Source organism: Neltuma alba, unplaced genomic scaffold (assembly GCF_004799145.2).
Source record: "Neltuma alba isolate B1F8T4 unplaced genomic scaffold, ASM479914v2 tig00011585_pilon, whole genome shotgun sequence".
Taxonomy (NCBI): domain Eukaryota; kingdom Viridiplantae; phylum Streptophyta; class Magnoliopsida; order Fabales; family Fabaceae; genus Neltuma; species Neltuma alba.
In genome coordinates this window covers 557,282-629,370 of record NW_021636238.1, presented here as the reverse complement: position 1 = coordinate 629,370, position 72,089 = coordinate 557,282, and the positions used below count along the sequence as shown (strand labels likewise).

Below are 72,089 nucleotides of genomic sequence, written 5' to 3'. Positions count from 1 at the left end.
TTCAAAATATTATATTTATTAATAAATAGCAAAATTTGGGAGAGTTAATATGTTTATGTATTTTTGGTTTAGAGGGTAGTCTTAGAATTTTAGAGTAGTTTTGGATTAGTTTTGTTTTATATTAATAAATATTTATGTGCAATTTTGTAGACCCTTGAGAATTTTGGAGTAAACTTTGTGTGAATATTTGTAAGCTAAAGAGTACTAGGTAACTCTGAAAATTCTTTCTTGTACATGTGAATTGTGTATGATTATATTGTGGATTTACTAATTTTTATATCATACTGAAAAGTAGTATTATGATTTCAAATAAATGTTTTGATATGTTATTTGATTTTGTTAAGATTTATTGCTATTAATTATGATCAATGTTTAAATATATTGATGGCTAAGGAATTGTCATGAGTTGCTATTAAATGGTATATAAATTTTATTGCTATCTTATCTTTAAAATATTTGAGGACGTATTTATGATGTAATATTATTGGCATCTGACATGCATTGTTGGGCTAAGGATAGAAAGAGATTACATGGATATAAAATTTCCACGTGGTATGCCATCACTCGGTACACAGTGGATGGCACTTGTCAGGGCTCATTCTTCCATGTTTTCCTTTGGCCGGGAATTCATTGGAGCTGTGGGACATGTGACACCTCCCTATTCACAAAAGAGGGGAGCCATAGTCCGAGCTTGAGCTCTATATCTTTGGCTGGATATATCTCTTGTATCGGTGATCTTGGAATAATTTAGTAAAATGGATTAGTTCCTATCTGACTATGTGTTAGCCTATGGCTCCAGTCAGCGGTATAAGGGTGGACGGTGATATAAGGGAGGCAGCATATTGCATTATTTTTGGATATATTGAAAAATAAATGAAATTGAATTGAGTGTATCAAATCTGTGATTTTTTAAAATATACATATATAAAGACCTATAAATAGATTTTTGGTTTATCATATATGGTTTGCTTGTATAGGTTAGAATTTCAGTAGTTACTGAGACGTTTGATCTCATCCCCTATCTTAACAATTTTCAGGCGAAGGGTCTAGTAGGAATCAAGGGAAGGCACCAATGGAGCGAGCCGTGAAGGCTTTTGTACTCCTCAACACATACTATGTTATATTTTTATTTGCCATGACTATAAGACTTTAATAGTTTATTTTGTTGTTATATTAGAAATATTTTGAAATTATGAGTTGTTTGAAGTATTAGAAATATGTATGGACTTTTAAACTAAATATTTTGTTGCGTATATTGATAAAATTATGTGAGGTGTTACATAAAACCTAATTAAAAATTTTGTTTTGGTATCAAAGATTGTGCTTCAACATTTTCATCTCTATTTAATATTTCTTTTAAAATTATCCTTATTAATTTCTTAATTTTAGGTCTTCCTTTTGTCTCCTCCATTACATGTTTTTCTTTCTCTTTGGGGTTATTTTAGCAAAAATGGCACATCTTTTGCACAGTAATGACAAATCATCAACTTTTAATATCTAAACATTAATTATTAACTAGATCTTATACTTAGGCTTGAATGAGTGTTATATTACTACTACTAGTGACTGTTATATTTTAAAAGCATCATTAGAGAAGCATACACACACGCATACCTGCAAGAGAAGGCCAATGTTGACCACAAAGGCATTGGGAATAGGTTCAACACCGATCCATTGGCCATCTTTGAGCACTTGAAGTCCATTAATTCCTTTGGGCTGGAGAAGAATTGTAAGAAGTGTTGGATCTTTGTGTTTCGGTGACCCCAACGTTAAATTTGGTTGTGGGCATGGCGGATAGTGATGAGCAAGAATCATAGGATTTCCACTCAATTCTCCACAGAAATAATTTGATTTCAGTCCTAATCCTTCAGCAAGCATCTTCAAAATCTGCACTCCCAATTTTCTCAGTTCTTCTGTGTATTTCCCAACAATTTCCCTAAGAAGAGGTTAAAGAAAAACAGAGAATTAATCCATTATTAGATCAAAGTTATATATAGTAACTGTAATTGCATATGTATAGTACTACTTATAGGGAGAATTGAGAAACCAAAGTTATTGTGGACGTCAACTTCTTCGTGCATTAAATGGGTATGGCTGGTTCACGTGATTGACAATATTATATTATCAAGATCGTTGTCAAAACACTTAGAATGGTGACCTCAATGATATTATCAGACTGAATAGCGAAATTTTAATTTTAAAAAGATGTTTGACAAGGAATCCACTTAATTCAGCTAACAAATATTGTACTCAAAATTAAATATCAAGCTCAACTTGGTTAGAGAAAAAAATCAAGTTTATACATAACCCCTTTCAACCTTTTACCAAGGTCTGTTATATTACTTTTTTTGACCTTCAAAATTTGACGATAAATCTTCTTGAACCTTTAATCTTGTAAAGAGAAGTCCCATGTTGTTTATTAGTGTATTATTTCACTTATACAAGGACAAAGTAGGGGTTTATTTGTGAGTGGCTTAAATATTTAGTGGTTATCAAAGACTCAATTTATGAGGTCTTCTGCATAGGAAAAGAAGTTTGAGAGAAAAGCATACCGTGCTCCATTAATGAAATGATGGACTAGTGAATGTTAAAGGGGATAAATGTTTAAGGAATTTAGTATAAATTTTGAAGATTCAAGAGACAAAATATTTGCAAGGAGATTTATGAACTTTACCTGTATCTTACTGGTTTCTGGGGCCAAAATTCCACGTATTCTCCAGAAGGAGGACAAGGGTGTCTCATTGTATCTCTCCAGTATTGATTATTATCATCTTTTCTGTAAACCTCACAGCTTGTGTACAGCTTGCAGATTCCATTCGGGCTTTTTGAACTTTCAGCCATCTTTTCTTTCGGAGGCATACCATGGAATTCTTTGAAATTGTTTAGTGTATCCTCCATTAATTCCTCAGAAACTCCATGGTTGATCACCTACTTCACAGTATTCTTTCTAAATATTATAATATACGTATGTATATATTTATATATGTTTCTAACACAAAGTCAAAGCGTGCACTTAGTTTTCATTACTCGCCGTTGTCAGGGGGAAAAAAAAACAAGAAGAAGAAGAAGCTAGCTGATAAAGAAAAGATGTATATAGAAAATGGAAAGTTGAATTAGACTGAACCTGGAAGAAACCATATTCCTGGGATGCTTTCAAAACGAGGGATATGGTATCATGAGGAGGATGATCACATCGTCCAAGATCAATGACAGGGATTGACTTGCTTGAACCCACAAGGAGCTCGCCGGGTCGGCTTTCGGGTGGATGAACGTGAGATGGTGGCACTGATGAATGCAGATTATACCAGCTGGTCACTAACATCTCCTCCATTTTCATCTCCATGCTTTTTCAGTATAGCTTTCAACACAAAAAAGAATAGTATAGTAGAATATGTCTTCCTTCTCCAAAGCATGGAGGGGTTACCAATAAATAGAGTGTGAGGTAGATAGACTGGGCCATTCAAACGTAACAGTAGACTAATGGCGGTTTGGTTCAAGAAAAGGATAGGAATGGAAGTGGAATGAACTGATATATAATACAAAATAGAATGAAATGTTCGTCACAAAAAAGGATATTCCTTGTTATTGGTTAGGCTTTAGGTGGATGTATTGATTCCACTAAAGTAAGAAATGGAAGGCTTTCATAAACAATCATACTACCTCTGATTGTTAATATAAAAATTAATTTGACTTTTAATTTGGTGATATATGATCTTAATCTACTTTGTCTCTTATATTTATCTATTTTTTCAAGGTAGTTCTTGTAGTAGTCGTACATGTTAAATGTTTCATCACATAGAAGTTTTAGCTAATACACATGATTAACAAGGGTATTTTAGGGAAGACAACACCTATTTATTAAAAATAACTAACTTAACTACTTTTTTTTAACTCAAATTAGTCAACTAGCTTTTTTATTAAAGAGTAGAGATAATATTTTCTAAGATAAAATTTTATATCTAAACATGCAAGATGTATAAATGCAAATAGGCTTTTATTAAGAATCCAAACGAACAGACGGTATGTTTAGTCCACGTTCATAGCATTACTTATATGTCTTCGTTAGCTTAACTAAGTCTAGTGATCAATTTTCACCAGTAGGGATGAGACAGGATTGGATGAGTTTCTCAATACACGTTTATATCAAGACATACGCGAATCTGCGAGTATTCTATTATTGTCACATAGACACATATTCGTCCCATCAATTTAGCCATGAAACTCATAATAGAACCCCTCTCCTTAATATAAGAGCTAGATAATTAATTTAAAAATATTAAAAAGATCAGTTAAGTTGATTACTTGCAATAAATATGCGTTAGACTTCCCTAAACTATCATCTTGAATCATGTTTATTGGTATTACCCTTGGTGAGAACCCTTACAATCAATATAAATATTTTGGATAAAATATATAAATTTGCGAGACGAAGTGGATTGAACTACTATATATTTAAAATCAAATTCAATCCCTAACTAGATTTTATATTAAGAACCAAAAGTAAAAACAATTTTTATCTTTTAATATAATATCTTGGGTAAAGTAGCATTCAATACCCTGATGTTCAGCAACATAATTTTATTAATAGTGCATCTGGCATCTGGTGATTTATTTTTTAGTTATATCTAGCACCCTGTAAATTTATTTGTAGTTTAGAGTATTAGATACATTATAAATAAAAATAGGATGTTAGAAGCACCAGAAAAATAACACCAAGATGTTATTTCTCCATGAAGATAAAAATCATATGCAAAGCAATTTTTTAGTTTGAAAATAAACAAAGCTAAGCTAGCTATTTAATATTAGAACACAACATTCTCGAGACTTGTCCCAAAGTATTAGTCAAAGACTCATTTATACCCAAATTGGCGGGGCGTAGTTTGATACTTGGTTGGACTTGAATTCATATATACTTAAATTGCCATCGTATTTACAAGGGGAGCTCCTAGGTGGCGTTTAATTGACAAGACATTTAATATATTTTGAAAAGATCCTTTAATCAAATATAGTTAAATCAACGTAATTATTTTAGAACGTACTAATATATATATTTTCAATAATATTCTTATACAATGTATCCAGGCATCATCTGTCTTTATCTCATTATCTTAATTAAGTACCTTAGCTTGTGTGTTCAGCAATAAATCAAAATATATAATGATGTCAGTGTAATTAAATGTGACTTATCTACAATTGATTTGATATTTCCTATTTAATACTCCTCTAATCCTTAATATGAAACCTATTAAGTTAATTTAATTAGATTAAAAAAATTAGGTGAGTTAGTCAATTATAAGAAATATGATATGTTTTTCTTAAAATACCATAATTATCTTTCTCAATATCCTCCTTCCCTCCCCTATTTGATTATGGTTGAGGGGTATCAATAGAAGTAATTTAGAAAAAACTGATAAACGTGATAAATAGGTCTTATATTGAGGATCAAGATCAATTCAATAATTAGGTTCTATATTAAGGATCGGGGGAGTATAATTACTTATTTTATATACTATCCTAATCCTTAATCTATATAAGAGCTAGTTTGATATTCAATTTGGTCCTAAATATAAAACAACAATCCACTTTGTCTCTAATATTTATCTATTTTACCCTCAAGTAATCCCTATATTAATTGCATATGTTAAGGAGTTACTATCAATGGGTATTCAAACACACATGATTAATAAGAGTATTTTAGGAAAGATAACATCTATTTACTACAAATATTTTCAAATTAGTCATCTAGGTTTTATATTAAGGATCAGAGGTAGCAGTTTTTTTATTCTATTTATGTTGATCCTATCTCCATTGATAAAAATTGAATGTATGAACTAATTTTTCAGTTATTAGTGTCATTAAAATTTTCTCATGCACACGGATACATGTTATCATATGCTGATAATGAACGAAACAACCAAAGTTTAATTACCTTCATTGCCTTGTGTTCTTGTGTCCCAGCTTTCTCTCAGAACTCAAAATGTTCTCACATGATTGATTGTAGAGAAGAACATGGTTTTGATGTGATAAACTCAAAATCAATCTTGGCAGAGTGTTAAATTAGTTAAATATGAATTTTCGATGATTCGATTACAACTAATTCAAAATTTTCTATATATTTAATCTAATTTCCTATGTTATTTATGATGACTTTATAATCCTATTTAATGTGATTATTGTAGTTATATGTGTATATTAATTTAATATTTAATATGGTCATTAGGGTTTTTTGTTCCCTTTGTGTGTGTACATATTTAATTATAGGTTGGATGCATAATATGACCCAAGTTTACCTCAAATATTGCCTTCTAACTTTTGCCTCTGGATAGGGACAAGTCAAGCTTTTTATGTATAGGGAGAGATTAAAAATTATAAATAACACAAAAATTTCATAAATTTTGGGAGTGAAAATGCATAACATTTCTATAATATTAAAAATAAAAAACAAAAAACATGGAGGCCACACCAAATCCCCCTTCCTTCCATCACTGCCTTTTGTGTTTTTTTTTTGGGGTCTAAGTTTCGGCTTTCTCTCTAAAATCAATACAATCTCACAAATAAAATTATTACAAAATTTGTATTATTTAAAGTCATAGGGTGACCGATCATAATTCTTACTAAATGAACTGTATTGGAAAAAAACGTGCCTAGTCATTTAAAACAACGAGAATAAATATTTTGACTAGCTCTAGTCGGTGAAGACTTTTTTTATTAGGAAAGGAAGTCCTACTTATGAACAATATTGATTGCCATTTGCAAATTGACAATTTTTTATGTGCATTCTTCTAGAAGATGTATAAGTAAGGGGAAAAAAGAGATGATGTATGCTAAAGCACAATACTGCTTAGGTCCTAAATATAGGGCTAGTTAAAGAATTGATTTTGGTATTAAATGTAAGACTTTAATCTATTTTATCTTTCATATTTATTATTTTTTGAAATTTATTTTTGTAACTTATAAACTGATATATAAATATATATATATATAAAATCTAAGGTTGCATAAAAGTATTTTAGAAAGACTATGACACGTTTGTTAGAATTAAGTAATATATTTAACTTTTTTAATTTTTTCAAATTAGTTAAGTAACTCTTATATTAAGGATTAGATGAGTAATAAATTCGAATAGTAAGAATAACATAAAAGTCAATTGCGTGCGCGTGTATGTGTGGAGAGATTATCCATAAATATAATCGCACTTTGATCAGTTGATATTATATCATTTGATGTAAACATAAAGAAATCTCAACTATATTTAAATAAGTATCAATTATAGCAACCTTTCACCTGCCCATATTTCTTATTTTAGTATATTTTTCCCCTTATTTCATGTTCATGCATGTGGACACTATGCCCTACAACCTAATTATTAACTTTTTTTTTGGCCTTGACAAGCTAACTATTAATTAAACTATCGTCTTAAGTTGTAGTTGAATTCGCAATATATAATTGTAGGAAAAAGATGTGATAATTTCATCTTTCAATTGTGGTCATAATAACTCGACTTTCAATTTCAAAGGGCTTGGCGTAGCTGAAACGGATTCATACGTATGTACTGGCCATTTGTGGGGCGGTAGTTATTTTTCTAATAATTTATGCAATTATTTGATGAAAATTACAATAACAGGGTTAAAAAATAAAATAAAGCAATGAAATTCAAGAAAAAGACCAAACATCATGACTAATGCAAAATTTTGAGATTTTCAAAATGAGATTTATAATTGCAACATTGGAAATGTTACGTTATGATTTTTCTTTTACTTGTTCATGAATGAAATGGTATAATAAAATATCTTTCTTATTTTGCGGTTGTAAGAAAAATGTTAGACAATAAAAAAATATGTTAACAATTATGAAAAATGGTCATCTAAAAATTCAATTCCAAAAGAAACGAAGTATGGATGTATATAAGGAAAAAGTGTAACACCTACTATAACTATACCATAAAGGTTAATTAATTAGCTATTGAACCACTAAGCCAGGTTTGATCTTGTATCAGAAATGTGATTTTTTGAAAAATTTTAAACTTTTGAAAGAATTTACAAAATGTCCTGTTAGTGGTTCAAACATCCAATTAATTCCTTGGCTCCAAAATCAATGAGCTGTTTGTACTAAACCATTAACATTTAACTTCAAAGTAACAACTAAACATTTATCTACTAATAACAGCTATCAAAGGTGATGGCACTTACCTGCTAGCAACATAGCCATCACTTTCCTCTTTATAGAGGTAAATACAGCCTATATATACTTTACATGATTACATATAATTATGTACAAAAACATAGCCTCACATGGCTAACAAAATATAACTAGAACATCCTAAATAAACTTGATGAACAAAAAATTAAGTTCTCTAGCTTCCCAACCTTCTTAAATATTAGCAAACACCACGCTCTTGCCCTTTGGGCCACTAGCCTTCGCTGTATGTCATAGATGAAAGGGGTGAGATTCTAGGAATCTTAGTAGTGACAGCAGTCCATCATACAATTATACAAAGCTCATAAACGCATGCAAAACAAGTCATATTAACAGCAATTGCATCCAAGCATAAATTGCGATGCTCAAATATCATAAGCTTTGCATATAGATATAATCAACGAGGCTCATGCATCTCATGCTTTGCAAACAAATATCATCAACGATGCTCATGCATCCCACACTTTGCAACGCACATGGCCGTGGCAATTAAATTAACATCACATACTCATAATTGAGTACAGCTCTACGAGCTCAATGCAAAGCAAATATCACATACTCATACCTGAGTATAGCTCTACGAGCTCAACGCAAAGCAAATTCCACATTCTCATACCTAAGTATAGCTCTATGAGCTAAATGCAAAGCAATTTCCATATACCCATACTTGAGTACAGCTCTACAAGCTCAATGCAAAGCAACTTCCACATACTTATACTTGAGTACAGCTCTATGAGCTCACAATCGTTCATCATAGAACATATCCACCATATATTCATTAAATAATATAGGCACAGTGGCACAAACAGATATGCAAAACTATTGCATAAGTATATGAGGGAAAGAGTCACTACCTGGAGCCTCTTCTTTTTCATCTCTTATGTCACTTTCTAGTTGCATAGCACTATGGCCACTCATTATTATCTGGTTTGTCATATTCAAATCTCTAAACCTTTCTATCAATTGTTGTTCATAAACCATCAAGAATGCCACCTGCACTATCTTTCGGCTTAAAGCATCAATTACAACATTTGCCTTTCCTGAGTAATACTTAATTTCAAAATCATAATCATTTTCCATCCATCTTCATTGCCACATATTTAGTTCTTTTAAATCTGGTAAATATTTGAGGCTTTTATGGTCATATTATAACTCTATGCTGGCTCCATACAGATAGTGTTGCCAAATTTTCAAAGGAAAGACAATCACCGCCAGCTCTAAATCATATGTGGGATAATTTTCCTTGTGAGCTTTTAGTTTACGAGAGGCATATACCACCACCTTGCCCTATCGCATTAGGACATATCCCAATCCATGTTTACTCGCATTGCTATATACCATATAGGTCTGTTTAGGATCTGGGATAATCAACACTGGTGTGGTCATGACCCTCATCTTTAGCTTTTGAAAGCTATTCTCACATTTATCATCCCACATAAATGATTGATTCTTTCGTGTGAGCTTTGTTAATGGCAAGGCGATTCATGAAAAATCCTGTGAGATAACATGACCCAGAAATTTGACTTCTATAAGCCAAAAATCACACTTGCTCAATTTTGCATAGAAATATTTTTCACTCAAGATTCCCAGCACAATCCTGAAGTGCTCTACATGTTCTTCTATACTCTGAGTATATTCAAGTGGTCTACATGTTCTTCTAACGGCCTTCATTCCATAACAATCATTTCAATAGCATCATAATAATAATACTCCATCAAGCAGAAAACGATACCTATGAACTGGATTACTAACATATATATATATACACATATATATATATATATATAACCCAAAATCAACTCCATTCAACAGTAAAATCATCATCTTCCTTCATTTAATTTAGAACACGAAACACCCATATATAAATATATATATTACTTCAATCTCCCCTGCACACAAAACCTCAATCCATAATTCCTACTAAAATTTTTCCAACAATACGGTTGACTTAGGATAGAGGAGTAAGCCTTATTCAAACCGATATATATATATATATATATATATATACCTGCACTCCTTCAATTCTGAAAGACCCAACATATAATCCCATAACCAGAAAATTAAAGCTCTATTTCGGCTTACAAAAACAGAGCAAGAAATCCACATGCAACCACCATTATCAACATACAACTTCATATTCATATAATACACGTTTCCTCTCTCCTAATACCTCAAACCCGATGCCTATGAACCCAAAAATGACATACTCTGTTTGGGAATTCATGAAACAGAGACAATAGTAACATGCAAGCTCAAAAACCAGCATCATATACTTCAATCTTGCCATATAACATGAACCAACCAGTCCTCCTCTTCATTCCTCTATTTTCTCTCATTAGACCCCAAACTTCTTTCAACATTAACTCTTCAAACACAGAGCAAACCAAATAAAGAAGAGTAGAATGATGATCAGAGGGCTCACCTGATTCTGAAACTCTGTTTGCATGCAAGAATCTGGCCACCGATCACCCACCTCCGTCTCTTTGTTGCTCTCGCTCGCTCCCTCTCTTTTCTTTGATTTTCTCTAGTGTGCAAATGATAAAATGAGAAGGGAATGAGTCATGGATGATTAAATGGAGAGGGTAACACGTGGGTGTGCGTGTGGCTCATTGTCTTAACCATTTTGCCCTTCACAATAAACCTTGTCTTCACTTTGATCCTTTCTATATTTTTTTTGAACTTAGAGAATAAACACAGAAATCATTCCACCATGTTTTATATGAATTTTCCTTATCCATTAGCTTTTGTGACCCTTAAAATAATTTTTATAAAAATTTCTGGCCAAAAATTATCTCCCAACTATTTTTTCTGAATTTTCTAAGAAAATAGCCCTTAATTCTAGAAATTAATCTTTAATTCATTTTAAGGATTTTATGCCTCCAATACCTTCTTTGCTATCTCAAATGATTATTCTAAAATTTTCATATTAAATATAAATCTCTAAGTATTTTTCCATAATTTTCTGAGAAAATAAACCATTTTTCTCTTAAAATGATCTACTAAATTATTTCAGCCATTTTTGGGGAAATAAATTTTTCAAAATATTTCTAAACCCTGAGAATCAATATTCCATGCTTTTTCCCCAATTTTATTTGGCCATTAAATAATTTTAATAAAATTTCTCTTTTCTGTTCATCCTGAATTAGAAAATTCGGGGTGTTATAAAAAGAGAGTAATTAAGTCATAAAAGACCAATTACCTTGCAGATTTAAAAAAAAAAAACAAAGAAAAAGACCCACTTACCTAATCTGTTATGCACATGTGAGGGAAAAAAATCATGTTCAAAGCAGAAAAAGATTAAGTCATAAAATATCTTAAAATAGCCAATAAAAGTTGGTTTATTGAGTAAAGATCATCCCAGATCTCATTAAGTTAAAATCTTATTGATAAATAATTTGTAAATATGACAAATACGGATTTTTGCGGGCTTTTGAAACTTAGCTCAGCTAAAGTTTTATCCCAAGAAAGATATCAACATGACAAGCATATTTTCTTATAAAAATATTTAGTAAGTTAATCAATCACTTAATTAAATACAAGTTGAAAAATGAAACCCGTGATAAACAAAAACATAGCGAAAGGAAAAGAGTTGGTACAAATCAAACACTCCGCGCCTTCGCTAGAAAAGATATAGATAAGAAGTGGACATGCCCGATTAGGCCAAACAAAAACTAAGGGCTATTGGACAGTAGGTACATAAATAGAAAGGAAAGTTAGCGAATGATGTATAAATATTAGTACTATATGTAAAACTCATCAGAATTATTCTTATACTTATTTTTCAATGCGAAGCCACAAAGGAATAATTCTTTAATTTGGCCTAAATTTAGGTAACCAATCTATTCAGACATTAGCTAGGCCGCAATATGAAAAAAGTAAGTAAATTATATGTGATTTTCAATATTTTAGGGAGAAGGAAAAGGATGATAAAAATATCTATGAAGAATCCCAACTTTTTATGATGCCTAACCTTGGAGCAATTTGTGGATTCTTTTGTATATCCCGAAATTTAAGTTTTTATTTAAGAAAATCAATACCACAAAAAAATACTTTTAACTACGCCATTTTACGGCAGTTAGAAAGAAAAACGATGTGAAAAAAAAGGCGGTGATATTTTTGTAATTAAAGCGTGGGAAGTGTTGACTTATAATAGCTGTGAAAAGTGTTTTTAATGGCGGTCATTAATATAACTGCCATTAAAAATACTTCTCGCAATGGCTATATGAATAACCACTATTAAAAGTGCTCCTGTAGGTTTGAATAAACCCTATTGCATGTTTAGTTCTAGAGTTTCACCGTGTCGTGGTCCCCTCCGCTGCCCCACCACCCAAACTGCATTTTTCGGCAAAACCTCATAGTTTACTGTCATTTTTGGCCCTCCGTTTGCTGAGTTTTGCCTTGTCGTCATGTTTTGTTGTTCGAACTGGCATCTTCTCGCATTTTACTCATCTCCCACAATGTGAGTTTCCTCTTCATTCATTCTCTTTCTTTTTTCTTATTGTTTTAGATGTTTAATGATATAAATTTGTTATATATATATATATATCAAATGGGTTGATTAATTTTACATTTTGACTATTTTGCATTATTTATTTTGAGTATTTTTTATGCTTGGAGGGTTGGTTGGTGACGTTTAGTATTAGAAAAATGCAATTACTTCCTATACATGACATTAGTAACATGTTTAAATCTTCAAAGTTGATTAATTTTTAGGTGTGTAATTTTTTAATAATTTTTTGATATTTTATTTTGAATTTTTGTCAATTTTTTGTGATAAACTTTGATATTTACCAATAAATAATCTATTAACTTTGTTAGATTTAAAGTTTTGATGATAACAAAATAAGTTAAGTTTCTCTGCATATTGAGTTATTATTCGATCATGTGTTGGATCATTGGGTTGATCGAACACGTGTTAGATAAATGACTGGCTTACTGTGAGTTTAGATACTGTTAAGTTTTATCAATAACATGTTATATAATCACCGTGCTAGATAACTTGTTAGATCAACATATTATTCAATCATCTATTCGATCATTGGTAAACTTGCTGAAGTGTGGTTGCTGTTAGGCAATTATTGATCACTTGATCGATAATTCAAATGTTCGATAAGCTGTCAGGTAAAAAGGGTAAGTTTCTCACGGTTAACAAACTATTATCGATAACCTTAGGAATAAGTGAGATTATCGATCACAGATTGTTGGTAAGTTCCTTTCAAATCATATCTATTTAAAATGTATTTGGAGTTATCCATCAGCTTATCGATAATCATACTTATCGATAACTTGTTCTAAAACTGTCTAAGTCTGGCTTGCTACAATGTTTAATCACCTGTTCAATTAAGCTTCTCTTAGTCTTACTCAATTTCAAGTTTTATTCGGTCAATTATCAATCACTTTATTGATAATCACAATTATCAATCACCTAATCGATAAATGCACTTATCGATCATTTAATCGATTAATGCCTAGTTTTCTTTGCGTACTCTGTCTAAGTCTTTCTGACAACTTTTCAGATAACTTGTTCGGTCAAATCTTTATCGATAATTTTTCAGATAAATCTATTTTAAATAATTTCTACAGTTACTTCATTTATCGATCGGCTGTTGGATAAAGTGTTTTATCGATCTTTTGTTCCAGAAAGTACAAACACATTTCTTTTCAAACTGTTCTTCACAATATTTCTAAGAAGATATGATATAATTATCTTTAAGCTTTTCTCAGCCTTCATTAATCATTTTTAATCTCTTAAAAAGCAGAGAAGGTACCTGTTTCAATTTACAAGCTTTTCAGATGAATTTTCTTGATAAAATCACTTTGACTATATTTCACCACTTATCGGTAACCTATTCCATAAAGTGTATGATCCTTAATGTCTTTGATAAACGAGTCCATGTTTTAGAATTGCTTCTTTTCCTATTAACCGATAACTTTATGGATAAAACAATTATTGATAAGATCTTTGATAAACTTAGATAAAATTGATTCTCTGACTATCTGATCCTTGATTTATGATTTTCATTTCCTGGATTAAATCCAAAGTGTTACACTTTATTATCAGATCAACTTAGAGTTCAATTAGATCCATTTTAAACCACATTGGATGGTCCTGGGCTCAAATTTTCACAAAAAACGCTGATTTTCGGATTTTTTTACTGTTCATAGAGTAAAAATCCAGTTTTCTGGCCCAACTTCAAAAGTTCATAACTTAATCTAGAAAAATTGAAATGGAATGGTTGAAAATTCATTAAAAATCTATTTGAATGCTCTTTTAAGGAAAAATAATCTTGGAAACCAATTCTATTTGAAAAAGTGTCAGGTTTTTGTGGAAGTCACCTCTGTCCATTTGGCAAAAACCCTTTTTCTAGATTCTTAACCTTAACTTTGAAAAATCATTAAAAATCCTGTAGTTGGTTATTTTTAATGTGCTGCCTATTGATTTGAAGCTCATGATGTAAAATTTAAGCATACCAAATTTTGTGAAGAAATTCATTTGGGAACTTAATAAAACGTGGCTCTAATTTGGCGTCCTGCTTAGGGATTACAGCACCAACCATACATACTTATACATAACCAAATATAAATGTTTCCTCATGGTTCATCATCATATTTATCCTTGGATTTGCAGCCACCCTTTTGATGATTCAGTCCCTAAAATATTAGGTTACATATGGGGGATGAGATTTCAATAAAATCCCAGTAGCAAGATCAATCAACCAAAACAGCAACATGCATCAATTACAAGCATTCCAACCTTTTGCTATTAATAGGGAACTAATTTACCTCATACATGTAGCACTCTAACATGCAATAGCCAAGGCACATAAAGCTAGGAGTATAGCTACACAATCATCATCATCATTATCATCATTTAGCTCAACCACGTAATAGCACATGAAATTGCATAGCAATCAATGCAGCACTCAATATTAAGGTTAATTAAATCTTACTACCTTAATCTAAATGCTCTTGATTCTTTGACCTTCCTTCTCTTCTCCACAATTAAAAAACCCTAATCATGATATATATCACAAAAAAGGCAGCAAGGTTACTAGCCATTCCATATAAAATTAACAATATAATTCAAGTAACTCCTAAACCCCTTAAAGCTTCCATCTTTGTTCTTAGAATTTTTAGAGTTTATTCCCTTAACCCTAAAAATTCTCTTTTGACCCATTCCTATATGATTTTTTATGTAGATTCCAAATGACTACTTGGATTTAACAAAAGAAAAATTCCTTCTTCCAGTTTTGAACTGACCAAACCATTAGGGTTCAAAATCCAAAAATTGCAACTTTGATTCTATGGCTTCCAATACTTGTTCTTTAGGTTTACCTTACACTATTTTTCATTTGAACATAATGGAAGCATCAAAACATTGAAAAAGTCATCCTAGGTTCTAGCTTTCTTCTTGGCTGAATAGCACCTCATGGGTTTCAACAAAGAAATCCTTTAAAAAATAACACACAATCATTTGAAACCACTTGAAAAAACCATGTTTTGAATTGTTCTACCAAGATTTAACAACCAAAATCCCTCCCCTACTCAAAGAGCATTTTAGCCAGCATCCAAAGAGAGGATAAACAGAATTTTTCAACCATCAAACTCAAGAGAAACAAGCAAAGAACAACATAGAATCAACTACTAATCTTAACTCCAAACTTTCTTGATCCAAAGTGGTTTATTCTTCCTTACTTCCACCTCAAGTTCTCTCTTTTTCACTCCTTCCCTTGGCTGAACCATAGATCTGAAAATGGGGGAGGAAGAGCCCACTTAATACTCCAAAATATCTCAACTACCACCATTTAATGATAGGCTAAGTGTCACCCTCCTACCTAGTCTTGAAACTTCTCTCTTAATTAAGTAAATCATAATGTAATTAAATTCTAAAGTCAAGATCCTCTCCACTTAATACTTGACACTTGGAAAGCTTTAATTACTCTCTAATAGAGGCTTGACAAGTGGCAACTTGTGGGCCAAGCAAAGTGCAAGACTCTAGTCTTCACTTTATCGGTGCACTTTTACTCTGAGTTTGATTTATTTTCTATAATTACAGTACTCTGGCCTCTGTAATTATTTTCTATCAAATCCATAATTTATTCTCCTCATTTTTATCTTTCCAAATTGCCCTCTATGTCTCAAAATTAATTTCCCAATAATTAACTAAAAAGGAAAACTAATTTCCTTCTTTTTATTGATTTTTCCACTTTTCAAAGGAATTAGGAAAAATCTTGGATACTTAAAGCTCTTCTTTTAATTCCATAATCTCTTATAATTCCTTGAGGGTATTATAGGAATTTTCTTGGAATTTTATTCTCGTGGAAAGTATTTATTTGGAATTTTCTAAGTAAAAGCCCTTAAATTAGGCTAAGTTACACTGAAATTCCTTTGTAATTTCTCTAAGGGTAATTTGATCATAAAAATAATTTTATAATCCCATATAATTCTCAAGGAACATTTTTCTTATTTTTTCTTAATTTTTTGAGGTTTGGAAATATTTTTTCATAATTATTCTTGACCAATTTTTCTTAATTAATCAAACTTTTCATAATTGACTTGGAAAATCATACTAATTATTTTCCACCATAATTCTTCTATTTCTCCTTATCCTTTTTGGCCCTTAAATATTTAGGAATATCCTTATTCCTAATTGCCATATTACTGGATGTGACACAAAGATCATCATTTCTTCTGCTATTCATTCTTATTCACTTGAGATGAAAACTTATCCTTGTATCGAGACATTTTCGCAAGTTACGAAGCTCAACAGATACATTATACGCTCAACCTACCTGTGTCAGAAGTATTTATTATGAACAACTGTTGTAACTGCCAACACACGCAAGCGATATCCTAATAGTTACAAGCTCTCATGTCTAACGGAAACTTGAAAGACTCTAACTATAAATGGCCCGAAGAAGCATTGAATAAAGTAGGGAATGATCTGAGCTACCAACTGTCAAAATTAATCTTTACATTCAATACTTTGTTTTACTATCTGAGCTTCAGTGTTTATCTTATACATTCTTGAGAGAGAATCTATAAATCATTTATTACTTTAAATGACTAACTCAAGAATCTAGGATTCTTGAGGGGATTATAACCTTACGGGAAGTAAAGGGGAGTGATTGAGAGTGAGCTCAATTACTGTCCTGTGACACCAAGAGCCCGTTGAATCTTAGGGATTAGTGGAAAACTCAGAGGTACTATAAGGACTGGACGTAGGTCAAGTGGTTGAGACCGAACCAGTATAAATTCCTACGTGTTCTGCTTATGATCATCTTTAGTGAAATCTTTCTAAACTTGTTTACTTTGCATTATTCGGTTATTCTTTTTATAAATTCAATCTTTTATATATCACCCAATTGACCCCCTCTTGGGTAAAACTGCCACTAACAAACTTTCTGGTCATTTTTTTTGGTTATGAACTTTGATTGATGATAAAGTGTTATTTAAAATTTCATGGCAAATGGATATCATTTGTATTTCTATTTTGGATTCAGAAGTTTTAGCTTTAGGAATCTTTATTCATTGAATTAATTTGAGATTATTGCTTTTGTTTTGTTGGTTATAATTGTTCATTTGTTTCTTATATTGTTGATTAATTGATTGATTGATTTGTCTATTGTTTAAATTATTTAGGATTCTTTATATTTAAGGAAAAAATCTGTCAAAATTTTTGTAAAATAAAAAAGCATTCCCTTAAATTTGTAATTAAGTGTTAGTTAATTTTAATTTATTGATGATAAGTCTCATATTTTATATATGTTTCCTAGTCCAAACTTATACTTCTATAGCTTTTAATTGTGTAATTTGGATTAAGATAAAGGTTTTTATGCATCAAAGGTATAAGAGTCAATTGTGTGTTTTTATGTGGTAATTTGTGAATTTTATTCATTCATTGGTTCTTATGTATCCTATACACTCTGAATTAGATGACTATGAGCTCAATTTGACTATTGTAGGTGATCAAAGGTTGAAAATATCATGGAAGAAGGATTCTACCAAGGATCACCGCGGCGCACTTTGATCTTCGTCGCGGCGAACGTGCCTAATGATAAAGCACAGATTCACTAATCTAAATGGCGCCGTTTTAGCTTCGTTGCAACACACTATTCTCTTTACTGCGACAAAAGGATCTAGATTTGCATTTAAATTCCAGAATGTGCACTAGAATTTGTATTCCACCATTTTCTTTATCTCAGCTTCATTTTCTCCGTCTAGACTCTCTCAACTTCATTCCTTTCCACTTTGTACCATTCTCCATCATTAATTCATCATTTCTACTCCAATTCTCCTCCATTCTCCTTCAAATCATATTGCCATGGCCATTGAAGTTGCTGAGCTTGGTGGAGCTGTGATTTTAGTCATGAGAGACTAGATCTTGATTCCTTGATGTTCAATGAAGCCAATTTGAGTTCCTGAAGCTATATTGGGAGTTTCTTCAACCTTATTCTTAGTCTCACTTTCTACATTCATAGATTGTAATTTCTAAGGTCTAGATTTGTGATTTGTGATTGTAATGAGGTGTAATTCAGTTGAATAACACTGAGACTAAGATTTGGGTTATACTCTACACTTTAATTGATTGATTGGACTGATGTTTCCTTCTATTATATCGATTCTTTCTTCTCAAGTAATTGAATCTCTTGATTGACTAGTTGGGGTTCTAACATTGTTAATTGAGAGAGTAGAATACCTTTTGTAGAGCATAATTCATATTAGGCATTAAGATGAGTTTGATAAGTTAGGGTTCTAGCTTGTTGAATTCATTGTTTGGAGAAGATCCTCACAAACTGAGTCTAATAAAGGTTAAAACTCAATCAAGAGAGGAACTAGGATGATTGGTGGACTTGACCATCAAGGATAACTCATACATTGCATTCTTCTTCACTCACTAAGTCCAGAAATTATAAAAAGTTTAGATAGTTTTACTTTAGTCATTGATATAGTCACTGGTTACATAATCACTTCACACATCATACTTGGTTAATTTGATATTTGTGCTAGATTACTAGGACATTCATAAGTTCCTCAAGAGTTCGACATCTAGGTTAGTGCCACTATATTGCATTTAGCTTAATTTTATTTGATAGTCTAGCAACAAGGCTCATCAAATTTGGTGTCGTTGCTGGGGAACCTAGTTATTTGGTAATTGTGTGTCCAAATATCACTTTGACTAAGTTGTGTTGTTGCATTTCTCTTTACTTTTGATTTTGGGTTCAAGAAATTTTTCTAAAAAATTCAAGAAATATTTTTTAGCAATGTCATTCTTTGATTTGATTAGTTTGATTGCTTGCTTAATTGTTGAAAAATTGCTGTTAGAAGCTGTCTTGGTGATTAGGGAAGAGGTTTAGTGGCAAACAGGTGAGAGAAGCTGTTGTTCTACATTAGAAGTTCAATTCTGTCATAGTTCGTGGCGGCACAATCTGCTGTTCTCCGTAGCGTTTGTCACCAAATAGGAAGGAGATCGATTTTGTAATGGTTTGCCACAGCACACTCTACCCTTCACCGCGGCACACTACTTTGTTGCAGAAAATATTTGGACTTGATCTGACTTGTTTTTCATTGTATTCTTTGGGTCTTTGATATTCTTCTGAGTGCTTAATTGTGTCTTGATCTGCTTTTGACTTGTATTCATTAATTCTTTGATTAATTCATTCAAATTCTTGATTTTTGAGATTGAGTTATTTGTTGGGTGCTTAGTTGTTAAAGTGGTTCAAGTATTGTGTGACCAGATCAGGAAAAGAAATACTTTTGCCACTTGACACTGAGATAAATAAGACTTTAAGAACACTTAAGATGGAAAGGTTACTTGAGGGCACTAGTGGTTTGTATCTTGAACATTCTACACCTTTTACTCCTCCATTTTCATTACATTTGAATATTCTTGTGATACTTCTGAATTTGCTGAATCTGATTCTTCACTTGGTAATCACATAGACCATCATTTGATCATGGATTAGAATAATATTCCTAAGGGTAATGAAGCACCTAGGGTTAATGAAGTTCATAGAGAGGAGGAAATGCCTAATCTGAATAACAATGGGCAAGAGCAACAAGCTGAAAATAATAGAGCTAATGCGAGGCAGAGGAACTAAGAGAAATGAATTCTTCTAATGTTGATTATAATCTTTATGGCTTCTACAATTTTAATGTTGACTTTGAATTAAAAGGAGCTTTGATAAGTGCCTTACCCAAATTTCATGGTAAAGTATGAGAGGATCCACATAGCCATTTCCAAAACCTTCACAAGATCTGTTCTTCCATGAAGCCTCCAGGAGCCCATCTTGATGATGTATTGAGTAGAGCCTTGTTGTTTTCTATGGAAAGCAAGGCTAAGGAATGGCTACACATGTTGCCTGTCACATCCTACAAAAATTAACCCTAACAATGGATATGAAAAATTAAGTTGATGGCCAATATGAAAGGCAGACTAGTGGACAAAGTCAGGCATGACATAAAATCCGGATAGGCTCCGGACTGATATTTTTGGAATTTCCAGTCCAGGAAGGGCAAAATAAAAAATTTTGAAAAAAATTCTAGAAAATTCTTCAAAAATGGTAAAAAGGTAAATTAGAGGTTTTGAAACCTCAATGGAGGCCCTAAAGGTGGAAATAATGTGAAAATAGCTTATTATCGAATTTTCTAAAAACAGAAGTTTTTCAGGAAAAATAGTGAAAATTGAGTGGAAATAATTATTATAATTATTTAGAGGCCTCAGTAATTTCAAAAAATGTGGAATAATTATCTATATATTTGTGAGAATTTATAAAATTGATTTCATATCCTAGAAGTATGGGAATGAATTTTAGAGAATTTATTCTCAAAAGTCTTACTGATAAAGCCCTATCCGGAGAAAATTCAAAATAAATAGTTAGAGGTGGAAAAAATTGTAAAATTTTTTAGATTGCATTCTTATATTAAAATAGGATTTTTCATAGAGAAAAATATAATTTTGGAGGCCTAAAAAAATTATCAAAAGTTACAAGTGAATAGTAACTGATAAGCTTTAATATTGTTCAGAATTGATATTTAAATTGTGGGCCACATTTTTTGGCCATTCCAAAGCAAAAGTGGGCCCCACATTGGGCCAAGAAAGGCCCAAAAATTCGTGTAAACTTGGCCTAATTAATTAAGTACAATTAAAGCCCAATTTTCACATAAATATTAATAGAATATTCTTGGAATTTTACACATGGCATGATCTGAAGTTATGAAGCATTTGATGGTGGCCAAGTGGCCTTCTAAATGGCAAAAAAATCAGGCCTAAATGGGGGGAAAAGGTCAGATTTCTTGCTCTACAAATATCCCCTAATTACACTAAAATAGGCAAAAATTGACAAAAGAAGGGAGGTGTTGTATGTAACATCCTAACTTTTAGGCCTAGATGTACTAAAATTAACCTGAATTGGATAGGCAACTAAATCCTTTTTGGCAAAAGTCCCAAAAATGAGAAAGAAAGTCAAAACAGTCTCAGGGACTAAACTGCAAAGTAAGAAAGTTACTAGGGGGCAAACGTGTAAGTAACGTTGAGATCTCAAGGGCCTAGAAAGAGAAAGGAGGCTAGATACAAGCCTAAGGTTAAGTTAGAATTCTCAAAGAGATGGTTTTATGAGGTTAAGTCTAAGCAGGGACTAAATCGTAATTTCAAAAAGTTACGGCTAATAAGGGTAAAAATGAAAAGTATACAAAAAATTCTAGAAAAATCCCAAAAAATGGAAAATACTATCCTAAGACTCTTTTGTAAATATAAATAACAAAAATACCCTTGAGGCAACCTAAATAGAATTTATAAGATTATGGCTTGATAAAAAGTACACTGTTTGAGGTAATTATTTGAGATAGTAAGAGACCTCAAAATCGTACAAAAAAATGAGGTTAAATAGTTAAAGTTTGTACTAATTTATAAAATTACTCCCGCTTTCAGAAGGCCAGTGGAATGGCTTTAATAAAATATAAAGTCGATTATGCTGATAAAAAGGGCATTTTAAAGAATGATTTTTAAGTGGGGCCTATAGGATGAGTCATGGCTTGAGAAAATTCATAGGTTTTCTCTAAAGGTAAAAGGAATTTTGGAGTAGACAAAATAATTTTTAGAGCTTCAGAAAGCGAGGAAGAAATTTTGATAATTGAGAGCCAAGTAAATAGAGAAAAATATCTAAAGGAAAGACAAAAGTAATGATGGCTCATTAATGCACCATGTGGAGTAATTATGAATGGAAGGGATTAATATGCCACTTGTTAAGCTATGTATGGAGAGGATTTTGACTTTTGATCCTCTTGCATTTTAATTAAATTTGGATTTATTTTAAGGATGAAATTAGTATAAGAAGCCTTAACCAAGTGACACCTCACCCTTGCAATTAATATGATTGGTGAGAGTTTTTGCCTATAAATAGACACATCCTCCCCTCTTGCAAGACTACATATTTTGGCCAAGGAGGGAAAATTCTTGCCAATCCATTTTTTGAATCCAAGCAAGAGGAAAGCTAGCTACTTTGATCATCCAAGCTAAGATTCAAGGTTAGTAGGTTGTCTTAAGTTGCTTCTTGCCTTGTTTCCTTAAGTTGTATGGTTGAAACATTTGTTCTTCCTCTTGAATGTTGCTGGCCAAAATGTGTTAAGGTTAGGGGAAGGAGGTTTTGATATTAAACCTAGTTAAAACACATTGATTCAAGGTTGTTTCAAGTGGTTTTGAGTTGTTAATTGAAAGATTTCATGATTTGATGACCATGGGTACTATTTGGCCAAGCTAAGATCTATATCCTAGGATGTGTTTTTATAGTTTTGATGCTTCCATTGCGTTTAAAATGGAAAATAGTGTAGGGTAAATCTAAAGAACAAGCATTAGAAACATTGGAATTAAAATTGGAATTTTTGGGTTTCAAAACCCCCTATTCAGCCAACACTGGTTCTTGGTGAAGGAGTTTCTTTTCATGAATTGAAGCTCACATTTGGATTATTTCGGCAAAATTGTGTAAGATTGGCCTAAGAGAATAATTTTTACAAAGCTTGAACATTAATCTAAAAATTTAGGGAAAAAGTTAAGTTTAAGAGAGCTAGTCTTGAACTTTATGTAATCTCTTAGTCCTAATGGATTGTGTGGTCAATATGGCTATGTTTAGGACCTTGGAACATCCAAGAGGATGTTTGATGAATTTGACCGAAAGCTCTCATAGTTGGGAAGTCAAGGGAGTCAAAGGAAAAGCAAGACGAAAGCTTGAAGTACAAGGTAGTGAACTTACCTATTATCATTGCTTGATGTTGTATGCTTGTGTATTGATATGTACATGATGTTTGAATGTTGTTGTGACATATTTTTGCTGTTGTAATTGCTATTTATAATGAGTAGATTATGTCTCCATGGTCATGCATCAAGAAGGTAGAATAAGCAAGTTGCATGTAATGCATTAGCATCCATCTAGCATGATTAATGTGGTATTATTTGCTACTGAGATTTTTTTGAATCTCACCCCTCCCTAACCAACCATTTAGGTCAATCAATGATAAGCAATAATGGCATGATAAGGAAGGAGAAGAAAGTGGAGAATTATTGATGCTAATGAATAAGATGAAGGATTAATATTTAATTCTCCTATTATGTAAATTATGTTTATGGATGCCAATGATGCAATGTAATTATTTAGAATGCCTATGGCATGAATGGAAATGTATGAGAATGAATGGGAAAGAGTAAGCCCAAGTTATGCATGCCAAAGTAATAAAAAGAATGAAAGCAAGAATTGTTAAGGGATAAAACGTAGGTCCTAGAGCAGTCAGTTTTTAGCTCTAGTTTGACTTATCAAATGAATAAATTAAGCCACAAAATTTGACAGGCATATAGCACACATTCCAAGCTTTAAAAAAGAGGTAGATCACCTCAATTGGATGTGTATATTAAGAGATGTGAATTTTCAAAATTGAGGCAAGAAATCTGGAAGTTCTAGAATTTACCAAATAAACAGTAAAGTTTAATGAATAAACTGTACAAAATGACAAGTGATAAGTCTAGTTTGATATTTTTTCCTTAAATAAAATTGAAATATCTTCGAGTAGAAATTTGTATCACCTCCATATGATTTTTGTAGAATTATTTATGATTTTTTAAAGTTAGACCTGTAATCTGAAAAATGCACACAGTGAACAGTGTTTCTGTAAATCAACGTCCTAGTTACGTTTTTATGAGCTTGAAGCCATCCAAAGTGGTCTAAAATAGTTCTAAATGGACTCTAAGGTATTACATAAGTAAGGTGTAACACTGTCCAAGTGTGTTCTTGACCTTTGAAACTAATCTTAGTGAGTGCTTTTGAAAGAGAAATCACCAAGCTTTAGTCAAAGATTCATCAAGGTATGTTTAAGCTTTGTCATGGTTAAGATTAAAGCTTATTTTAGTTGGAAATTTCGGTTGAAGTGTCTATGCAGTAGGGAAGGATATAAGCCTTAAAAATGAGTTGGAATTATCATATTTAAGTGGTGTTTGGATTGATTTTTGGAAGAAAATCAAGTTAGGTTCATAAGACATATATTTCAGCCACTATAGTTTCTTGGGGTAGGAATTTGTTTTGCCATAATTTGACAATTCTAATGAGTTTAAAAAGTGTTTTTGTGTAGGAAAACACCAAGAGGAAGTGTTTAAAATCATTGGAATCAAAAATCAAATTTTTAGAAAATATACTACCCATATTCAGCCAACATGAAATGTAAAGGAAGGAGGGTGATTTTGACAAATCTGAATTGATATTTGGATTCCTCATGAAAAATTATGTAGGAATCAGCTAAGAGATTGATTGTATCAAAGAAGGAATGATTATGTTAAAAATCAAAGAAAAGGGGGATTTAAGAAGGTTTAAGGTTAAGTGTTTGTATTCAAGTTTCAATGGTTGTTAATGTGGCTTGTAATGATACTTGAATTGATAGGTCTTGTGGAGAAAAACCAAGGAGAACATTGCAACCTCAAGAAACTGAATTGGTTCAAGTGTAAGAGGTAGCATTGAATCTAATTTGATTGTTTTCTTGCTTACTTAATGTGTATGTGTTGCTTGCTTTGCCTTGCTATGAAATGATTGATTTATACTATGGTATGGAATGTCCTTTGATGTTTGACATGCTTTGGCCAAATGCATATTGATATGAAATATGAATATGTACTAATTTCCTTGATGGAATAATGTGCTATTCATGGAATTGGAATTGATTATTATGTATTGTGACATGTCACATTTTGTAAGGCATGATTAACATGATAATTATGGTTCATTGCTACTGAGATTTCTATGAAATCTCATTCCTTCTTATTCCAATATTCACCAACTAGGGGTTGGATCAGGTAAGGAGAAAGGGAAGGACTTCACTTTGAGGATGATGGAGTTTATTGTTATTAAAATGATGTTTTGTAATTATATACATTGTTATGTATAATTGTGAACTATGTTGGAATATTGTATCAATAATTAAGAATACTCTACCTATGAGTGATTGACTAAGGAATTATATTTAAGTATGTGTTATTGATTGGAAAGGTTATATCAAAGGAAAGGAAAAGAGAAATCAAGAATATCATAAAAAAGGATAAAAGTTGACTTTTTAAGGGTCAAGTTTGATCAACATGATTTTGAGAAATTAGATGAGTCTTGAGCTGAAATTTGGCATGTTTATAGATCTCTTTTTTAGCTTTAAAACAAGTGGTAATTCATCAAATTTGGAGTTTTATATAGAAAGTTATGTCCTTCCAAAATTGGACATAAATCCTAAAAAATTGAAAAATTATCAAATGAACAGTGCCACTTTAAATGAAATCAAGGATTGATGCATGAGTTCTGGATACTAATGAGAATTTTTCCTTTAAAGAGCATGTCAATAGCTTTCTATAGAACATGGAACCATATCATTTTGACGTTTTTAGAATTAGTTATGAATTTTCAAAGTATAGCCTTTCTAAGAGTTGCAATGAATAATAACCCGAATTTAAAGAAATTTAAAGTTCAAAATTTTTTCCAATCTAATGCCATAGGAAATGAGTCCAAATGGTTCCAAATGAGATAAAAGAAGATACAAAATTAAGATGTGACAGTGCCTCAACATTTTGTAACACTTTCATGGGAGCAATTGAAGAAGCAATTCTTAGAAAAGTATTTTCCTGCTTCAAGGATGGCTATGATGAGAAAACAAATCTACAGTGTTCAGTATCACATCTTGAAAATTTATCCTAGTCTTGTGAGTTAAAAATATTGTTATAGGCCAATATGAAAAGTAGATAGAAAGACAAAACAACTTTTGATGTGAAACTTTAATAGGATCTGGACTGATATTTTTAGAATTAACGGTTTAGAAAGGGCAAAATAGAAAAATTTGGAAACAATTCCAAAAAATTCCTGAAAAAAAGTAAAAGAGTAAATTAAGGTTTTCGAACCTCAATGGAGGCCTTAAAGGTGAAAATGGTATGAAAATAGATTATTACGGAATTTCTTGAAAACAGAGGTTTTTGGAAAAAATAGTAAAAATTAGGTAAAAATAATTATTATCATTATTTAGAGGCCTCAATAATTCCAGGAAAAATATGGAATAATTATCTAAATATTTATTGGAGTTTATAAAATTGGTTTTAGGCCCTGAAAGTATAGGAAATTATTTTATGGAATTTATTTCCAAAAGTCTTATAGATAAAACACTATTTAGGAAAAATTCAAAATAAATAGTTAGAGGTGGAAATTTTTTTTACAATTTTTCATATTGTATTCTTGTATTAAAAGAGGATTTTTCATAGAGAAAAATGTAATTTTGGAGGCCTAAAACAATTATAAAAAGTTACAAGTGAATAGTAACCGATAAGCTTAATATTGTTTGGAATTAATATCTAAATGGTGGGCCATATTTTGGGGTAGTTCCAGACCAAGAATGGGCCTCACATTGGGCCAAGAAAGGGCCAAAAATTTATGCAAACCTGGCCCAATTATTTAAGTCCAATTAAGCCCAATTTTCACATAAAAATCAATGGAATATTCTTGGAATTTTACACATGGCATGATCTAAAAGTTTGGAGCATTTGATGGCAGCCAAGTGGCCTCTTAAGTTGCAAAAAATCATGCCTAAAATGAGAGGGGGAGGGCAGATTGTATGCTCTATAAGTACCCCCTTAAATACACAAAAATAGTAAAAAATTGACAAAAGTGGGGAGGTGCTGCCAAATTGGTTTCTTGTACTTGAAAGAGGATCTTAGTGAATGATTTTAAAGGAGGAATTACCAAGCTTTAGTCAAGAATTTACCAAGGTATGTTTGAGCTTTATTTTGGTTAAGATTCAGCTTGTTTTGGTTGGAAAATCAAGTGGTAAACTATGGCTAAATTTCTGCCCATTTTTGGTTTAAATGAGTATGTGTTAGGGAAGGATAGAAGCCTTAAAAATGATTTGGAATCATCATGTTTAAGTGGTGTTTGGATTGATTTTTAGAAGAAAACCAAGTTAGGGTTATTAAGGAGACAGTTCGGCCAACATGTGTTCTTGGGGTAGGAGTTTGTTTTTCTATGATTTGATGATTCCAATGAGTTTAAAATGTGTTTTTGTGTAGGGAAACTCCAAGGAAAAGTGTTTAAAATCATTGGAATCAAAAATAAAAATTTAGGAAAATATATACCCCTATTCGGCCAAGATAGAATGAAAAGGAAGGGGTGTGATTTTGATAAATCTGAATTGATATTTGGATTCTACATGAAAAATTGTGTAGAAATGATCCAAGAGATTAATTGGAACATGTTAGTGGCAGTCTCACCCAAGAGGGGGGTAAATTGGGTGAGTTATAAAAATTTACGAAATTAAAACAAAGAACTATCAGAAACAGAGAGTGTGAGTTTAGAATGATTTTACCGTAGAGAGGAAGACACAAGATTTATACTGGTTCGGTCTCAACCACTTGACCTACGTCCAGTCCTCAGAACACCTCTGAGTATTTCACTATGTTCCAAGATTGATCGGGCTCTTGGTGCCTCAGTACAGCAATTGAAACTCTCAATCACTCCCCCTTACCTCCCGTAAGGTTACAGACCCACTAAAGAGTCCACACCCTTGAGTATCACACAAACGTGATTAATGAATAGTAAGTAAACTCTCTTACATAGTGAATAAATGATAATCACTGACGCTCAGTGTTATGGAAGAACAGAGTATTGAATGCAATAGTAAAAATCAACAGAGGGTAGCTCGCGTATTCAATCTGTTCATTTAATGCTTCTTCGCACCTTTTATAGTTGAGGTCGTTTAGTAACCGTTAGACGGAAGAGCTTCTAGCCGTTGAGAGTCCGGTTGCGTGTTTTTCCAGTTGCAACGGTTTTTGCCATTAATGCTTCTGACAAGGTAGGTTACAGGCTACTTGGACAACCGTTGGAGTGCCATTGGAATTTCCTTCATAATCTGTAAAAATGCGTTAATTCAATAAGTTTTTCTCTGTAAAATAAGATCAAAAGTAGAACCGAACAAATGATAAGATGAATATTTAGTTTATGGTTAGAATCAATCAGTTGTTAGATGCGCTGGGTAATAACTTAATGTGCTTGATCGAAGTGATGTTCGATTATTACTTGATCGATCAGGTTATCGATTATTCTGAGTGAAAGCTTTTGAACCAAATAACTAAGATTATGGATCAAGTGATGGATCAACGGTTTATCGATCAGGTAATCGATAAAAGGAAATAGTGACATCATACTATGATGCATAGACAATGAAGATCAAGGTTGCTTTTGATTTTGAAACTCTTAAATAGTGAAATAAGACATTTATGAAGGCTGAGAAAAGCTCGAATGAAATATATGATAAATTTTGAGAAACATCGAGACTAGTTAAAATTTAAACTGAAATCGTCTCATGATCGAATAAGTGATCGAACACTTGTTGATCGATCAGGTTATCGATAAACAGAGTGTTATAGAAATAACTTTTGAAACACTAATTTTCGAACACTTTATCGATAAATAGATTATGGATAACCTTATCGATAAACAATAAGCAAAAGTATATTTAGTGAAAACACAGGCTATGAAAGTTGATCGAATAGGTGATTGATAAAATGTTTTTCGATAATGTTATCGATAAAGAGATCTATTCGTGTAAAACCAAAAAGCTGATTTATCGATCATGTTATGTGAAAACAAGGTAAACATGAAGTGTGATTATCGATAATATTACCGATAATCTGATTATCGATTCAGTGATCGATGAGCCACGATGGAATAAAGATATGCTGATTATCGATCATGTGATCGATAATTTTTGATCGATCAGGTGATCGATAAGCCACTGAAATAAATACCTACACGCAAAGTTATGAGGCAATGTTCGATCATATTATCGATAAATGGCTGATCGATAATGTGATCGATAAATGGCGACAAAGGCAAAACATAGAATGAGTAAGGTGCATTACCATTTATCTGTCTTCTCATTGATAATCAGTTTATCAATCATGTGATCGATAAACACCTATCAAATTTGTGTCCCGATTATTGATCAAGTGATCGATAATTTATCCCAGATTTTCATATATGACTAAGTTAAGAATGATCGATCAACACATTATCTAACACGTTATTGATCAATATTTCTGTTGATTTACTTAATTAAACAGAGTTATTATCTATCAGCTTATCGATAAAACCTTGATCGATCAGATGATCAATCAACATACTGAAACACAAATTACTTACTTTGTTATCATCAAAACCTTAATCCTAACAAAACAAAGAGGGATTTATTAAGTCAAAAACCAAAGAAAAAGGGCTTAATTGAACTTAATGACAAGCAGTTGTGTTTATGTTTGAATTGTTGGTGATTTAGAATGTGTTTATATTTGAAATGATAGGCACATTGCAAGAGATCAAAGAGGAACATGATTTCCCTAAAGAGGCTGAATTGAATCATCAACCAAGAGGTAGTATTGAACTCATAATTTGATTACTTTCTTGCTTATTTAAATGTGTATGTGTTATGTGATTTATGTTGTCATGATGTGATTGAGCAATTTATGTGATTATGCATGGGATTATATGTTGAATGTGCCTTGGCAATATGTATGAGGAATAGCTTATGACTTAATTCATTGCTTTCTTTCCATGGCACATGGTATGCACATGAAATGATGCATAATGATGTTGACTTTATGTATACATGTCATATTTTTGCAAAGCATGAATTATATGATGATTATGGTTCTTTGCTATTGAGATTTCTATGAAATCTCACTCTTTTATGCTCAAAATTTACCACTTAGGAGTTAGACCAAGCAAGGATGTAACATCCCAAAATTTCTAACCTAGAAATAAGGAAATATGCCATACCCTGATATCGTTAGCATGATTAATGAAAGATTTAGGGTTGACCAAGGCCAGGTGAGATGAAAGATAGATAAATAACACAACAATTGAAGTGAGAACTAAAAAAGGACCAAATTTTCATTTTTAAAATGATTGGTCTATAAAGGGCATTATCGTAATTAGTGTCTAGAAATCCTAAAAGTTTCCAGTAAATCATGGAAAATAGAATTAATGCCATGGAATAGTATTTGAGGTCTAGAAAGTAAATACAGGTTGAAAATAATTTATTAAAAAATTATTTTAATTATTAATATTCTGGCTAAATTAAGGAAAATTAGCCAATATTAATTATTAAAAATATCTAGAGACCTCAGAAAATTATGAAAATTTAAAGGAAATTCATTTAGGAATTATGGATATTTATAAAATTATTTTCAACCTTAAATGATGAGGAGGTTAGCTTTAATTGAATTTAGAGCTAAATTAATATCGATAGATTGTCTGTTTTTACACAAACGGCAATTTAAGGAGTTATGGAGGGAGAAAAATTATGAAATTAATCATAGAAGTTCTCTTTACTAAGATATAATTAATGGTGAGCTGATATAAGAATTTTGAGATACTAGAATTTTTCGGCTATCAAATAAAATAAACCAATACTATATTAAGACTCAGTGGACTGTCAGGACAACAGGGGTGATAAAATTTCCTACAGATTGCCAAGGACACATGTCACGCCCAAATTGTCCAAGAAAAGGAAAAATAAAATAAAAAGAAAAAGGAAAAGAAAATAATAAATCAAGTTAGATTAAAATCTAATTAGGGATAAGTAAGATAATTAAGGTTAAGCCATCTTCCATGAGATCTTAACACATGGCAAACATAGTTCATTGGATGGCTAGGATTTAACCATCTATCTTTAAAAAGTCAAAAGTTTCTAGAAGGGTAATTAGCCAAGTTAGTTAAGGAATTAAGAGAGTTAACCTTGATTAAAGCCAAATTAATCTTAATGGATAAGAAGAGATGACATAAGCCCTAATGACTCATCATCCAAGTGTCAACATACTAAGCCACATAGCCTAAGATTTGTACATTTGGAAAGAGGTAAAAATTGGAGGGCTAAGATTAAGTCTTATGCAAGAAGGGCATATGTGGAATTAATGAAATTTGAAGCATATAAATACCCCCTCCCACATGTTCATTTCGTGCAAGACCAAATGAGTGGAGAACCTCTTGTAAAATTTCATTTAGAGAGAGAAAGAGAAGAGTTCTAGTGAGAGGAAGTCATTTGGAATCAAGGTAAGCTTCTATAATTCTTCTATTTCAAGTTAAAATGATGATATGTTAGTTTTAGGCTATTTTAATGATGATAGAAAGTCATTTTTCTAAGGGGAAGTGCTGTCCAAATTTCCTCAAAATAGATAGGAAGGGTTTAGGTTATGTATGGTTAAGATTAAGCATGGTTAAAGGTTAAGGATTAAGTGATTACATGTTAGTTTGGTTGAAAATCCTTTTCCTATAATTATATATATGGTTCGGCCAAGTCAAGTTCAACAGGAAGGGATTGAGTTTTCATAAAACTAATATGATAAATGGATTCTACATGAAAAATTATATAGAAAAGGCCCAAGAAAGTTCAAGAATCAAAGCTAGAAAAATAAACCCTAAGAATCAAGAAAAAAGGGATTTAAGGGGTTATGTTAAGTTATGGAGTTGTAATAATACTTAATGTTGTGTCATTGGTTACCTAATAGGCTATACACAACAAAGAGACAAAGATCTAGTTAAGAGGAAAAAGTTCAAGAGGGAGGAAAGCAATCAAGGTAGCTTTTGCAATTCATTATATTAGAGTGTCACCTTACTTTGTATGATTATGGCTATGTGTTCTGCTAACTTGTTATGGTATGAGGTGGATGAGAATGTTATGTTATATGATATTGCCTTCATGCAATTTATGCCTTGGCTTATGCTATGTTGAGTGCTATAATGTTATGATGATATGTCCTTGCCGTAGTATGAACATAAAGTTAGAGTACGCATGCATGTAGCTTGATTTACAATGTATTGTGTGACCTTGATAATGTATGCAATTGCTACTAAAATTCTCCAAGAATCTTACCCCAATATTTAAACAAACCCTAGGGCCTTCAACATCCACGGGCAAAGGAAGGGAGTTGGCTCTTACTTGAAGAGGTAGTAAACCATAATGACTTTATATGGCTTTGAACCTTTCTATTTTGGAGGAATGTAATATTAAGCATGCTTTAAGTTTCCAATAGTATGATTAAGGCTAGAGGTATACAAGCATGAGTAGAATAGTCCAAGCATGTTAGAAATAGCTAGTCTAGCTAATGAGAGTATGTTGTGATGTTAAGTGGTCAATTAAGTTCAGTTACCCTTCCAAAAGAGTTAAAAAGTCAACTAAAAGGGATTAAAATTTGACCAATGACCATTTGAGTAGTGAGTTAGGTTATGAAATTTGGCAAGCAAAGAGATATGATTTTTCTCTTTAAAATAAGGGATAGTTTGCCCGATTTTGATAACCGAGCAAAAAGTTATGCCTTTCTAAAGTTAGGCAAAAATAAAGTAAAAATCCAAAAATGACCAAATGAACATTAAGATTTTTTTTAAAAAACTGGGCTCAAATTTCAAGGAAACTAGTCCAGAAACTATTTTTCCTCACAAGTTTATCTAAAGAGCTTTCCATAGAACTTGGAATCACTCAATTTCGATTTTTCTACAATTAGTTATGAATTCTTAAAGTTGGCAAAGATTTCAGTGAAATGTGAATAGTATGCAGAAGCATTCTGTGACTTGAGGTCACAACCTGAGAAGTTGAGGTCTCGACCTGAAGGCAAAAATGGCCTCTGTGACCTCAAGTTGCGACCTGAAACACTAAGTCACGACCTAAATTGGGAAAATAAAAAAGTTTCAAATTTTTAAGCCTTTTCTCATACTTAAGGGTCATATAAAGTTTCAAATGTGATTTTTCATAACTCGTAGTCTTCAAAAGTGATTTCAAATGTTTCTACAAGGCAAGTTATTTGGTATAAATATAAGTTGTTACAAAGGACAAATGGAAGAAAGTCATTTTGGGAGAAAATTGATTTATGTGCCTCTTTTAATTATGTTTGTAATTATTGTGGATTATTGTGAATTATGTTAAACAATTGTATTAATGATCGATGACAATATGTATGTGAATGTTTGATAAAAAATTTTGTTTCAGCATTGAATTATGAGTAGATTAATAGTGTGAATTGAAAGGGAAAGGAAAAATCAAGAATGGTGACTTAAAGGATAAAAGTTGACTTTTCAAGGATCAAGTTTGACCAATATGATTTTGAGCAATTGGATGAATCTGGATCTAAAATTTTGCATGCTTATAGATCTTAGTTTTAGCTTTAAAACAACTGGTAATCAAGAAATTTGGTGTTTTGTATAGAAAGTTATGCCTTTCCAAAGTTGGACATAAATCCTGGAAAATTAAAAATTTACCAAATGAACAGTACCACTTTGAACGAAATCTGGGATTGATGCATGAGTTCTAGATACCAATGAGTATTTTTCCTTTAACAATCATATCAAGGGATTTCCATAGAAATTGGAACCATCTCATTTTGATTTTTCTAGAATTAGTTATGAATTTTTGAAGTTTGGCCTTTGTAAGGGTTATAATGAATAGTAACCCAAATTTCAAGAAATTTAAAGTTTGAATTTTTCCAATCTAAGGCCATGATAAGTGATTCCAAATAGTTCCAAGTGACATAAAATGAGGTATAAAAGTAAGGTGTGACATTCAACAAGAAATTGAGAAAGTCTATATGAATATTGATTAAGGTTTATAGCTCTTCTTGCTAAATGCCCACACCATCAAATCTCTCAACCACATTTGGTTCAATACTTCTATGATGGATTGCTAGATCATCAAAAGTCCACAATTGATACTGCTACTGGTGGTTCTTTAATTGATTTAACTTCTCAAGGTGCATGGGATCTATTAGAGAAGATAGCTGTAAATAATCAATAGTCTGGGATTAGAGATAATGCTCAAGTACATGGGATAAGAGCTTGGTAAACAGATAAAATTCTAAACAAATTGGCCATTCTAAGTGATCAAATGGTTTGTATGCAAAAGGCCATGCAAACCCAACAAAGCCACCAAGTTAAAGCCTTACACTCTACTCCCATAACTCAAGCTCTTGTTCCTACCACTTGTGATGTGTGTGCTAGTCCTATGCACAATACTCCCAATTGTCCCTCTACAGTTGAATTTAGAGAATTAGCTATCATGAACTTCCAAAGACCTAACCAATTCTCCCAAAACACTTACACTAATGGTTGGAGAGGAGACTTCACATCTAAGTGGAGTGGCACTGATAATAGAGAATTTCAAGGTGGTCAAGGCAAGGAAAATATGTATAGAGGTGCTGGAAACTCTCAAGGACAGTTTGGAAATACCTCTATGGGAAATTATGTTGGACCATCTACAACAAGAGAGATCCCAATTCAAGAACCCAATAGAGAGGACACTTTAGTAAAGATGATGAGCAAGTTGTGTGACAAGGTAGAGCAAGTTGAGATTAGAAATAATAATCTCCAAGCCTTTGTTACTCAAAATGGTGAATTTAAAGAGTGAGCAAGATGCTAAGAAAGGAGATCTACCCTCCAATACTGTTATTAATCCCGAAGGCTTAAATTCCATAAGTTAGAGAAGTGGGAAGCTAGTTGGGAAAGAAGATGAGGAAAGTAAAGATAAAGAGGTTGTTTTGAATGAGAGTTTATAAGCCCAAGAGCCAACCTCCACAGTTATAACTTCATCTACAAGTATGAAGGAGAAGAGCATTTTGAAGAAAAAGATCACCACATTTTTGAATGACAAAGAAAATGTTAGAACTGCAAAAAGAAGTCAACCTCACACACAAGAAGCTACTAGCAATAAAGGTAATGAGGTAAATCTTAAGGAACTTCCTTTTCCACATTCTTATCTTCAAGGCATGAGAAAATCTAACTCTAATAGTAAAAGAGATGATGACTTGTTTGAGCTATTTAGTAAATTGGAAGTGAATGTACCTTTAGTTGAGTTGGCCTCTCATCCTAAATATGCTAAGATATTGAAAGATCTTTGTAGGTATAAAAAGAAATTCAAGCCTAATAAGATGGTCTAAATACCTTCCAATGTTAGTGCACTTTTTAAGCCTCAATTATCGGTGATCCGGGAGTTTCACTATACCTTGAACCATAGGATGGACCACCATTCCAAAAGCATTATTAGACCTAGGAGCTACCATTAATATGATACCCAAGTCAGTTTATGAGTCCCTAGGTATCACTACTCATTAGCACACTAGTGTTATTTTGCAATTAGCAGATCACACCATTAGATATCGACATGGGGTGCATGAGGATGTGCTAGTGAAGGTTAAGGACTTGCTCATTCTTGCAGATTTCTATGTTTTGGATATGTCTAAGGAAAGCATGAATGAAGGTGCATTAATTCTTGGTAGACCTTTCATGAGAACTGCTAATACTGAGATTAAAATGAAAGAAGGTTCTATCACAATGAGTGTAGGTGATCATTTTGTGCATTTTAACATGTATGAGAGCATGAAACAACCTAATGAAGACTGTTCCTTGCATGATGTGCACTTTATTAATGAAATTGATGATGATTTGCATGTTAAAAATAATAGTGCTATTCATATGGTTGTTGAATCTTCTAATGTACTCACAGTCTATTATCCCCATTCTAACCCTTTTTTTATTTCCCCTTTCCATGGTAGTGATATATTGTGTTCTAATGCTTGTTCATTAGATTATAGTTCTTCCACTCCATGCATTGTTTCATGTAAAGATACTATGCTTGTTGAACCTCCCACCAACCCAAAAGTGCTTGAGAAAGGTACTTCTTGTGATGATTTTGTAGGGTATAGTAGAGCTGTGAGGTCTCAACCTAAGAAGCCAATTAACTTGATCAAAGTATTGAAGAAGATAGGACAACCTGTTAAGGTCTTGTGTGAAATTCATCATCCACCATTAAAAGAAGAGAAATCATTGGACCTTGCAGCTGAATAATTGACAAGTCTACTTCTTCCACTACATGCTTTATCTTTGGATCCCAAGACACTTGCTAAAGGAGCTCTCCAAGTTGATAAAGAGGAGTATGACATTGGTGACTACGTTATGGCTTATGTCCTTAGCTACTACATACCTTATGAATATTTTAAGGAGACTTGGATAGGACCTTTAGAGGTGGTCTCAAAGCTCTCAAATAGAAAGTACAAAGTGAAGGATGGCTTTGGAAAATATTTCTGCTCAAGAGTCAGCCGCCTCCGCCTCTACCACACTAGTTACAAGCCTCCGTGACTAAGGTTGTACCTCTCCTTTCTCTTGTTCTTAGTTATCTACATTGAAGTGACTATTTTATGCTATCGAACAAGTGTGGGGGAGGGATATACCTGTAGGAAAAGGTAGTTTTTGAATTTTTGTGTGATGTTTTATTCTTCCACCTTACTCTTTGCATTTCCAAACATACTATTTGAGTTTTGTTTTTGGGTTGTATTAAGGACAATGCAAGGTTTAAGTGTGGAGGAAAGTTTATTACTGCCTTGTTTTTTGTGTATTTTGTGTGCTTTGTTTGGGTTTTGTTTTTCAAAGCTTGGGTTTTGTTTTCAAACTCCTTTTGTTAGCAAAAAGGCTCAATGTGGGTCATTTTGGGCTTAATTTTTCAAAATTTTATGCACTTTTGGATTGAATTAGCCATGTTTTGTATCTCAATTGTATTTTGGTTGATTGTGATTTCTTACTTATTGAAATGAAGTGTGAATGTCATATGTATTAAGTTCTAGTTGTCGTGCATGGAGTAGGCTTGATGAATGTGATAGGAGCAAAAAGCCTAGTTGGAAGGATTTGAGCCTTTTATTCATTTTCTTTATGTGTGACATATCCACTTAGTCCATTGCTCTCTAGAACTTGTATTGGTTCTTGCTTGAAGCTGCATTTTTATTGACATGATAGAAATGACATAGCATTCATTTGAAGAGCTAGTTTGACCAAAAAGGCAACCTTAAAACATTAATCTTTATTTAACCCTTTTGAGCCCATCATTTTTATTTCTTCACCTTTACATATTGGAATGAACTCAAATGTGTTGCATCTTAATCTCTTCTTACATAGAATGACACTTCATACCATTGAAATGCAAGAAATCTACCCTTTTGTGCATCTTCGTCGCGACACAAATTGTTGAGTGCTGTGGTGGAAAAGGGAAATGAGAAAACGATTGCTTCTATAATACTTCGCCGCGATGAAAATATAGAAGTGCCACAGCGAATGTGCTTGAAACTGAAAAAAAAAAAGCCAAATGAAAAAAAAAGAAGAGGAAAAAAAAAGAAAAAGGAGAAAACAAACAAAGAAGAAAGAAAAGAAGAAGAAAAGAAAGGAAAAATTATATAAAAATATATATAATGATATAAAAAGAGGCATTGTTTGGAATAAGTGAGCTTCATTGAGTTGTCATATACACTCCTACATATTCAATTGCATGCAAGCATGTGGCTCATTATGATTTCCATTATTCATATCTCCTTTCCATCATATCCATGCATTTAACCCTTTATTTGTTGGCCTATCCAACATTAAAATCTAATAAAAGTCCTATTAATCTTTTATGGTGTTGCTACTAGTATTGGAGAGTTTAGAAGAATTACAAGCATATGGTAGAGGATGGTTAAGTGGATGTTGAGTGAAATTATCCCCTGAGAGTTTAGAGGGAAACATTTGTTCTTAGGAGGTTCCTTTGAGCATTCATTTGGGTTAGTCTTTGCACCATTTACTTAGTTCTTTTAGCATATGACATAAGCATGGATTGGATGTGAGTATGGAACTATGATTACCAAATGTGATTTTTGATGCTTACATGGTTGATTCACTCCTACCTCTTGTTTTGAATTGAAATGATTTGCCTAGTAGCGCAAAAGTTAAGTGTGGGAGAGTTGATAAGTCTCATATTTGACATATATTTCCTAGTCCAAACTTATGCTTCTGTAGCTTTTAATTGTGTAATTTAGGTTAAGATAGAGGTTTTTGTGCATCAATGGTATAAGAGTCAATTGTCTGTTTTTATATGGTAATTTGTGAATTTTATTCATTCATTGGCTCTTATGTATCCTATACACTCTGAATTAGATGATATGAGCTCAATTTGACTATTGTAGGTGATCAGAGGTTGAAAACATCATGGAAGAAGGATTCTACCAAGGATCACCGCGACGCACTTTGATCTTCACCGCAGTGAACATGCCTGATGATGAAGAACATATCACTAATCTGAACAGCGCTGTTTTGGCTTCACCGGGGTGAACTGTTCTCTTTATCGCAACGAAAGGATCGAGATTTGCATTTAAATTCTAGAACACGGGCCAGAATCTGAATTCCGTCATTTTCTTCATCTCAACTTTGTTTTTCCGTCCAAACTCTCTTAACTTCATTCCTCTTCACTATAAGGAATTGAAAGACACACAGCGAAAATTAACTTTAAAATTTTTCAATTTCTTGCCCGGATCTACCAATTTTGTTTAAGTCAAGTGGTAAGAGGTGTTACCTGCGGTATTCGAATCGATGGTGGCTCGTGGATTCCGACGTTCGGGATGCCTATGCTCTTCTTTTGATCGTGAGAAGTCGACGACTCAGATCGGCTTCCTCTACCAGTATCCACACGAACAGCGTTCCAATCACGAACGACATGCTAGCGCCTCTTGTCCTTCTAGGGTTTTTGATTATCCGTCCTCATCGTCTCTCTCTATTGGCCGTTTCTTATCTGCAAACGTTTTGCACTCTTACATGCCCAAAACCCTAGCTCCTAATATCAAATATATATAAGACATTAAGGATATTGGATTTCGGAATTAATCCTAAATTAATTCCAAAATTAATACAATATCACATATTGCGTAATCTGATAAGAAATTAATTAAATAAATACGGTTTTTTATATTAAATCTGTCCCACAGATTTAATTCACCTATTCATTTAATTCAAAATAAAGATATGACGGAATTACATTTGATTTATTCTAATAAATCAAATTTGAGATATTATAAGATATCATATCAATCTAAATTTCAAATTTAAAAGTGATAGAGATTTAATTTATCCTTATAAATCAAATTTTATAAATATCTCTTATATCATATTATATATATACGTGAATTTATATATATATATATACACGTCCACCCTAGATTATTCATTGAATCTGGACATATCTTATATTCAATGAATCTGGACATCATAACTCGTGTTGGGCTATTTTGTGTGCGACCCTGTAGGCCCATTTGAAGTTGGCAGTGGGCCATTTACTATAATGACTCACAAGTCGTAAGCGGTCTCTAGCAAGACATCATGACTATCCAAATCATGTGAGGATTGATGAACGATGTAACCTTTCATACAACCATATCACGTCCCTTTTGTCACACGACATTTTGGTCATGGATGAGGCATGGAGAACGTCATCCTCCTATTCCTGACCGTTACTTTCTTGATCCTTGAGTAGTCTGAGTATAGAAATGGAACTGCCTTTCCATTACAGTATGGCCATACATTTCTCAAACTCACTCATCGAGGGGCCCAGTAATATCTCTCTACGAATGTGAGGGACAAATTCCATCTTGACCATTCACATTCCTCTATATGAAAAACCACTAAGCCTGAACATAGTCTTTATGATCACTCGGTCAAAAGTGACTTTTGAGTAGGTCAAAGCTGAGCGTTTCTCATGTAGGAATCCATGATGATCTCAGGTCAAAGGGCATAGTGAGATGGTTTGTATATGAGAGAAGCTTATGACTTAACCCATGCAGCTCTCTCATAGCGGGTCGGTCCAACACCTTGTACTCTTACATGTGCCTATGACTTTGATTTATATCTCTATACATCTTCAAAGTCATACTGGTCTTATTTCATCTCTGCTCCCACATAGATGACCGACCAGGGACATTTAGGATAAAATCATGAGTTATCCAAGGATAGTCATCACAGTAACCATGCAAATAACATGATAACATAATTAAGAAATTCATAAATCAACAATGTTCATTACACAATGATTGGTCCCTAGGGCACAATTTCCAACTTTCACTTCTCTACCATTCTCCATAATCAATTCATCATTTCTACTCTAATTCTTCCATTTTCCACCGATTATTCTCCTCCATTGTCACATCTTGAAAAGTTTACCTTGATATAGGGAGTTAAAATTAGAATGAGAGCCAATATAGAAAGTAGATAAATAGGCAAAACAACTTTTGATGTGAAACCTTAATAGGCTCTAGACTGATATTTTTGAAATTATTAGTCTAAAAAGGGTAAAATGGAAAAATTTAGAAAAATTTCTGAAAATTTTTGAAAAATGGTAAGAAATAAATTGGAGGTTTTGGAATGTCAATTAAGGCCTTGAAGGTCAAAATGGTACGAAAATAGTTATTTACAGAATTTCCTAGAAACGGAGGTTTTTGGGAAAAATAGTAAAAATTGAGTGGAAATAATTATTTTAAATATTTAGAGGCCTCAATAATTCTGGAAAAAATATGGAATAATTATTTAAATATTTATTGGAATTTATAAAATTTGTTTCAGGCCCTAGAAGCACTGTAAATTATTTTGGGGAATTTATTTCTAGTAGTTTTGCTTATTAAGGGCCTATTTGGGGAAAACTCAAAATAAATAGTTAGAAATGGATAAAAATCCTAAAATTTTTTAGATCATATTCTTATATTAAAAGAGGATTTTTCATGGAGAGAAATGCAATTTTGGAGGTCTAGAAAAATTATGAAAAGTTACTAGTAAATAGTAATTGATAAGCATCAATATCGCTTGGAATTCATATTTTATTGTTGGGCTAAATTCTTGAAACTTTCCAGATCAAAAGTGGGCCCCACATAGGCCCAAGGAAGGCCCAAAAATTTGTACAAAATGGTGGCATAATAATTAAATGGATTTAAGCCCAATTTCAGTCAAAATATCAATAGGAATGTTCTAGAGACTGGACACATGGCATGATCAAATTTTTGGAGACACTTGATGGCTGCCATTTGCCCTCTTAAGTGGTAGAATTTCGTGTCACAAGTGAAGGGGGAGAGGTCAGCAAATTTTTCTATAAATACCCCCCTAAAATACATAAAAATAGGTGAAAATTGACAAAAGAGGGGAGGTGCTGTCCAAGTGTTGTCTTGAGCTTTGGAACTGGTTTTAGTTAGTGGTTTTGGACAAGCAATCATCAAGCTTTAGTCAAGGATTCATCAAGGTATGTGTAAGCTTTATTATGGTTAAGATTAAAGCTTGTTTTGGTCGAATAATTGAATTATAATTCAAGGTTGCTGTCATATTTTGGTCAAGACATGTATGGATTAGGGAAGGATAGAAGCTTTAAAAATAAGTTAGACTTATCATGTTTAAGTAGTGTTTGGATTGATTTTTGAAAGAAAACCAAGTTAGGGTTCTTAAGGGTATATTTCAGCCATGATAGGTTCTTGATGTAAGAGTTTTTTTTTATGTGTTTTGATGATTCCAATGGGTTTAAAAGATGTTTTTGTGTGGGGAAACACCAAGAGAAAATGTTTAAAATCATTGGAATCAAAAATTAAATTTTTGGAACATATACTACCCCTGTTCAGTCAAGTCTAGTTAAAAGGGAAGGAATGTGGTTTTGTTAAATCTGAATTGATATTTGGATTCTACATGAAAAATTGTGTAGGAATGAGCCAAGAGATTGATGGAAACAAAGAGGAATTAATTATGTCAAAAATCAAGGAAAAAGAGGTCAATTTGAGTTTAATGTCAAGGAATTGTGTTTATGCTTGAATTATTGATAATTGGACATGTATTTATGCATAGATTGATAGGCACATTGCAAGGAATCTAACTTTCCCAAAGAGGCTGAGTTGGTTCATCAACCAAAAGGTAGCATTAAACTCATAATTTGATTGCTTTCTTGCTTGTTTAAATGTGCATGTGTTATGTGATTTATGTTGCCATGATGTGATTGAGCAAGTTATGTGATTATGCATGGGATTATATGTTGAATGTGCTTTGGCAATATTTATGAGGAATGGCTTAATGGTATGATTCTTTGCTCTCTTTCCATGGCACATAGTATACACATGAAATGATGCATAATGATATTGATTTTACGTATACATGTCACATTTTTACATAGCATGGATTGCATGATGATTATGGTTTTCTACTACTGAGATTTCTATGAAATCTCACTCTTAATGTTCAAAATTTACCACTTAGGAGTTGGATCAAACAAAGACCAGGGGAAGGAAGTCATTTTAGGAGAAAATTGATTTATGTGCCTCTTTGAACTATGTTTGTAATTGTTATGGATTATTGTGAATTATGTTAAACAATTATATCAATGACCTATGATAATAAGTGTGTGAATATTTGAGTAAAAGCTCTACCTTAGCTTTGAATTATGAGTAGATTAATGGTGTGAATTGAAAGGGAAAGGAAAAATCAAGAATGGTGACTTAAGGGATAAAAGTTTACTTTTTAAAGGTTAAGTTTGACTAATGATAATTTGAGCAATTGAACGAATTTGGATATGAAATTTGGCATGCTGATATATCTCATTTTTAGCTTTAAAAAAGTGGTAATTTACTAAATTTGGAGTTTTGTACAGAAAGATATGCCCTTCCAAAGTTGGGCATAAAGCCTGAAAAATTGAAAAATGACCAAATAAATAGTGTCACTTTGAATGAAATCTGGGATTGATACATGAGATCTGGATACTAATGACTATTTTTCCTTTAAAGAGCATGTCAAGATCTTTCTATAGAGTTTGGAACCATTCCATTTTGATTTTTCTATAATTGGTTATGAATTTTCAAAGTTGGACCTATAATCTGGAAAATACTCAGTGAATAGTACCGGAGGGCTCTCTGTGATCCCAGGTCGTGACCTAGGAATCCCAAGTCATGACCTGGCAACAAAGGTTGCTTCTGTGACCTCAAGTCACAACCTAAAAGTACCAAGTTGTGACTTGGACTGAAATTTGAAAAAGTTTCAATTTTTAGGCTTAAGTAAAGCCTTCCGAATGGTTCCAATTATTATACAATGAGGTAATAAATCACCTGTGAGATCCCTTCTCCTTTAGATCATTGCTGCCATAGCCATTGAAGTTGCTGAGCTTGGTGGAGCTATGATTTCAATCATGAGAGACTAGATCTTGATTCCTTGATGTTCAATGAAGCCAATCTGAATTCCTGAAGCTACATTAGGAGTTTCTTCTATCTTATTCTTAGTTTCACTCTTTACATTCATAGGTTGTAATTTCTAAGGTTTAGATCTGTGATTTGTGATTGTAATGAGGTGTAATTCAGTTGAATAACATTGAGACTAAGGTTTGGATTGTACTCTGCACTTTAATTGATTGATTGAATTGATATTTCCTTCTGTTATATTGATTCTTTCTTCTCAAGTAATTGAATCTCTTGAGTGACCAGTTAGGGTTCTAACATTGTTAATGGAGATAGTAGAATGCCTTTTGCAGAGCATAATCCATATTAGGCATTATGATGAGTTTGATAAGTTAGGGTTCTAGCTTGTTGAATTCATTGTTTGGAGAAGGTCTTCATAAACTGAGTCTAATAAAGGAATTCAAACTCAATCAAGAGAGGAACTAGAATGATTAGTGGATTTGACCATCAAGGATAACTCATACATTGCATTCTTCTTCACTAACTAAGTCTAGAAATCATAAAAAGTTTAGATAGCTTTACTTTAGTCATTGATACAATCATTGGTTACATAATCACTTCACACATCATACTTGGTTAATTTGATATTTGTGCTAGATTACTAAGACATTTATAGGTTCCTTAAGAGTTTGACATCTAGGTTAATGCCACTATATTGTATTTAGCTTAGTTTTATTTGATAGTATAGCAACAAGGCTCATTAATTAACTAACACTTAGTTGTTTTATTTGTTTAAATATTCAAGTTAAGTAGCTAGAATTGAGCTTGACAACTATATTCATTAACTCTGTAGAACAATAGATCATACTTGGATGAAAGCTAGGAGAATTAACAAAGAATATGAGGATAGGGTTGAAAAGTTTCTTGAATTTGCTCAGAGAAATGCCCTTAACAAAAGAGATGGCAGGTATTGTTGTCCTTGTATCAAATGCTTAAACAATAGTTAGCGAAGTATTCCTAAGATAAGAGAACATCTAATATATGATGGGATAAATTTGAGGTGCATAAATTGGATATGGCATGGAAAAACTAGAAAAACTACTCTATCTCAAAAGGAGAAGGCTGTGAATGATGACTTTGGTGATAGAGTTTTGGATATGTTCCATGATATAAGGCCTCAGTCCTTTACACAGTTCTCTCCCACGTATGAAAGCTTACATGGTGATGTAGAGACGCCTTTGTACCTAGGGTGTAAAGATGATTACACAAAATTGACAATAGATGAACTTGAAGGCAAGAATGGTTGGACTGATACTAGCTTCACGGAATTGCTCAAGTTGTTGAGTGATATTCTTCCTAAAAGGAATTCACTTCCAAAAGGAATGTATAAGGCAAATAAAATTTTGTGTTTGATAGGTTTAGAATATAAGATAGATGTGTGCCCTAATGACTGCATATTGTTTAGAAATGAGTATAAAGGATTAAATAAGTGCTCTAAATGTGGCACTTTAAGAAACAAAGTGAAAAAAGATGGTGGTGATTGTGATGAAATGACCAAAGGTCCTCTTTTAATGGTGTTGTGGCATCTTCCAATAATACCACGGTTTAAGTGTTTATTTGCTAATGTCATATAAACAAAGAACTTGAGATAGCATTCCAATGAGAAAACATGTGATGGAAAACTTTATTACCAGACAGATTCTCCTCGATTTAAAGCAATAGATAAAAAATTTTCTCAATTTGGTAGTGAGCCAAGAAATCTTCAGCTTAGGCTTTGTATAGACGGAATTAATCCATATGGTAATCTCAGTAGCACACATAGTGCTTGGCCGGTTCTTCTGGTAATTTACAGCTTGCCTCCTTAGTTATGTATGAAAAGAAAGCATATAATGTTGTCTTTGATGATCTCAGGGTCAAAACTGCTAGGAAATGATATCGATGTGTATTTGACACCTTTGAGTGAAGATTTCAAGAATATCAAATGGCTCTAATACCATTAACTGGAGAAAAAGTTTATCAATGGATAGAGGAAGTTAATGTAATCTTCGGTCAAAAGAAGAAGAAAACTACAGGTGAGAGAAATATATAGAAGAAAAGTTCTATCTTCTTTAATCTTCCATATTGGTGAAGTCTTGAAGTAAGACATAGTCTAGATATTATGTATGTGAAGAAAAATGTGTACAAGAGCCTTGTTCGTATACTTTTACACATAAGTGGAAAGACTAAGGATGGAATCAATGTGAGACGGGACTTAGTTGAAATTGGAATAAGAAAACTCCTACACCCACAAGAAAGAGAAGATAAGAGGGCTTATTTGCATCCACTGCGCATATATTATCAAAGGAAGAGAAAACTAGTTTCTGTGGTTTTTTTACTAGTATTAAGGTGCCACAAGGTTATTCTTCTAATTGGAGAAAACTTGTTTTAATGTAAGGTTTGAAGATAACAGGGATGAAGTCTCACAATTTTCACGTGTTAATGCAACAATTACTTCTAATGGCTATTCAATGTATTATGGAAAATAATGTGAGAATCACTATTATGAAACTTTGTATATTCTTTAATGCCATTTGTTGTAAGGTGATTAATCCTGCTAAGTTAGATGAATTAGAAAATGAAGGTTATGTTATCCTCTCCCAATTAGAAATGCACTTTCCCCTATCATTTTTTGATATTATGGTGTATTTGATAGCTCACCTTGTGCGAAAGATAAGACTTTACGGTCCTTTGTGTTTAAGGTAGATGTACCCATTTGAGAGATAAATGAAAATCCTAAAAGGGTACTCTAAGAATCCTTATCAGCCTAAAGCATCTATTATTGAGAGATATGTAGCTAAGAAGGCTATTAAGTTTTGTAACGCATATCTTAATAGGGTAAAACCAGTTAGACTTCCTCAATCTCAGTATGATTAGGGGAGAAAAAAGGAAACACGGGGTGTCATAGTGAGGTTCATGTCTCGTGAAGTTGTAATGTAGGCACATCTATATATTTTGAACAATACGGATGAAGTTTTGTCTTACTTGGATGCTCACAAGAATATGTTGAAGAGCATGAATCCAAAAAGAATGATATACAGTTAGCTAATGAGTATAACAAGTCATTTGTAAAGTAGTTCAAGCAAGAAACGTTAAAGGATGGCAATCCTCCTAAGATAATATAAAGACTAGTTGCAGGGGTCTCATTTTGAGGTTGTGTGTTAGGGAGGATATAACATAAATGGTTATGCATTTTACACAAAAGCCCAAGATAATAAGAGTACTATACAAAATAGTGGGGGATAGTAATAACCAAAGCTATACATTTTGCTAATTCACAAGATAAAAACCCAATATTGACATTCATGTCTTATTATGGAGTAATAGAAGAGATATGAGTGATTAGTTATACCAAATTTAAAGTTCTCGTCTTAAAATGTAATTGGATTAGTAGTAATACTGTGTAAATAGATAAAGAATTTGCATTTGTTTCAATTGATTTTGAGATGGCTGGATATAAAGATCAGCCATTTATTTTAACAAGTTAGGCGAAATAGGTGTTTTATGTCACTGGTCTAGGAAAGAAAATATTGTCTATCATGCTCCAAGAAAAGAGGCAAGCAGTTGGTGGAGATGACAGTAACTCAAAGTTCAACCTCAACGAAACCTCACCTTTCACAGCTACTCAACCTAAAACAACTAAATTAGATTTGGTAGATGATGACTATGCTGTTAAAGATGATCATTGTGAAGGAATTTGGGAGGACAATCATTAGTAAGGCTTAAATCAATAGTTGGATCCATTAAATTTAGGTTATGTTTATTATTTATTATCTTTCTATTATTTATTCATTATTTGATGTTTCTTATTAAATTTACTTGAAATTTCTTATTCTTATATTTGTTGGTTGATTTTTGAATAGAAAATGGATGGATTTAGTTAGAAAGATTAAAATGTCCTTACTTTTACCTCTTAGAGTACGCATTTGGTAGTGAATTGGATATGTAAAAGTTTTACTTAAGCCTGAAAATTAAAATTTTCTTTTAATTCCTCAAGTTACTGTTCACTGTGCATTTTTTCAGATTACAAGTTCAACTTTGAAAAATCATAACTAATTCTACAAAAATCATATGGAGGTGCTCCAAATTTCTATTTGAAGTTCTTTCAATGCTCTTTAGGAAAAAAAATATCAAACTAGACTTATATCTTTCCAATTTGTACAGTTTAATCCATAAAGATTACTGTTCATTTAGCAAAATCTGGAACATCAAAATTTCTTGCCTCAACTTTGGAAATTCGTATTTCTTAGTATATACATCCAAATAAGGTAAACTACCCATGTAATTAAAGATTTTGTTCAAAATAAGCCTACCAAATTTCGTGAATTAACTCATTCATTCAATAGGTCAAACTGAAGCTCGAAGCTGGCTGCTCCAAGGACCTACGTTTTTCTCTTTACCTTTTCTTCCTTTAATTCTTTTTATTACTTTGGCATGCATAATTTGGGCTTACTCTTTCCCATTCATTCTCATATATTTCCATTCATGTCGTAGACATTCTAATCAATCACATTACATCATTGGCATTCATGAACATAATTTACATAATAGGAGAATTATACATTAATCTTAGTCACACCAGTTAACATTAATAATTCTCCACTTTCTTCTCCTTCCTTCTCATGCCATCATTGCCCATCATTGATTGAACCAAATGGTGTGGTTAGAGAGGGATGAGATTTGAGGGAATCTTAGTAGCAAATAATACCATATTAATCATGCTAGATGGATGCTAATGCATTATATGCAACTTACTTATTCTCTTGTTAATTAGTGACATATCAACATGCTCAAGCTACCTTCTTGATGTATGGCCATGAAGACATAATCTACTAATCATAAATAGCAATTATAGCAGCCAAAACATGTCACAACAACATTCAAACATCATGTACATATCAATACACAAGCATACAACATCAAGCAATGATAATAGATAAGTTCACTACCTTGTACTTCAAGCTTTCCTCTTGTTTTTCCTTTGACTCCCTTGACTTCCCAACCATGAAAGCTTTTGGTCAACATCATCAAATATCCTCTTGGATGTTCTAAGGTCCTAAACATAGTCATAATGATCATACTATCCATTAGGATTAAGAGATTACATAATGTTCAAGACTAGCTCTCTTGAACCTCAACCCTTTCTCTTGATGTTAGGGTTTTCTTTTTAGCTTTTCTAACATAAATCTCATCATTTCCCATCCTTAAGGTCCATTTCTTGTCAACTGAGACCACTTTAGATGGCCTTAGATTCAAGAAGATCAAATTTGGAATTTCCTGCTTCACGAGTACTGTTCACATAGAAATTCCAGAATTTTTTTCTCAACTTTGAAAATTCATAATTAATTCAAGAAAAATCAAAACTAAGTGGTTCTAAGTCCTGTAGAAAGCTCCTTAAGTACACTTTAAAGGAAAAATAGTTTCAGGAACCAATTCTATGCAAAACAGTACCAAAATTGTACGCAAGTTTCCTACTACCCTAGTGGTCAAAACTGTTTCCAGATTTTAAACTCTAACTTTGAAAAATCACCATAAATCGTACACATATCCAAATGAAGTGTTCTACCTATGAATTTAAAGCTTAGAGAGTGTACTTTAATCATGCCAAAATTCAGAATCAGATATGAGTAGTAACTTAATTGAAATAGACATCAAGACAAGTGCTAGAATCACCATATACCTTGATCTTGAAGCTTGAATCTTGTTCCTTCTTCTTGGCTTTCATCCCTATGTTTTTTACTAATTTTTGGAAGAGTTTTTCCTCTACAAATGCTTGCCAAAATGCTCTTCCAAGGTGAAGTATTTATAGCCAAAATTTATGCCTTGAATGGACCAAAATGCCCTTGGAAGCTGATAGAAGTTACAAGGGCAAGCTGCGAACTTCAAGTGTACTTTTGCATCAATATTACATCATCTTCTTGTATCATCCCTTACCTCATCCTTCAGTTCAAAAGTTATGCTGTCTATCTACTTACTACCCTGCTTAACCCTCCATCTATTTTATCTTTCCCATTTTTAGGGTTAAAATTAACAGATGTGACAAAATTAAATCTGAGAAAAATAGGGGAACATCTCCTCGTCAAAAGGAAGCTATTGACATAAGGCAATGAATTTTTGGAAGTGTTGGATTTGACATGATCCGAGAAAAATTTAACCGATATTATGAGATTACGTAGTGTAATAATCACAAGCTTGGTGAGACAATTTTTTCTCCCATTTTTCCATATGAAATGGCACCGAAAATGAAGGGGAGGACATGAATAGAATGATACATTTTGTTAAGGGTTAAGTTTGGGATAATGAAATTATTTAATAAACAAGTACTATTTTTCCCACATGTATAATAGGTGGCGCATGAGATGTCGCTTGAGGTGGCATTGGAATTGAATGAGGAGGACATATAAGTGGATTAATGTGGCAAAATCACAAGGAGAGTAAAGCAAGATCAAGACAAGCTTGCATGGTAAAAGTAAATGGTAGATTTTAAGGATTATTGTAAGGTAAATTTGAGCTATTCTATAAATACCCCATCCCCTCCTTCATGGCCAAAATGTTGGCCAACATTCAAGAGTAAAAGGAGGAGAGAAATTCAACCAAGTGAGGGAGAAGAAAGAGGAGAAGAAGATCAAGTGAAACCTAGGTGAAATCAAGTGTTAAATCAAGCTAAGATCATGGATTTTCTTCTAGTTTATGATGCTTTATGGATTGATGGTTTTAAACAATATTTTAATAGAAGTTAAAGGCTAGAAACCCTAGGGTTTGGTGCTGTCCAATTTGATGCATGATGAGATATGAATGATTTAAAGATTATATATGGATTATAAAATAGAAAATGGTTGGAAAATAGTATTTAAACCTTGTTTTTGGAAGAATTCTAACTTGTGAAACCTAGGGTTACATTTCATACAAACCTAGTTCTTTGAGCTAGGGTTTGATTTTTGTTAATTTGATCCTTACAATGAGTTCAGGAGGTAAAATTATGTAGGGATATGTGAAGAATATGTGTTTGGAAGCATTAACATTGAAAATAGAATTTTTGAATCCCGCGACATGCCTTTCGGCTAAGGCTAGAAAGGGGGGAAGGAGTTAAATTTGGATAAAATCTAAATTCACATATGGATTCTACATGAAGAATCACGTAGTAAAAGCATGTAGGAGTTAAGTTAAAGATGATACTAAAATCCTAAAATAAAAGTTAAAGGGTTAGGGTTTTAAGTTAAAGTATTTAATGGAGTTGATTGGAATTCCATTGTTGTTTGCTTGATAGGTATTGGCATTGAATAAGAGAGGGCTCAAGAACGAAGACAAGAAATCAAGGAATCAAGTTTGTCAAGAGGTAGCAAGAACTTACAGTTTTAGTATTAAATTGCATTGGTTGTTTTTGTGATATGTGTGTACCATGATGTGGTTGAGTTATGGATTATGAAATGTGTTTAACTCCTTGCAATATGAGAACCAAGTGGCTACAGTTTACCTGAAGTTCTGAACCAAATCAAGATCCTACATCATGCAGTCACATGAGAGGATTGCAAAATAGATGATATAATGTGGATCAATGCACTGTTAGAAGTACTCCCGTACACGGATATTTGGTGTCATGGATTTTGTCTCTTTTGTTACCCATTACCAGTTACATTTGAGCATATGGTTGATGCGATAGAACTTTTTGTTTTAGCTAACTTTTCGTAGATGACTAGTTGTTATGAGTTGAACCTTTGAGTAGAATGTCATGTGAATGCTAGTTATATATAACTAACTCAACTGTCTACTATATAAAGTAGAAATGAAGTATAAGCAGTATGGCTCTGTTCCTTTTGTAGTTTAACGTTACGAAATGGTTAACATGAGAAGGAACATTAGACCAAGAGAACAACCAAAAGAACCCTCTCCTGTGGATCTAATTCAAGTAATCTTGAATTGATTAGAAGAACAACCATAGACTATGGAAGAGATTCGAACTAACTAGGCTCAACAAGACTAAGAGCGGGATGTTGCGATAGTAAAAGCAGTAGTAGTAGCAATGGTTAACTTACGACCTGAGCAGGGAATGGCCGGTGTGCCACAACAACCAATCCAACCTCAAGGTCATATAGTACTAGATCAATCAGTTCAAGAAACATAATCCGTCATGTAAATAGACGAGGATTGGGTGACCCGGCTAGAAAAAATATTTGAAGTCATGGATTGCCTGTCTGAAACTAAGGCACAAATAGCTATCTATAGACTGGAGAGGGAAGCTGATCGATGATGGAAAAACACCAAGCTAGTGTTGGAAATAGACAAAACCTTAATCACATGGGAGGTATTTAAGGAACGGTTTTTCCATAAATATTTTTCATGGTTAGTACGGGGTGCGAAAGAGGCAGAGTTTCTTACTCTGAGGCAAGGGGATAAGGAACCATTTGACAGGTACATAGCCAAGTACATCAACCTGTCTCATTACTCTACCTACCTACAGTACCGAGTAATGGTTCATAGAAAAAATGATCAAGGGACTAAAAACTTCACTGAGAGAGAGAGAGAGAGAGAGGATAGCCCAACAACATATTTGAGTATTTAATTGAGTAGTGGAAGCTTGCCGAATTATTGAGAGTAGCCTGTATCATCATGCTTTGTCTGTATCAACTCTCACTAGTGCTAGAGTTATAACCTCTGGCGTATGTTTAAACTGTATTGTCCAGTATAAGCATTGTTACCCTACTCTTGACTTGATAGGCATGCCATTCTATGATATCAATGTTATTGTTGGCCTAAACTAGTTGTCTTCCCATCATATACTCCTTGACCGTAGAAATAGAACTCTTATCCTTTCTTTGAAAGAAACGGTCCCATGTACTGAAGTCAAGTTGAACTTTATAATAGAAGCTCAAGTAGATAGATACTTTAGAAAAGGTTACCAAGGATTCTTGGTATTCTTCTCAGTGCAAGCAGAAGTAGAAGAAGGGATAGAAGAGATTCCAATAGTGAGACACTTTTCAGATGTTTTTTCAAAAAAGATTACAGGACTGCTATTGGAGTAAGTAGAGTTTGCTATTGTCATTATATTGGGAGTAAGACTGATATCCAAAGCCTCGTATCGAATGGCTCCGAATGATATGGTAGAACTAAAGAAGCAGAATGAGGAGCTGTTAGAAAAGGAATTCATTAAACATAGTGTCTCTTCCTATGATGCTCTGGTACTATTTGTCAAGAAGAAAGACAATAGTCTTAGGCTATGCATTGACTACCAAGAGCTGAACATGGTGACAATCAAGAATAAGTATCCATTTCCTCATATTGATGATTTGTTAGACCTGTTAGTGGGTGTAACTATGTTTTTCAATATTAATATGAGATTAGGATACCATCAACTAAGGATTAAGATAGAAGATGTTCCAAAGACTGCTTTTAAGACCTGTTATGGATATTATGAGTTCTTAGTAATGCCATTTTCCTTGACCAGTGCACCTACTATTTTCATGGGCTATATGAATTAGATTTTCCAACATTATTTGGACTAGCAACAACCATTTCATCTGACATACATATTTTTTATTTTCTAATGGATTTACATCTTTTATTAATGGAAATTTTTGTATGTAGTGAGTAGTAGCACTGGTTGTTTGCTCTTTAAGAAATCCAGAGGAGTATGAATGACATCTGAGGATTGTTCTAAGTACCTTGAAGGAGTAACAGTTGTTTGCTAAGCTCAGTAAATATGAGTTTTGGTTGAATGAAATGAAATTTTTAAGTCACATAATCTTATGAGAAGGAGTAGCCATCAATCCTAGTAAAATAAAAACCATATTGCAAAGGGAACAGCCCAAGACAGTTACAGAGATTAGAAGTTTTTTAGGATTGGTAGGCTGTTAACAGAGGTTTATTCAAGACTTTTCTCGTGTTGCCCAACCACTGACCAGATTTACCAGAAAGAACCAACCATTCATATGAGATGAGAACTGTGAGGCTAGTTTCCAGGAGCTAAAAAAGAGGCTGACTTCAACTCTCATGTTGATTACCCCAGATCTTACACAAACTTATGTCATGTATACTCATGCTAGTAAGCAAGGATTGATATTTGTGTTGATACAACAAGGTGGAGTAGTCGCCTATGCCTCACGGCAGCTTAAGTCGCATGAAGAGAATTATCCCATGCATGGTCTGGAACTGGCAGCGACAATATATGCCTTAAAGTTATGAAGGCATTACTTATACAGGGTAACTATCAAACTATACTATGATCGCAAGAGTCTCAAATACCTCCAGGATCAGAAAGAGCTAAACATGAGATAAAGGAGATAGATGGAACTATTAAAAGATTATGATTACTAGATTAAGTACCATCCAGGTAAAGCCAATATTATAGCCGATGTGCTACATAGAAAGGTAGTACAGGAGACATCACTGATGATTAAAGAACATGAGCTACTAGAGGATGTAAGAGCTTGGGGTCCCTATCTACCGAATGCAGTTGATGACAGAAGAAGCCAGAACACTACAGGTAGGTACTTTAATAATAGAACAGGTCGAAGAAGCATAGAGACAAGATCAGTTAGTGAAAAAGCTATGAGAAAGGATGTTAAGAGGAGAAACGAGGGATCTCGAGATATTATCAAAAGGAGTGTTAAAGTTTAAGGAAAAAATGCATGTCCTTTTTGTTAATGATCTCATAGAGAAGGTTCTGGATGAGGCATACAAAAGCAAGTATACAATTCATCCAGGAATGACCAAAATGTATCATGATCTAAGGACAATGTTTTGGTGGCTTGAGATGAAGAAGGACATTACGGAGTATGTATCCAAATACCTCACGTGCCAAAAGACCAAATTTAAGCACCAAAAACCTTTGGGATCTCTGTAACCGCTAGATATCCCTGAATGGAAATGGGACAGCATTTCCATGGACTTTATTATAAGATTATCTCACACTTTATCAGGATACAATGCCATTTATGTAATATTACACTGGTTAACAAAGTCAGCCCATTTCCTTGCAATGAAAGTCAAGTATCCTCCAGAAAAGCTAGCGAGGCTATATATGAAAGAAATTATTAGATTACATGGGGTGTCAGAGAACATTGTGTCAAACAGAGATGCTCGTTTTATCTCTCAGTTTTAAAAAGCCATGCAGGAGGCAATGGGTACTACCTTAAGATTTATCACCCATAAACAGATGGGCAAACAGAGCAAATGATCCATACACTAAAAGATTTGTTGCCAGCATGCGTCTTGGATTTTAAAGGAAACTAGGATGAGTACCTGCCATTAGTAGAGTTTGCATATAACAACAGTTACTATTACAATATCTAGATGGCTCCCTATGAAGCTCTGTATGGGAGAAAGTGTAGGCCTCTATTATGTTGGACGGAAAGGAAAGTTTATGGTCTGAAAATAGTGGATCAATCCTCAGAACAGATCAAAATAATTAGATAAAAGTTACTCATGGCACAAAGTAGATAGAAAAGCTATGCAGATATGAGAAGAAAGCCGTTAGAGTTTAAGATGGGGATCATGTATTCCTCAAAGACTACTAGAGTAGGTCAATCCCTAAAGGCACAAAAGTTAACTCCGAAGTATATCAGACCGTTTTAGATCCTTTCAAAATTCAAACCTATAGCTTACCAATTGGCTTCCATGTTTTCCAATTAAAGAAGTACCAACTAGATCTTACATGTGTTATCGAATATGATAACATTGAGTTGAAGGATAATATGTCATTTGAGGTATGACTGGAATGGATCATAGACGAAAAGATTAAACAAATTATGGAATAAAATGATTCTACTAGTCAAGGTGATCTGGAAGGCAACATGGGAAATAGAAGATGAAATGAGAAGCAAATATCTAGAGCTTTTCTTATAAAGGTATGTTTTAAATTTTGAGGATGAAATTTATTTTTAGGGGGGAAGAAATGTCATATCTTGTTAATTACAACATAAAAAATGAGAAAATTATGATTGACTAAGCCAAATAGTGTAGTAGAAACATAAACAGAACAACTTTGGAAGTAAAACCCCGACAAAGACCAGACTATCATTTTGCAAAGTTCTAGTCAAGGAAAGGCAAAATTAGAAATTATGCCCAAAATTCCTAAAACTTTCCAAAATTTATGAAAAATAGACTAAAATGTCTAAGACAGTTTTTGAGGCTTGAAAGATGAAAACAACATTAAAATAATTTATTTTAAATTTTTTTGTAATTTCAGGGAATTTTGGCTAATTAAGAAAAATTGGACAAAATGAATTATTTAAAATATGTAGAAGCCTCAATAATTTATGAAAAAACGTGAAAAATTATTTGAGAGGTTATTATAAATTTTAAAATTATTCCTGGCCTCTGAAGATGCAGAAGTTAGCTTTAAATTATTTAAAGAGGAGTTATATTAGTAAAAGGCCGATTTTAAAAAAAATTAAATTGAAGGAGTTATAGGTCAAAATTAAATTTTAAAAAAATAGAAAAATCTCTCCTCATCAAAAGGAAGTTATTGGCACAAAGCAATACATTTTTACAAGGACAAGATTTAATAGGATCTAAGACCAATTTAACTGATATTGTGAGATTATGTTGTGTAAGAATCACAAGCTTAGTGGGACAAAAAATTTTCTCCATTTTTCTACATGAAATGGAACCAAAAATGAAAGGGAGGACATGAATGGAATAATACATTTTGTTAAGGGTTAAGTTTGAAAGAATGTAATTATTTAATAAAAAATTACTATTTTTTCTACATGTGTAATTGGTGGCACATGAGGTGTCCCTTGAGGTGGCATTGCAATTGAATGAGGAGGACACCTAAGTAGGTTAATATAGCAAAATCACAAGGGGAGTAAAGCAAGATCAAGACAAGTATGCATGGTAAAGATAAATGGTAGATTTTAAGGATTACCATAAGGTAAATTTGAGCTAGTCTATAAATACCCTACCCCCTCTTTCATGGCCAAAATTTCAGCAACATTCAAGAGCAAAGGGAGGAAAGAAATTTGACCAAGTGAGGGAGAAGAAGAAGAAGAAAGAAAAGATCAAGAAAGCCTAGGTGAAATCAAGTGTTAAATCAAGCTAAGAGCATGGATTTCCTTCTAGTTTATGATGCTTTATGGATTGATGGTTTTAAACATGATTTTGACGGAAGTTAAAGGTTAGAAACCCTAGGGTTTGGTGCTTTCCAATTTGATGCAAGATGAGATATGAATGGTTTAAAGCTTATATATGGATTAGGAGATAGAAATGGTTGGAAAATGGTGTTTAGACCTTGTTTTTGGAAGAATTCGAACTTGTGAAACCTAGGGTTACATTTTGGCCAAACCTGGTTTCTTGAGATAGGGTTTGATTTTTACTAATTTGATGCTTTCAATGAGATTAGAAGGTGAAATTAGGTAGGGATATACGAAGAACATGTGTTTAGAAGCATTAAAATTGAAAATAGAATTTTTGAATTCCAAGACATACCTCTAGGCCAGAGTTAGAAATGGAGGAAGGAGTTTGATTTTCATAAATCTAAGTTCATATATGAATTCTACATGAAAAATCATATAGGAAAATCATCTGGAAGTTAAGTTAAAGAAGATAATACTAAAACCCTAAAGTAAAAGTTAAAAGGTTAGGGTTTTAGGTTAAAGTGTTGATGAAATTGTTAAGTTTATGAGAATGCCCTCTTGAATGCTTTATAGAAAATTGGCATTTGGAAGAGGAGAACTCTAAAAGCAAGGAAGGGAAGTAAAGGTTAAAGCTTGAAAGAAGTAGCAAGAACCTATAACTTAATGTTAACTTGTTTTGTGTGTTGTTTGCTACTTATGTTGTGCCACAAGGTGGTTGAGTTAGGTGTGTTATGATGTATAAAACTCCTTGCATCTGATACTTTGGGAATATGCATAGTTGAGTTGTGAAATAGAGTAGTATGATGGCATGCTCCCTTTCCATGGCATGATGATTAGATGATATGCAAGAGATGTGCATAATGAATATAATGATGCATGAAACGTACATTGATATATTTTGCATAAATTGTAAATGACTATATATGAATGACCTAATGGCTCTAAAGTGATGCAAACTATAGCTAAGTGATGCTTATATGCCATTCTGTTTGGGCTATGATTATATGATTCTGAGAAAAGCAAGAATCCCTAAGAAATGGCATAATAAGGGAATAAAAATGACTTGTTAAGGGTCTAATTTGGTCACCATGTGAATCTGGGCAAGTGGTGGAGTTTGATCACGAATTTTGGAAAGATAGCATATCTCATTTTAACCTTTAAAATAAGTAGTAATTTGTAAAATTGGAGTTTCTTACAAAAAAAAAAAATTATGTCTATCCAAAGTTAGGCATAAATTCTAAAAAATTGAAAAATGACCAAATGAACAGTACCACTTTGACTTAAAACTAGAACATAATGGTAAGGTAATGAGACCAATGAGTATTTTTTCTACCCAGAAAATTAATAAAACTTCAAATAAAACTTGGAACCACTACGTTTTGATTTTTTTGTAATTAGTTATGATTTTTTGAATTTGACCAAATTTCTAAAGGTTGCTATGAATAGTAACCTAGGAACAAAATTTTTAAAAGTTTGATTTTCTAATCTTGTGGTCAAATTCCATTTGATGCGCTATTAGGTACAAAGTTAAGGTGTTACAAAATGTACTTAATCATAGAATTATTAACACCATATAATATACCTACTCTTGCTGTTACCCCTAGCTTAAGTTTACCTTCATGACTTGAGTCCAACAACAAATGAGATATTGCTCTTCTTTATTCATTTGTTAGGAAACCACATTTTCTAGAACTTGGTTTAGAGTCAAAAAAATCTGCACACAGCACAAATTTTGAAAAAAAAAAAAAAAACAAAGTCATGATAAAGTGCTTGAATGCAACAAATGAATTTAATAACATGAGAAATCAAACATGAACCATCAACTTCAAAAAATGAAAAAAGAATAGAGACAATAATAGATAAAACTAATCGCATTATTTAGTTATTTGCAAGAATAACTATTAATAGCAGTATCATGAATAACATCCAACACCTACTTTTCTATAAACTTGATCGATTCCTTGTTACTCATAACAAAGCTACACTTTATGATGATTTTCAATTTCTTTTTAATAGTCAAACACATGGTATCTAGGTCAAAGCATGAAATTTAATTTGTAAAATAAAGTCAGAAAAAAGAAGTCGTCCAAATGAAGTGGAACAGTCTGATTTTCAATATCGGTATCTTCTTCATATGAGACCTCTTCATCTTCTTCACAATGGGGGTATTGTTATGCCAAGCACGACCCTTCTTCATATTCTAGGTCATATCTTATAGGCAAAAAGAAGCAAATTCATAGAGTATTATGTCAGAAAAGCAGAGTAATGTATCAATAAAATAAAAAAAATAGAGCAATGTGTTCAGAAGACAAAAAAGCTGATCATAATAAAACTGACGGGATGAAGTGTATGGCTCATCTTCATCATCGATGCATGGAGGTTGGTTTAAATCTAATGTAATAATGCCATTAACGGCATCATTTGAGAAAACATGGACCGTATTTTCTCCACTATTGTTGTTTTCTACGTTCTGACTCTAAGCAAGTAACATCAATGTTTAAGTCTATATCAATAGGCATGCGCATTTATTGTTGATGGCCACCTGAAACGTGTCTTCTCTCTTCCCTGCACATGTGAGTTAAATGAGAAAAGTTGTCTTGTTTTTTCAATAGGCAATGGAAGAGAAGTTTCAGTTCAAATGCCCGCCTTTTTTTGCACCTGCAATTTTGGAGCCTTTATTTCCCTTCACGTATTTTAATGGTTTATTCTCTCTCATTATTCATTTTCTCTCTTTTCATTTTTCCCATACTGTATTCTCTCTCAGCCTTAATTACTCATTTTAATGGCCACCTTTATTTGTCCTCTTATTAAATAAGGGCATGATTAGGAAAAAAAAATTCAATTTTTACATATTTATTATTTTCAACTAATTTTAACTATATTCTTAAACCGCATAATTTGGTTATTGAGCTATTATAAAAAGGATAAGAGGGAGTATTTTATTAGTGACCAAAAAATAAGATGGTTGGAGAAAACAATCATCATCTATTGGAATTAAATACGTGATGGTTACAAGAGTAACTGTCATGTATTGTTTAGCGCGATCTGCTTTATGATAGGTGAACATTTTTCATTTAACTATCACCTATCTAGCGATATATATTTGAAAATCTGTAGTAGTATGAAGTGGACTAGGATGGTCAGTGCACTCAATTACTTAGAACATTTATTCATTGTATTAAAATACATTTACTTTGTCCATTCATTTCTATTATGAGAAAATTCGTAAACAAGTAGTCAACTAGTTGACTAGATAAACAAACTTCTACACTCATTGATTAATTTGTTATTTGCACTTGATTACTATGATTAAGTATAGGCTCCATGTGGAGAATTAACTTGGGTTAGTGTCATTGTATTGTATTTAGCTTAGTTTTATTTAGAAGCCCCTACCACATGGCTTGTCATTTTTCTACGTTGGATTCTGCTAAGTAATCAAACTCATTTCTATCATGTTATTCCATATCATTTCAAGGTCCTTTAATTAGTTATTTGGGCCATTATTGCTTATTTTATGATGATTTTGAATTAAAGACTATTAAATTAAAATAACCCTAAAAAGGGTAAAATTGCCATTTTTTGTGAGTACTTTTATTTAATTGATTTTTGCACTATATGGTATTACATCACCTTAATTTGTTTTACAGGTCACTTGGGAAAAATTGGAATTAAAAACTGAAAACAACAAATGATTGAGATCAAACTTAATGATAATTAAGGACCAAAGTTAGTCTTGCTGAAGGAGTAGTATTAATGACAAAACAGTTCCCCAATTTTGAAAATGACAATTCAGGACTAAATTCAAAAAAATCTGCGTTTTGGCTAGTTAGGGAAGCAGATTCTTCATATAATCCCACATAGTTCAGCCTCCACACTTCACCACACGTTGCCTATTGACTTCTCTCCATTCTCCACTCACCATTCACCTTCGTTCATCATCTTCTTTCATCTCCAATGTAACTTCCATTTTCACCATTACTTCCATCATTTTCAATATCTCCATTGGGTGGCTTCCTGCTTGCACTCATTTTGATCAAGCATTACACCATCGTCTAGTTCTTTTAGCATATGAAACTATCATATGGAGTTAACACAAGCAAAGAGTCATTGTTGTAAATGTGATTCTTGAAACTTGGCACTGCAGACTCATTTCTCTCTTATTTTGACTTGGATTGATTTTGCCTAGCAGAAGTACAAAAGCTTAACTATGGGGGACTTGATAGAGCTCATTATTTCTATATATTTTCTTTTTTAGTCCTAGGCTTTTAGCATCTTTAATTGATTAATTGGGCTTAATTTGGGATGAATGTGTATAATTGGTAGCGAAATCATTTTTATGACTTATGTGCTTACTTGTGACTTTATCAAATAATTTGACTCCTTGGACTGGCCTTGGCGCTATTTTAATTGCTTTTATAGGTGAGTTTGGAAGGAGAAGCTTTTACAAGGGAATTCTATGCCATGGAATTGTGATTCCTTTTCCCTTCATTAAAGGAAAGAGATTTCTACTTCAGAGGGAAAGCTACTTCATGGATGATTTTACCCTTTACTATTCAGGGACTAGGGATTGCGTCTTAGTCAATCATTGATCACTCCACATCTCATATCTCCCCTATTGCGGTTAGTGTGCTTGGTTAGTGACTAATCAAAATAGAGATTGATATAATGTTTGTTCAGTACAAGTTAGGTATTCGCAAACGAAATTCATGTCCTAAGTATAACCTTTGGTATTTGGTGGTGTTAGGGTGTTGGTAGCATTCACATAGAGGATCTCTAAGGGCTTATTGACCTAATAAAGACAATAACTCAACTAACAGGCGCAAGGGAGACTAGTGGAGTCATCCACCAAGGAACACGCGGTCATCATTGTATACATACTCTCATTAATCACTCATTTTCATTAATGAAACTCAATTGTGTTGGGTAATAGTCTCATGTTGCCGATTAACCATTGCTTTACTTGTGCTCCATTGTCTAAGTAATTACTGAGTGGAATTAGCATTTGTCCCCTAGGAGGAATACGACCTAAGTTGTCCCTATGGTATAGGGTTAGTCTAGCATTTTATTCGGGGTGTATGAGCGATAGTGCACATCAAGTAGTCAACTGCTCACAACATACAATAACATTACATTACATGAAACCTTATTAGGACTAACATGACATATAGTAGTACATGTTAACCGAATTTTAAATATTATAGATATCTTTTTTTTTCTCAAACAGCTATGTATATAGAATTAAAGTGCAAGTGAAATTAAAATAGTCCTAAGGGATTAGTGATTAGTTTTAAGGACTAAAAAAAATACTCCTCCGATTCTAAATATAAGGAACCCTTTTGTAGTTCAAATAGGTTTTATATTTATGAGCGGAGAAGTAGTAAATCTGCCTCAATGGGGGAACCCTTTGTGAAGAAATTTCTACGAAACTCAGAATATGAAATGGGTTTGTACAAGGGAGGAGAGCTTGAAGTGATCATAGAAATGTGAGGTTCCATGACGCATTCATTTTTTGGGTTTATGAAATATGCCACTGTTGTCCTCGCTGTGTTCGCGTTCGTCACCGCTCTGTGTTCAGCGCCAATCAGCCTTCCATTACTAATCATCTGAATTAGTCACATATATAACAAATTATTCAATTTAATTCATCATAATAAATAAAACTTACTATATATATACATATATATATTTCAATGCCCAAAAAAATTATTAAGGCTTTTTAGTTTGGAAACAATTCTAGCTGCCTCCCACATTAGTACTATAAGAGACAGACAACAGTTTCAAAGACAGAAAAAAAAAAAAAAAGAGCAGTTTTTATTATTATAAAATTGTTTTATAGAATTTAGAGAGAAAATGCAGAACGTTAACTGAGCGGGGAAAAAAGGCCTTTCACATGAGATCCCAAAGCTGTGGCTAAATGTGTCTTTTTTTTTTTTTTTTGCCCCCGTTCAAAGTAAGCCATGGTTTTCTGTTTTCCATATGTTGTTTTTATTAAATCTATTTCTAATATGGTAATTAGTACGGATATGTGTATTTTACCAAAAACATGTATGAAATGAGTTGCACCTACGGGTGATAGTTCATCAACAAAAAATTAACTTCTGGTTAAAAAAAATCAAGAAAAAATTAATTAATTAAAAAAATAGATTTTATATATCAATGCATTAGTAGTATGATTCAAAGTCACATCAAGCTGATAGGCATCAATAATTGTTTTTGGAAATCTTATGCTTCACGCAAGGTTTTATCTGTAAACAAATGAATGTTTGTGATGGTAAATATGCTGAATGACGTGTCACGGTATATAAAATTAAAATTAGGGGGAATTACAATCAAGTCGCATGAAAGAGAAATAATTACTAAAAAGTCCCAATAGCAATCTCAACAACCTATAATAACAAGTTCTATAATGAAAATGACAACCTCTTGGACTAGTTTTTCAATTGTTTTCCTTACTTGAGACCTCATTGTAATTCTCCCTTGAAATTATGAAATCGATTGAACTAGTCAAAGGTTAATAAATATTTACGATTAAGAATTTACAAAAATATAAATATTTACGATTAAGAATTCACAAAAATAATTTTACTTAATTTATAAATAATTGAATTTGTCATGTACAATTAAAATTGGAGTGTGACTATATATTAATAAACTATGAATTAATGTCTCTATCAATCAATTTCATGATCATGAGTTTTTAAATTATTATTTAAACTTTAAGCATCAAGATTAGCATGAAATATAAAAGAATATAAGCTGCCACATACTACCTATAGTCCTTAATATAATATCTCGTTTGACTTTTATTTTGATCCTAAATATAAGACCCCAATCCATTTTGTCTCTCATATTTATCTTTTTTTTTCAAGGTGGTCCTTTTAATAATGATAATTCTAACCAATACACTTAATTAACGAGGATATTTTAGGAAAGATAATACATATTTATTCCAAATAACTAACGTAACTTATTTCCTTAATCTCTTTAAATTAGTCAACTAGCTCTTATAATTAGGACCAGAGGCAGTATTTCAGAAGCTTTTAAAGTGCAATATTGGGTAGTTTGTACTGATCACCCTAATTATTTCATTATCTTAAACATAAACCTAGCTGATGAAAAATTTATTGGGAAAATTTCATTCAAGGACCGCTGAAAGCAATTAATTTCCAAGAGCCCCCAAAACAATCTGAAAAGCCACTGCAGGACCATGGGGGCAAATTGAAATTAACTTCAAAAACAAAAAGACAGTGTTGCTCCTCAAACTATTACTCTAAAATTTGAAGTCTCTCTCTCTCTCTCTCTCTCTCTCTCAACTCCTGATATTTGAAGCCTCTCTCGCTCAGTCTCTAAAAAATCTAGTTCATGCATTGAAGGAGATCATTCACTTCGCCATCGCTATTGTTGTGGTAAGGAGAGACTTTGCCATCGTCATTGCTCTGCTGAGGAGAGCCTTCGTCGTTGACCCTACTCCAGCAACAAGAGCCTCCATCATTGCCCCTGCAAGTGTTGGACGAGAGCCTTTTGTATAGATATGAAGCTAGTTAAACTAGAAAAACTTGCAGGAACGCGAACTCTACATGACTTTATTGCTGAATATAGTTTGTTTTTGTTTTAATATATAGCTATTTTTGTGTATATATGAACCTCAATATGTATTTTTGGAATGGTTCGTGAAGTGGCTATGACAACCCGTGAGTTGAAATCTATTTTATATAATGCTATGAATAGATGGAGAATTTCATGATGGTACTTGGAGGTAAACTGCCCCAAGTACTGAACTGAAACTAGCTAGCAACTATATAAATGTATAAACAAATTAATTGACTTGCAAATGTATGTATTTTTATTGTTAATGTATATATCCTTATTGCAAAGTTCCTAATTTTACTTGTAAACAGTCACTCCCGGACTTGTGAATTGATGTGTCCAACTTTTTGAATGAAATAAATCTACTTGTAAAAGGATGTATTTCTATTATTAACGAGTGTATCCGTGTTGTAAATTTTCTAATTTCACTTGTGAACCCTCACTCCCAGACCTGTGATAAACTTTTTCAATTGAGCCAGCTCACTTGCAAATGGATGTGTTATTCTTATTAATATACATATCCTATTTGCAAATTTCCTAATTTCAATTACAAATGATCCCTCCCAGACTTGTGAATAATTATGTTCAACTTCTTGAATTTGACTAGCTCACTTATAAATGGGCAAATTCTTGCTGCTAATATACTTATCCTTCTTGCAAATTGCCTGGGGAGCACTAATCACAATATCCCTTGTGTGATACTCATTTTCTATTGCTCATGAATTCATTCATTATTTTGAGTTTTCATTGATGCACTTATGTCAATCTATTGACGGTACTTATTGTTATGCCACAGGAATAATACACTTCACTAAAGTCTGAGTTGTGGTGGCTCGTTACTCATAAAAGAAATACGCAATCAGCTGCTATTGCGAAACTACTTCAACAGATAAAGACAACAAAAAACAAACCAATGACATAGCAATTATTATATTTTTATTTCAAATGTAATTTAAGCTATTTTAGAATGTGTTAAAATTTGTGTATGGAGAATTTGCACAATTTCCGTTTTAGGGAATATACTATGAGTAGGTTACATGTCAATTAATTACAATTTGTTGTCTTTCCCCACTAACTTGCGAGTATGTGATGTACTATTGACAACTCGAATTAGAAAATTTGCAATAAGGATACGTTGATTAACACTTTGATGTCATGGGTATTTGGCTGTCATATTGGCAATTAGAATTAGGAAATTTGCAATAAAGATACATTGATTCACAAGAAAAACTCGTCCATTTACAAATGGACTAATATAACTAAAAAAGTCATACATGATTATTCACAAATTTGAGGAGCACTAATCACAAGTGGAATTAGGCAATTTGCAATACGAATATGCATGTTAACAACAATAACCCGTCTATTTGCAAGTGATCTAGTTGAATTCTAGAAGTTGGACACGATAATTCATGTCTGGGAGGGACTATTTGCAACTAGAGTCAGGTAATTTGCAAGAAGGATAAGTATATTAACAGCAAGAATTTGCCCATTTATAAGTTAGCTAGTCAAATTCAAGAAGTTGAACATAATTATTCACAAGTCTATGAGGGATCATTTGCAATTGAAATTAGAAAATTTGCAGATAGGATATGTATATTAATAAGAATAACACATCCATTTGCAAGTAAGCTGGTTCAATTGAAAAAGTTTATCACAAGTCTGGGAGTGAGGGTTCACAAGTGAAATTAGGAAGTTTGCAACACGGATACACTCGTTAACAATAGAAATATGTCCTTTTACAAGTAGATTTATTTCATTTAAAAAGTTGAATACATCAATTCACAAGTCTGGGAGCGACTGTTCACAAGTAGAATTAGGAACTTTGCAATAAGGATACATACATTAACAATAAAACTACGCCAATTGCAAGTCGATTAATTTGTTCATACATTTATATAGTTGCTAGCTAGTTTCAGTTCAGTACTTAGGGCAGTTTACCTCCAAGTACCATCATGAAATTCTCCATCTATTCATAGCACTATACAAAATAGATTTCAACTCACTGGTTGTCATAGCCACTTCACGAACGATTACAAAAATACATATTGAGATTCATATGGTCCTACAGTGGCTTTTCATATTGTTTTGGGGGCTCTTGGAAATTAATTGCCTTCAACAGTCCTTGAATGAAATTTTCCCAAATTTATTTTGATCTTAAATATAGGATTGCAATCTTTTTATTTCTATTTAATATTTTTATTACTCTTTTTGCCTCCCACATTTAGTAAATGACACATTTTTATACAATAGTGAATAATAATTAATTTTTCCAATTATTAATCAACTAGGTCGTATATTTAAGTTTGAATGAGTATGTTATATGAGTATAATAACTATTACTAACGACCGTTATATTTTGAAAGCATGATTAAAGATGCATATATAGACACACCCCAAAGAAAGAGAAGCATGTATATGTATTACTCTATAGCTGCAAGAGAAGGCCTATGTTGACCACAAAGGCATTGGGAATTGGGTCAACACCAATCCATTGGCCATCTTTGAGCACTTGAAGTGCATTAATTCCTCTTGGTTGGAGAAGAATTGTAATAAGAGTTGGATCTTTGTGTTTCCCTGATCCCAACGTTAAATTTGGCTGTGGACATGGCGGATAGTGATTAGATACAATTACAGGATTTCCACTCAGTTCTCCGCAGAAATAATCTTCCTTCATTCCTAACCCTTCAGCAAGCATCTTCAAAATCCTTACTCCCAATTTTCTCAGTTCTTTTGTGTATTTCCCAACAATTTCTCTAACAAGAAACTAAAAAAACAAATAAGCAATCCATTGTTAGACCAACGTTATACTCCTCTGGTCCTATTTATAAGGCAGAGAGAGAAGACATTTTTTATTCCTATTTATAGGGTATTGAGAGAAATTTTTCATATGAATGTGCAATTTTATCTTTCACTTATTATTGTGTTGACTTAGTTTATATGAGGTATAATGTATATTAAATAGGGATAAAGTTGAAAAGTTGCTGAATTTTAAATGAAAGTTAATGAAGTTTAAGGTTTTTTTTTGTCTGTGTAAAACATGTTAGAAGTGACTTATAAATATGACCAGATGAGTATGTATGTAGTAATTCTAATTTGCATATATCGTACTACTTATACAGAGAAGACAAAAATAATTGTGGAGTCAATTTCTTCCTTCATTCTATGATGGACTAATCAATGATAAAGAGTATTAATGATTTAAGGAATTTATTACTGTCAAATTTTGAAGATTCAAGAGACAAATTTTACTTAAAAAAACATCACGCAAACGAAGATCTGTGAACTTTACCTGTATCTTACTAGTTTCTGGGGCCAAAATTCCATGTATTCTCCAGAAGGAGGACAAGGGTGTCTCATCGTATCTCTCCAATATTGATAAGCATCTTTTTTGTAGACCTCAGAGCTTGTGTACAGCTTACAGATTCCATTTGGACTTTTTGAACTTTCAGCCATCTTTTCTTTCGGAGGCATACCATGGAATTCTTTGAAAATGTTCAGCGTATCCTCCGTTAATTCCTCAGAAACTCCATGGTTGATCACCTACTTCGCAGTATTCTTTATAAATATTATTATGTATACATATATATATTTCTGACACAAAATCAAAGCGTGCACTTAGTATTCATTACTTCAAGGAATTCAAATTTAAAACAACACCTACCTGCACGAGCCTTACAATTCTTAGAAATCATAAAAAATCTAACGGCGTTGTCAAAGAAACAAAAGAAGTTAGCTGATAAAAGAATGAAAATATATATAGAAAATGGAAAATCTGAATCAAATTGAACCTGGAAGAAACCATATTCTTGGAATGCTTTCATAATGAGCGATAAGGTATCATGAGGAGGATGATCACATCGTCCAAGATCAATGACAGGGATTGACTTGCTTGAAGCCACAAGGAGCTCGCCGGGCCGGCTTTCGGGTGGATGAACGTGAGATGGTGGCACTGATGAATGCATATTATACCAGCTGGCCACTAACATCTCCTCCATTTTCATCTCCATGCTTTAGTTTAGCTCATTTACAAGAGAGAATAATAGTTCAGTAGAATATGTCTTCCTTAACAAAAGCATATATTTATAGAGTGTGAGGTAGAGAGACTTCGCCATTCAAGCATAACAATAGACTAACGGCCCGTTTGGTTCAAAGAAAAAGGATAGGAATGGAAATGGAATGAAATGATACAATACTATAAAATAGAATGAAATATTGATCACGAAAAAGGATATTCCTTATTACTGATTAGGTTTCAGGTGGATGTATTGCTTCCAATAAAGTAAGGAACGGAAGGCTTCCATAAACAATCATATTTCAGGATAAAATGTTATGTCTAAACGTGCAAGATATATAAATGCAATCAGGGTTTTAGTAGGAATCCAAACAAACAGACCGTATGTTTAGTCTTATAGATAGATAGATACACACACATATATAGCTTTCACATTATTAAATATTTATTGTGGGTTTCATGTAGCACTGGAAAAAAGGGCCGGCCCGGCCCTATAAGACTGGCCCTTCACTGGCCACATGCTTGAATGGCCCGGCCTGGCCCATTTAGGCCCGCATTTAGAAAACTAACCATTTTTCCAAGTGGGGCACTTCTATAGGCGGGCTTAGTCCGACTTGCAAGTTTTAGGCCTGTTTAAACTTTTTTTTACTTTTTTATGTATTTTGATATGGACAAAAAATAAAATAATAAATCTCACAAAATTCATACTACCACAAGTCATTAATATTAGTAAAAAAAATGCTAAATTGTTATCCAATTTTCTAAAATTAAACCAAATCAAGTCATTGTCTTAAACATAATACAAAACACAAACTAATTAAACACTAAACAATAACAACATCATCAACATGATTTTCATCATTATCTTCAATATCAACAATATTGAATTGTATTGGCTCTTATTCAATGACAAAAATATGAAAGTTTTCTTCTTCAAATAAATTTCACTTTCAATCTTTGTAGTTCAGTTATTATTTTACTTTAATTTGAGATACATTACTATTGAAACTCATAAATTTCTAATTCAAATTATAAAATTACAAGTTATATAAATATAAAAAATATTCTATTATCAAATATATACATGTGTGTGTAGTTTAAAATACTAACACATATAATATAAATCAAATCATTATCTGAAGTCTAAATTAGCTTATCTTTTAAAGTTCAAATAATTGTTCAAAACCAAATAACTCAAACCATTTTATGAAATTCAATTTTAAAAAGATAATTACAACTAAATATTTGCAATTTCACTAACAATGTAAAAAAAAAAAATCATATTAGCATCCTATAAATAATCTTAAAAAATAAAAAAAATAAAAAACCTAAATGGGCTGGCCCTCACATTTTTTGAGCCTAAATGGATAGGCCTAACGAGTTCAACCTGTTTTTTCCGGCTCTAGTTTCACGTTTATAGGTTCATGTGTATGTATTAGTTAGTCTATTGATTAACTTTACCAGTGGGGATGAGACAAGATAGGGTGAGTTTTTCAATACACATCGATATCAAGGCATACACAAATCTGCAAGTATTCTTTTATTGTCACATACTATTCATCCCATCAAGTTCTACCATCAAACTCAAAAAAAAAACAAATTTCATCTTTTAATATTATATCTTTAATTAAAATAAATTCAGTATTTGTCCATGTATTATACATATTATAACAAAAATAATATGCAAAGCAATGCTTTAGTTTGAAAATAATCAAGAATAGCTATTTAATATTAGAATAATTGATATTATATCATTTCGTGTAAACATAAAGAAATCTTAACTATATTCAATTTAAATATCTATCAATTATAACAATCTTTTACCTGCTCATGTTTCTTACTACCTCTGGTCCTAATATAAAAACTAGTTAGAAATTAAATTTGATTATAAATATAAAATCTTAATATGTCTCCCATGCATATTTATTCTCTTTTTTTTCCCCAAAACAGTCCCATAGTGATTACACATGTTAAAAGGTTTATATTCTGATTAATGCATATAATTAGTAAAGGTATTTTAAAGAATACCATACTAATTTATTACAAGCAACTAGCTTAACTAATTTTCTTAATATTTGTAAATTAGTTATCTAACCCCTTATATTAAGGATTGAAAGTAGTATTTTAGTATATTTTCCCCCTTATTTCATGTTCATGCATGTGGACGCTATGGCCTACAAGCTAATTATTAATTAAACCATCGTCTCAAGTTGTAGTTGAATACGCAATACATAATTGTAGGAAAAAAAAGTGATAATTACAACTTGCAATTATTGTCGGACCTGGTGAAATGTCCCACAATTTGAAAACGCTTGGCTTCGCTGAAACGGATTCATACCTATGCAGTAGTTAGTTGGTTTTGTGGCAGTAGTTATTTTTGTAATAATTTAAGTAATTATTTGAAGAAAATCACAATAACAGGGTAAAAAATAAAATATAGCAATGAAATTCAAGAAAAAGACCAAAAATAATGACTAATGCAAAACTTTGAGATTTTCAAAATGAGATTGATAATTGAAACATTTGAAAATATTATGTTATGACTGTTTCACTTGTTCATGAATGAAATGGTAGTACTAAAATACATTTTTATTCTGTGTTTGTAAAAAAATGTTAGACAATAATAAATAAGTTAACAATCATATAAAAAGATGCTCAATTGAAAATTCAATTCCAAAAGAAATGAAGTATATATATAAGAAAATGAGAGAGTAATTAAAGAATAAGTTAAAAATATATTAACATAGCCAATAAAAGTTGCTTTATTTGGTAAAGATCATCCCATATCTCATTAAGTTAAAATATCGTTAATAAATAATTTGTAGATATGACCAATTCAGACTCTTGAGAGGCTTTTGAAACTTTAGCTCAGTTAATATTTTATCCTAAGAAAAATCTCAACATGACATACACATTTTCTTATAAAAATATTTAGTAAATTAATTGATTACTTAATTAACAAATTGACAAATTGAATCCTTGATAAACAAAAACATAGGGAAGGGAAAATAATGGGTACAAATCAAACACTCCGTGCCTTCGCTGAAAAGGAAAGAGATAAGTAGTGGAAATGGCCTACTAGGCCAAACCAAAAATAGAGAGGTCTTGGACACTAGGTATATAGCGAGAGAGGAAAGTTAGCATGTGATGTATAATTATTAGTACTATATATAAAACTTATCTGAATTCTTATAATCATTTTTCATTGCTAAGCCACAAGGAGTAATCTAATCAGGCCTAAGTTTAGGTAGCCAATTCAATCTATTCAGATGCTAGCTAGACCGCAATATGAAAAAGAAAGCAAGTAAATTTTAAGTGATTTTATTAACATTTTAGGGAAAAGGAAAAGGACCAGTGATAAAAATATCCTCCTATCAATCCCAATTTTTTATGCTTCCTAACGTCAGAACAATTTGTGAATTCTAGTACGCCCCTGACGGCCTATTTATACACAAGTTTCAAAAGCTAAAGGAACGGGCAAAAAAAAAAAAATCTAAGCTAAGCTAGATTATTTTCTTAATTTACTTGAGAATTTCGGCCAAAGAGAGATGTGAGGGAAGGAGCTGGAATTTTTTAACAATATGATGAATTTAATGAGTTTAAAATGAAATTTGTGTGCAAAAATGCTAAGAGAATACAAGAATCTTAGAATGCAAATTGGTACTTTTGG

The 72,089-nt window shown here is 32.5% G+C and overlaps 2 protein-coding genes across 3 annotated transcripts in view; both read right to left on the bottom strand.

Annotated features, from left to right (window-relative positions):
• The window catches only part of LOC114715310 (hyoscyamine 6-dioxygenase-like), an 8,995-nt gene extending 2,545 nt beyond the window's left edge, over nt 1-6,450 (bottom strand). Inside the window, exons 1-4 of one of the 2 annotated variants that reach the window (XM_028900114.1) lie at nt 6,444-6,450; nt 3,125-3,344; nt 2,675-2,928; nt 1,615-1,936 (exon numbers count right to left, since the gene is read on the bottom strand). In XM_028900114.1, the coding sequence (XP_028755947.1) occupies nt 1,615-1,936; nt 2,675-2,928; nt 3,125-3,343 (795 nt within the window). In that variant the 5' untranslated portion in view covers nt 3,344; nt 6,444-6,450. Of the gene's footprint in view, nt 1-1,614; nt 1,937-2,674; nt 2,929-3,124; nt 3,478-6,443 lie in introns of those variants that run through there. The other variant, XM_028900113.1, reaches the window with a different exon arrangement.
• A 55,727-nt stretch (nt 6,451-62,177) lies between these two features.
• Nucleotides 62,178-68,414, bottom strand: LOC114715286 (hyoscyamine 6-dioxygenase-like). Its single transcript, XM_028900084.1, has 4 exons — nt 68,196-68,414; nt 67,697-67,947; nt 66,842-67,160; nt 62,178-62,423 (listed from the first exon to the last, which is right to left on the bottom strand). The coding sequence occupies exons 1-4, from the start codon at nt 68,412-68,414 to the stop codon at nt 62,178-62,180; spliced, it is 1,035 nt and encodes a 344-aa protein (XP_028755917.1).
• Between the last annotated feature and the right edge of the window lie 3,675 nt (nt 68,415-72,089).

Bases quoted from the DNA above. Each gene is read 5' to 3' on its own strand.
- LOC114715286 (XM_028900084.1), bottom strand. From the start codon at position 68,414: ATGGAGATGAAAATGGAGGAGATGTTAGTGGCCAGCTGGTATAATATG. The intron at 67,161-67,696 runs GTAAAGTTCACA...GTTTCTTGTTAG, and splicing joins CAGAAACTAGTAAGATACAG to AGAAATTGTTGGGAAATACA. The intron at 62,424-66,841 runs CAGCTATAGAGT...ATGTGACTAATT, and splicing joins TCAACATAGGCCTTCTCTTG to CAGATGATTAGTAATGGAAG.